Source organism: Pararge aegeria, unplaced genomic scaffold, assembly GCF_905163445.1.
Source record: "Pararge aegeria unplaced genomic scaffold, ilParAegt1.1, whole genome shotgun sequence".
Classification (NCBI taxonomy): Eukaryota; Metazoa; Arthropoda; class Insecta; order Lepidoptera; family Nymphalidae; genus Pararge; species Pararge aegeria.
The window spans coordinates 1-64,072 of NW_024397002.1; the positions used below are offsets into that span (position 1 = coordinate 1).

General features: G+C 40.4%; 4 protein-coding genes across 5 annotated transcripts; 1 reads left to right on the forward strand and 3 right to left on the reverse strand.

Annotated features, from left to right (window-relative positions):
• Window positions 1–17: 17 nt before the first annotated feature.
• LOC120636914 (two pore calcium channel protein 1-like) lies at window positions 18–9,229 on the forward strand. Of its 2 annotated transcripts, XM_039908479.1 has the most exons (6): window positions 18–185; window positions 448–643; window positions 4,146–4,251; window positions 4,335–4,441; window positions 6,236–6,344; window positions 7,458–9,229. In XM_039908479.1, exons 1-6 carry the CDS (start codon window positions 19–21, stop codon window positions 7,523–7,525), a joined length of 753 nt encoding a protein of 250 aa, XP_039764413.1. In that variant the 5' UTR covers window position 18; the 3' UTR covers window positions 7,526–9,229. The 2 variants fall into 2 exon arrangements, with proteins under 2 accessions (XP_039764413.1, XP_039764414.1); XM_039908480.1 differs by lacking the exon at window positions 7,458–9,229 and having other exon boundaries at window positions 4,335–4,499; window positions 6,236–6,275.
• A 4,316-nt stretch (window positions 9,230–13,545) lies between these two features.
• On the reverse strand, window positions 13,546–16,330 carry LOC120636912 (mevalonate kinase-like). The gene is made up of 4 exons (XM_039908477.1): window positions 16,250–16,330; window positions 15,842–16,071; window positions 15,641–15,700; window positions 13,546–14,377 (listed from the first exon to the last, which is right to left on the reverse strand). The coding sequence occupies exons 1-4, from the start codon at window positions 16,266–16,268 to the stop codon at window positions 14,189–14,191; spliced, it is 498 nt and encodes a 165-aa protein (XP_039764411.1). The 5' UTR covers window positions 16,269–16,330; the 3' UTR covers window positions 13,546–14,188.
• Window positions 16,331–16,759: 429 nt separating this feature from the next.
• LOC120636913 (bolA-like protein 2) lies at window positions 16,760–23,515 on the reverse strand. The gene is made up of 3 exons (XM_039908478.1): window positions 23,333–23,515; window positions 16,994–17,088; window positions 16,760–16,934 (listed from the first exon to the last, which is right to left on the reverse strand). The coding sequence occupies exons 1-3, from the start codon at window positions 23,393–23,395 to the stop codon at window positions 16,838–16,840; spliced, it is 255 nt and encodes an 84-aa protein (XP_039764412.1). The 5' UTR covers window positions 23,396–23,515; the 3' UTR covers window positions 16,760–16,837.
• LOC120636911 (dolichyl pyrophosphate Man9GlcNAc2 alpha-1,3-glucosyltransferase-like) lies at window positions 21,520–23,326 on the reverse strand. Its single transcript, XM_039908476.1, has one exon. It carries the CDS (start codon window positions 23,183–23,185, stop codon window positions 21,587–21,589), a length of 1,599 nt encoding a protein of 532 aa, XP_039764410.1. The 5' UTR covers window positions 23,186–23,326; the 3' UTR covers window positions 21,520–21,586.
• Window positions 23,516–64,072: the final 40,557 nt, after the last annotated feature.

Below are 64,072 nucleotides of genomic sequence, written 5' to 3' on the forward strand. Positions count from 1 at the left end.
CCTCGCGCTTGCAGGCTCATGCGGCTGTACAAGCTGAAGAAGCGCTACCGCGACGTGTTCGGCACGCTGGTGCTGCTGACGCCGCTCATGTCGTCGGCGGGCTGCGTGATGCTGGTCATGTACTACTTCTTCGCCATCGTGGGCATGGAGCTGTTCGCGGGCGCCGAGCTCCGGAACTGCTGCGTGTGAGTTGGCCATTCATTGCGTAGTGTCCGGGCTGAGCTGTTCGAACTGCAATCCAATAAACATCCAGTGTTGTGTCATTTAACTAATTTGATTGAGTCCCGATTCTCGTATCCCCGATGCCGAATTGGTTCCGAGCAATTGTATCAGTCTTATAACCGTTGCGTCATCTAGTAGTAGTCTACTGTAAAAGAACCATATCACTGAAAAAGTTCTAAAAGATTCCAAGTTTCTTCCCTGTAAGATGTTCCCTTCCCGTTTCAGGAACACGACGGTGGAGGACTTTTACAAGTTCTCGTCCAACAGCTCGACGGCGCTGGGCTACTACTACCTCAACAACTTCGAGAACCTGCTCACAAGCGGCGTGACTCTGTTCGAGCTGACGGTCGTCAACAACTGGTTCATCCTCATGAACGCGTACGCCATTGTCGTGGGCCCGTTTAGCAGGATCTACTTCATGGTATGAGCATCACTCTCTCGAGGAATGGTTCCTTCGAAGGTCACAACTACTGCAGGACTATTTAAAACCGGGTTTTAAAATGTGTGATACATGGAGAAAAGTATTGTTTAGAGATAAGTGCCCGTTTTCACTAAATCTAGGTAAAATCTAGCCTAAATCAAATGCCTAATAACGTATGCGATATCTATAGAAAAATTCAAATTCAAATTCATAATTTATTTATTTCAAGTAGGCCTACTTGAAATAAATAAAGTGCTTGTAACTTTTGAAACGTCAAGTATGTATGTTTGTAGTGACTCTTCCACCGGTTCTGAAAGCAGATTCTACCGAGAAGAGCCGGCAAGAAACTCAGAAGTAGCCCTTTTCCAACATCAACATTTACAATCATTTTTCTATCATGCGGGAGATGAGAGCGAGGCTGGCTGCTTCCAATCTACATTGTCATTAAGGAATTCATCAAATGTATAGTAACCTCGCTGTTTTAGATGAGTTTTTACATATTTGTTATATATATATTGGTAGGTCAAGAATTACCTTAGGAATCATGTTGTAAAAGGATATACTCTACCCCACACAGGAGTTCTGTACCTTTCGCAGACAATATGCAGATATCACAAATTAATGTCCGTTTCTGGCAAGTCGATTGTTAATATCAGCTTTTTGTTTATAAAGAGTTATATTTTGTCTCACAAAGACTATATTATTATAAATATATTTCGAAGCTACTGCAAGTACACCTATTTGTTTAAATTTTTCACGAAGTGATTCGCGTGATCCAAGTTTATATATTGATCGTACAGCTCTTTTTTGCAGTATAAATATACTTTCAATATCTGCAGCTGTTCCCCACAACAAGATCCCATAGGACATAATACTGTGAAAGTATGCGAAATAAACAAGCCTAGCTGTTTCAACATCGGTAAGCTGTCTTATTTTCCTGATTGCATATGCAGCTGAGCTGAGTTTACTCGCTAGGCTTTCTATATGGGTACCCCACTGTAGCTTACAATCTAAGGTCACTCCTAGAAAAACAGTGGAGTTTAATATTTTTAGTGTTTCTCCATTTATTATGATGTTTTTATCAATTTTTTTCGTTAGGCAAAATAAATTACAAACACTGGGTTTTCTTAGCATTTAAAAGTAAGCTATTAACGGTAAATCAGTTTGACACATGAGACAAAGCACGGTTTACGTTGTCAAAATTATCTTTGTTTCGATCATGACATGGTGTGGTAGATCATTTATATACACCAAAAATAATAAGGGACCCAAAATTGAGCCTTGTGGGACACCCATTAAGTTAGATGATCCCTTGGACTTTGTGTTTTTTACGCATACCCTATGAATTCTATCACTTAGATACGAGGCTATTTAATTGAGTTCAACGTTTTTGATACCATAATGGCTTAGTTTTAATAACAAAAGTTGAAGTAAGTTATTTACATTAAAATGATTTAATTAGAAGTTGATAAAGTATAATTTTTTTAAAGACCTTACTAAGAGTTGGCAAGATTGAAATAGTCCTGTAATTGTTAAGGTCATCTTTATGACCGGATTTAAATTAATTTACTTTTCATTATAGGTTCGGAAAAATACCCATATCAACACATTCATTAAAAATTACGGCTAGATAAGGGGCAATAACGTCAACAATGTCAGAAATAGCCATCACCGACATACCCCACAGATCACCGGGTTTATCCAACTTTAATAACCTGAAATTCTTAACAATATTCTAACGATCAGCAGAGGATTTAAAATTAAAAATAAAAAGAATCACGATCAGCCTAACTTTAAATTACAAATTTCAATTTTAACAAAAAAATATACATAACCAAAATAAGAACAGATCCATACTACATAAAAATAAGCACACAATAACACGCAAATTATCACAAAAATAACAATTAACAAATACAAGAAAAATGGCTCACGTGACCCGATATGTACAGCACACACAATGTTCTTCATTGAGATCCAACGAACAAATGAATTTATGACGGTACAGTGCTTGGTTTTATAGGAGGGTCGGTATCGATGGGGGATGCGGCTAACAATATTTATTGCAGATATATGTTTAAAATTAAATAAAACATTGCACTCATATATACCTACAGTAGCCCAATCAATAAATTTTAATTTATTATTGACATTGATGTGCTTAAAGTTGAATATTTTGTTAAATTCGTTGTTTATAGTTTTAAATAGTGCACTAAAAAGACTGTCCGGATGAAAATGTTCACACGCAATACCAGGGATTTTGGCAGAAATTTCACGTTTGAATCATGCAATTTCGGCATTCTCAAAATTGCTAAAATCACCTGAAGGGGGTCGGTATACACTCAATATTATAAATCGCTCGAGCTCCACACCAGATAGTTCTGCAATGCGTTCAACAGAAAGACCCACTGTGTCTTTTCGTTCTTTACAAATTATATTATTACAAAAATTAAAGATCCACCGTGAATTGCAGTCCTTCTGAAGAACGCACTTGACAATATAAATTGATGTTTACTGCTAATTGTGAGCTAGTGAGCCAGTGCTCTGTTATACACAGAATATGAACATTGAGTTTCTCAACAAACAGCTCTATTTATAATTCTTTGCCGGTGAAGCTCTATATATTTTAGTGTACAATGTTCATATGGCAGACCTTCTACGTTGTCTTACTATCTAGGTTAAATCATTATAAGAATTCTTAATAGTAATAGCGCAAGTACTTGGGGTCAGTAATAGAAATAGAAGTACTTGAAGTACAATTTGTAAAAGTATCAATTGACTTTCTTACAACAGTTGTAACCGTATCATTTAAATTGTAAGCTAGCAAAACGATGTCTGCTGCTTACACTTTTTAGGCAGATACAATTTATCTTTTGTATAAAACAGTAATTGTTCAATGCATCTTATAATATGATGCTTTTTGACATTTAAACTGTCACCTAACAATAAAACAACATTTGTATGCCTATCTAAATTTTTTTCATTTAGGCTATTAATGACACAATCAAAACTAGCCTAACCAGTCACTGAGTGGTTTAGGTAACAATTCATAATAGGACCAAAACCGCTACCTAGCTTGTCAGATGTTATTATACTTTATTTTAGGTTTAGTGGACAAATTAGAATTTAAGGATACAGGAACATGTGTGACATGTCCAGACCGCTCTGGGAAAATATCTAAATTGTCAGTGAATATATTACTACAGTCTTGATTAGGTATTGGTATGTCATGAGTACATTGATATTTATATATGACTCAAAACGAACCATATTATACAGTCCTAGGGCTAACAACTCATCAGCTGCGTGGATTTGCCCATGGATCTGCTTTTGTGACAGCTCATATTTGGAAGTGACAGTTGTCATGGAATCGTTTCACCAATCATTAGGTGATAACTATCGTGGACGGTTGATGTATGCCTAGGAATGTCCTCAGTTTAGGCGTTACTTATTTAGGCATTGCCTTACTTATTTAGCACTGAGTCACGCCGTTCCCCGGCAGGTGTTCTACCTGTTCACGATGGTGGTGCTGACCATCGTGGTGGCGAGCGTGCTGGAGGCCTTCCGCTTCCGCATCCAGTACAAGCGCAGCACCAGCAAGCGGGACGGTGAGTAGCGTGCGGCGCGCGTGCGGCTCGCGTGCGGCTCGCGTGCGGCTCGCGTGCGGCGCACTCACGGGGCTGTTCCGCAGAGGAGAAGCTGCTGCACGAGGAGGTGCACACGAGCTGGGAGGAGGCGCAGCGGCTGGGCGCGGCCGGCGCGCTGGCCGACGCGCTGCGCGCGCACCTGCCGCCCGGGGTGAGTGGCTCACACCGCGTCCCGTCTGCGCACGCACCTCGGCGCATTGCCAACTGAGGTATGCGTAGTCAGCCGACTAATCTGTAATGCTGGGTGACTTTAACATGAGTGAGCCTACCTGCAAGCGCATCGTCTAAGATGTAATTGTTTCAGAAATTTTGTGGACACGATCGATTGACATGGTTTATGTCAATTGAATCCTGTTACGATTCGGTACGGTCGTACATTGGATCCTGTCCGGTGTAACAGCAGTGTAACTTAATAGTATCCAGCATACCACAAAGCATTTACTCTAGCAATAAATTTTGTTTGAAAAAAACCTGTTTTAAAGTATTTTACTTCTGAAAGAGGATATTTTACCTCTGTAAGAGACAGACGCGGTGATTTCGTATTTATATCAATGAGAAACTTGCCAATTAAAAATTGCATTTAAGTGGATTTGTTGCTGCACAGTAATATTGAGAATTCGGTTTAACGTTTCTATATCATTTACGACTTTATGTTTCCGTACCTACCTACTCTTTTAATTATAGAAACCAGAAAAAAATGTAGTTGACAGTACATTGTGTAGTAATGTATTTTAATTATTGTAAAACAACTTGTTATGACCCACAATTCTAGCAAATAAATTATTATTGTTATTGGTACACATTTCATCTTTTGGCAAGTTAATCGTAATTACTGTAGAAATAGATTTCTCCAAAGGTCATGCAATAGATATAACAATAAATACCAACATATTGATACATATATGTTGGAGTATTTCCTTTATCGGGTAGCGCATGATAATCCAATGGTCTTGAGTAATCAATAAAACCACAAATAATAACTCAGAGCGTTTATTACGCAGGAACGTTCCGACAACTACGGCGACTCGCTCGCTTCTGAGCTGAGAAGGGGAAAACACACTGTTTTATGGTCCAACCGCTGATGGTGGGGGATTTTGTGTTGTTGTAACTACTCAGCACTGCACGTGCGTTTGTTGACTCATGGTGTGCGACGACAGGTGTTGTTATTGTTGTTGCAATTACACAGCACTACACGTGTGATCGTCAATTCATAAATTGCGCCGACATATATTCTTTTAATAGTACGAGAGGTTTGCATCCGAAATCAGCAAATGTGTCTAAGTCGTTTCCTGCTTTCGGCAGCAAACGTAACCTAACTCTTGAACGCGAGCTCAAATAAGCACATCTACCCGATCGGGAAATTTGCCTAGTAAATATGTATTTACAAATTTTGTGGAAACGGGCTTATTTTGTAACTATGTAAAATGTACATATAGCTGTTTGTTTTCCAAATAAATAAAATTATTATATTATATTACGTACCTTAGAAAATTTTCAGATTCGAACGTTTGCACGCAGCGCAATCCTAATCTGAATAATTACTGTGAAAAATTTACGCAAAACTGGAGCTCAGGAAGAACCCACGTGTCGTATCCCCGCATGGGCGCGTGCTGACGTGACGTACCCCTGCGTGGGCGCGTGCTAACGTGTCGTACCCCTGCGTGGGCGCGTGCTGACGTGTCGTACCCCTACGTGGGCGCGTGTTGACGTGTCGTACCCCTACGTGGGCGCGTGCTGACGTGTCGTACCCCTACGTGGGCGCGTGCTGACGTGTCGTACCCCTGCGTGGGCGCGTGCTGACGTGTCGTACCCCTGCGTGGGCGCGTGCTTACGTGTCGTACCCCTGCGTGGGCGCGTGCCGACGTGTCGTACCCCTGCGTGGGCGCGTGCTGACGTGTCGTACCCCTGCGTGGGCATAAGCTGACGCGGCGCCGCGTACTTGCAGATGCAGGTGACGTTCGTGGGCACGCGGCCGCGCACCAAGGAGGTGCTGCAGCGCCGCATGTACCAGAGCGACATCCTCAAGTGGCTGGCCGAGGACGACGACAGCGAGGGTGAGCCAGAGCGAACGCTTCCCGAAGGGGTGCACCCATTTCAGCACGAGACCCAAACTTGACCACTTAGTATATATACACAATAAACATCTTCAGCAAAAGGCTGAAGATGTTTATTCACTTTAGCCTACCCCCGAAGGCCGGAAATTGTTTCAGGGCGGCGCTATTTACTTTTTCAAAATTCAAAATTCAAAATTCATTTATTTCAAGTAGGCCTAATATAAGCACTTTTGAAACGTCAAGTCTGTCTGTTTGTAGTGATTCTACCACCGGTTCGGAAGGCAGATTCTACCGAGAAGAAGCCGGCAAGAAACTCAGCAGTTGCTCTTTTCCAACATCAACAATTTACATTTTGCATTTTAACATTCATTTTTCTATCTTGTGAGAGCTGAAAGCGGAGCCGGATGCTTCCAAGCAACCTTGTCATTAAAAAATTCATCAATTGTATAGTAACCTCGCTGTAATAAATGTGTTTTAACAAATTCTTTAAACTTGTGCATTGGCAGGTCCAAAATCACCTTAGGAATCATATTATAAAAGCGTATACTAAATCCCACAAATGATCCCAGTACCTTACGCAGACGATATGCAGATGACACTAATTTATGACCATTTCTTGTAAGTCGACTGTTTATGTCCACTTTTTGTTTATAAAGACTAATATGTTGTTTTACAAATACTATATTGTTATAAATATATTGTGAAGCTACAGTAAGTATGCCTATTTCTTTAAACTTCTCACGGAGGGATTCGCGTGATTTAAGTTTATATATTGACCGTACAGCTCTTTTCTGCAATATAAATATAGTTTCGATATCAGCTGCTTTACCCCATAACAAGATTCCATAGGACATAACACTATGAAAGTACGCAAAATAAACTAGCCTAGCTATTTCAAGTAATCTGTCTAATTTTTCTGACTGCGTAGGCAGCCGAGCTTAGTTTACCCGCTAGTGAATCTATATGGGCACCCCACTGTAGCTTATTATCCAAGGTCACGCCCAGAAAAACTGTGGAAGTCTCTATTTTTAGTGATTCACCACCTTTCATGACCCTAATTGATTATCGATTGGCATCTACACAACATTAGGTATAAAGAATGATTTTTAACAGACACGCCATCCGCGCTGGCGGCCGACGAGCCTCCCGCGCCCGACGCTCCCGCCGGCCAGCAGTTGTAGGCCGCCGGGCTGGCGCCGCCGGGCTGCGTCGACGTGCATCGGCCGACCGTCCGGTTCTGTCCAAAACTGAAAATAGACTAGCCTACTTCAAAACGAGTTATGAAAAGCAACTAAGAGTAGCCAGTGCGTTTGCACGTAGGAAGTGCCTCGCTGCGCACGGACGAGTCCTCGAGCGATGGGTGGGGGGCCGCTGCGGGAGACTACGAGTCTCAGTACTGCAGTAGTCCCACGACGCGGCCGAAGCACGCGTTGCGCATTAGCTACGTCAGAACTAGCAACGTCATTAGCTCCAGTAATAAAATGTAGTGCGGCCGCTACAAATAAAAACAATGTCACATATTCGTAACACCGAGGCGGGTACGGTGTGCGAGCTTGGTTGTATCCGTTAGTGCTCTGGCGGGCCAGCATGACGCGAAATGTGTGTGTGTTCAATATTCCCGCAACGTCTGTCGCTCGAAAGTGCAGAGTAGGTACCGTTACTATAATATCTGCATAGTCGCAAATTCCGTTTTTTTATTTACAAATATTCTGCCAATGCCCTAGCTGTAGTATTGTGGCCAAATTTGAGCTTCAAAGGAATTAAGTAAGTAGGTAGCGTTTACTCTGACGCTATAGCGTGTCGAAACTGAAAAGCGCCTTCTCAAAAGCAAATCTTGTACTAAGGGTACCTACATTTGACGAACGCGTTACAACCAGGTATTGCAGCGCGTTCAATCAAATGTATGCACACAGATTCAAGAAACTCAAAATGAAAAGAAACTCAAAAATTTGTGACGAATTTTTATAGAAGAATTAGAAACAATAAGTATTGTAGAGATTTTAATAGATAAGAACATATAGATAAGTATTTTGATTACGTTAAGTTTGATATTCATAGGGAGAATGCGAATATATAATTTTGCTTATTTCTACTGTGAGGGTATTATGATTAACTGTGATACGGTACCGATGCGGCTGAGTATTTATTCGTGTGGGCAGCTAAGCTTTATTTATGTTTGACCTTTGCCTTGTATTTTAGGAGAATCCTATTTAGAGAAATGGCATCAGTAAGATTCACTTTGCTCCAGACGCGTCGGAGGGCGGCAGTCGCAGTTAAAACTCGTTGCCGGCATTCGCTGGTGCAGTAGCCCCAGTTTAAGATTTGCTCGCTCCCATAGAGGAGTCGCTTGGCATATCAAACTGTATCTTAAATGTGAAATGGACCTAATATCTCTAATTTAAGATTCGCAAATTCTGTATTTCTGTTGTTGTTTTACAAACGCTCTGTCAGCAGCACGAGCTAATAATTATAGGCTTTGAGCTTTAAGGAAACAGCTATTTCCATTTTATTTCGTCGTTCAAGTAAGAGCAAATCTTGTAGTAAGGCTACAGTGATTGCCTCGAGTCGGCCCGCTCGGCCGAACGGTTGGCCAAGCAGGCAATTGTCCACAAATGGGACATTAATTCTAAAATGTTTACGGTTATTAATACTTAGTCCCAGTTCGCAGATGCCTGTGAGTACCGGCTCGTTATGTAAGCATTTATTAGCAAAGTGCTGGGTCGCATTTAGTCGCTTGCAGCTAATGAACAATCGGATCGTAGAATTATTGACACCAACAAACTATCGCACGAAAGTTGACAGTAAAAGTCTGGCGCGTTACCTTCATTGTTGTAGATACCAAGATTAATACGATAAAAAGTTTGTAGTTCGACAGGCGAGCTACGCGACTTACCGTAGAATTTGTTGACTACTTATAGCTCAGACAAAACATTAGAATGAGGTAATTAGTAGCAGCGACAGACAAATGTATACATACGTATGTACTTACAAGTGAATGACATGCGTTTGAGATGAACTCAGCAGCTTGAGTGTAGAAGCTTTAGTGGAAGGAGTCGTCATAATAAACGGTATTATTGTAGTTGTTGTTGTTCAGCCCGACATGCCAGCGCGCGGGTCTCGGCCGGCAGCGGGCGAGAGGCCATACTGGAACTCCGACTGCCAACCCAGAGTTCATACTCTCCATTTTTGTTCAGTATTTATTGCGCACCTACCAACGGTAGACTAGTAGGTATCGTACGGCATAGCGATAACAAAACTATTGCAGTGATTGAGACGGATTTGATTTCCGTTACCAGGTTCCTATTTTAGACAATTATAGAACTAAGTGGCGTGCTGCAAGAACGAGCTCGTCCTGGGGGGCTTCACCACTTCGAGAATCACTCCAACATATCACTAAACGAACGAACCTAAGGATTCTCGTGAAACTCCTAATGTCCCGGTTAAAAAAGTGTCTCCTACCCGCTAATCGTGCAGTGCCCAGCCACTTAGTTTTATCATTGGAATAGGTCGCAAGTCTTGTATTAAGCTCAGTCTCGGAAATATTGGAAAAGTAGAAACGTTATCCAATTGATTGTGAGAAGCGTCAGTTAATGCTTTAGCAAGCGTTTGATAACTGTTTTCTGTGTTAACGAATATCGTCAGTATCGAAGTAACATAAAAGTGGCAGATAGGTACTAGTGGATATAAGTACTATGCTGTTGGTTGTCACAGTGCGACTTAACGGTTGATTTGTGTAGATGGATACCTGGTACTGTTAGGTAGTTTTAAAAGTTAGTCGACGAACATGCCTTAATAGTTGTAGAACAACAGGACTCCGTAGGGCACTCTCAGTCAGTATTCGAGCTAAGCAACTAGGTTAATGTTTAATAGGTAGATAGCTAACTTATAAGTTATTGCCGCACAGTTCATGTCTATCTCTTACCCACCTATAAACATGAAGAAGTTTATTCCACGACTATGGAACCCTGCAGTATAAATGTTCTACAGCCGACCGATTGTTTGATTTTACTCTAAGGCATATATGTATAGCTTTAAGGCGGAAACGACGTCTCATTTTTACTTTGTTGTAGAAATTAAGTCGTTTTCTTAAAAACGACTTAATTTCTACAACAACTTCTCTGGTAATCAACTTCCAATGTGCTTCCATGATAATCACTATAGAACTTTCTTTATCTAATGAGAACAGAGAAATAATGAAATGAATTAGAAACAATGGAATCAGTTGTTGTAGATATCTCTAAGATGAATCGGTTGTATGCACTGTGCACTTGGAGCCGTTGAAGCCACTCTACAGAACGAGTTTCATCGTCCAGCCTTCTCCCACAGTTAAAAGTGCCTTATTGCCTCGGACTCGGCCCCGCGCCATAACAGCCCACTAATTGTTTTGAAATAAACCGCTTGCTAGTAATTGAGAATGTGATATTAATAATAATTATTTGAAGGACCACATTTTTAGCTAATTATTTTCGGTAAACGTTTTTTTACCAAACGTTAGTTGTGATTCGTTTAATCGTTCACACTCAGTATTACCTAATTTATTTTTACTTTCGACTTAAACTTTTATTTCGATACATTTAAACTTATTTTATAATTCTTATTACAAATAAAATGTAATAATCATATGTTTTAGTGTTTTATTTACTTCCAAAAGCAATCCTTTTGTAACTTTTACATATTATTGGTATCTATTTACCTTGATGGTGATTTACATACTAGATGGCAGATTTCAGTCCGATATAACACTGTGTACGGGAGGAAGGATGGATAACTTTATGGTTACGGCCGATTGACCGTTAATAGTTATTTATCTACTTATTCGAGTTTTAATATGAAACAGTTGCATAAATAACTATTACGGCACCGGAATTGCTCGGACTGATAGGATATAATCCCATCAAGTTTAAAGCCTTACTGCCATTAAAACACTTATATTTCAAATGGACAAGTGTCCCCGAGGAGACAAACATAACGGTTTCGTCATACAAGCCTCCGAATAAGGCAGCAACGATACTAAGTGTACTCGGGGACTTGGTTATATTGTACATACAGCGTGGCACGTAGCTTTAGTCGCTAGCAATGGAGGAGTTGTTTTCGGATATCAAACTCTATTCGATAAAGTAAAGGGCTTGATGTCTCATGTTTTAGAGTCACAAATGCTTTACTTATTTATTTTGATTTTAATTTTACAAACTTCTACCAAAAGCCCTAGCTGAAGAATTGTAGGCAAATTTGAGTTTTAATATCAATAAGGTCAATTTATTCTGATGTTCAAGTATTTGGATACTCTAAAAAGACTATTGCGAGCGAGCAAATCTATTACTAACTTCTCCGTCAACAGTGAAATACGTAATCAAATTGAGTTAGAAGAAAACAAGTAACATTAAAATAGCTTCCCAATTCGTAGATGAAAGCTTGTTTAAGTCAAATCTACTACTATTGATTCTACTACATCATTTAAGTTTGAAACACCCGAGCGCTCCTCAACTAGCACTACTTGGTTTGTGACACTTATCTCATAGATTACAAGTTTATTTGGCGGCTGCGAAATAAAATATATTTGATAAAAATATTTTATATTAAATAGATTCACAAAAAGACATAAGTTAAATACAAAGCATGTATAGTACGTGCCGAATGAAGAAGTACATTGACCCCATGGCCGTTTAAGAAGGGGAGGCAAACCTTTATTATACAATAATATTTTGTTAGCCCTTGACTGTCTTTAGTTTATTTGTAATAAAAATAAATTGTGATGATTTTTATAGGACTTACAGTGTCTTTCAAAAGTATTTATGTTACTGTGTGCAAGTGATGGAGGTGCGTGCTGGAATTCGAACTCGGTCCCCCGAAAGTAAAGTTGAGCTCCTACCCACTGGGCTAGCGCCACTTCTCCCCAAAATTCTATGTATACCAACAAATTGAGCTAGATGAATAAACTAAGCGCTATATGTAATTAATAACTATTTCAGAATTAACTGAAATAGTTATTAATTACAAATCCAGATAGATTTGTAATTAATAACTATTTCAGTTAATTCTAACGAATTTACCATTGTGTAAGTTAGGCTTTCTTGGGTTATTTTTCTAAGGTCAATGTACTTTTGTTTCAATGCATTTGGCACGGACTCGTTACGTTAAATACCTATAATGACCCCTCACCGAATATAATATTTATTGCCACGAGACCGAATGATTTAAAGATTTCAGCTATCGACTCCCCATATGAAAATGAATGAACACAAAATGTCCGCAGATGCCTACGTTTAGTAGGCATCTGCGGACATTTCGCGTTTCGTACAGAGAATCACCCACGACTAAAATATCTGGGTATGATCAGCCTTGTCTCCTGCGGTTCGGGCGTCCGTCACTCGTCGCCGCCGTCATCATCGTCGTCACCGTCGTCGTCGTCGTCATCGTGCAGCAGCACGCCGTCGCCGCCGAGGCGCGTGTCGCGGGCGTCGTAGCCCGCCGCGCCCAGTGCGCCGAGCAGCGCCTGCACGGCGGGCTCGGGCGTGGCGGGCGGCAGCAGCACGAGGGCGTACCTGCGCGCGACGCTCGGCTCAGAGGCGAGGACCCGCCAGGCCAGACCAGATCAGATCATATTTAGAAGTTCCCAATTGCCTTGCCGGGAATCGAACCCGGGATCTTCAACATAAGACCACAGCGCTCACCACTGCGCCTCGTCTGCGCCAGGTCGCAAAACGTGAATATTTAAACTTAACGTATTTAAAATACTAGTTATTTATGCAACTGTTGTATAATAAAGGGTATTCAAACACGAATGTGATTGTTGCATTCAAGACTTTATCTAAGTACACACATGACAGGACTGACAATTGGCTCACCCGATATCATCCATTACTGAGAATTACAAGTATCTATGGCAGTAGTTAGCATCTTGTATACTTAGTGCAATGATGGAAAAGTACTTCTCCAGAAAATGATTTACTGCTCTTTGCTATTTACCTATTGTTAAAATCTTGATGCGCTTTTTCATAATGCGTGTCTTTTGCAGCGTTCAAAATTTCTGGCAAAAAGAAACCAATAAAATATCGAAGGAAAACGAAGGAGATTTAGAAGTATTCCTTTCCCACACATGTTCTTATTTGGAATTCAGACACACAGCACGCATCGATCGGTAAACGATTGGTTATCTGTTGAGTAAACTCTTTGCGCAGAAGGGCGATAAAATAAAGGAGTGTTATTATGAAATTCAGTTTATCAGTACAACAGTTTATCCGTATCCGGGTCCGTTTGGATGATATTATAATGGTTATTAGGACATTGGGCGTTTCAATATTGGACATAAGCTAGCTGTTCAGAAACTTTTACAGAGTATTTAAAGCGTGTGAGTAGATAAAGTACTATAAAACAAAATCGAAATCAGGATGGATTTAGATTATCATTTAACTGAGTCACTTCATAATTTGAATTATTTTCAACATAATAATTGTGTAAACTGAACTGGACTATTTCTCGCTCAAATAAATTAAATAAAACTTAAAGTGTTATCGCCATAAATTTCTATAAGTTTTCTAAATTTAAAATTGGCGGTATCAACGTAAAAACAAACATGAATAAACTACATCACCACTCGTCAAAATTACAACCTAAAAGAAGCATACACATAATTTTCAACTTGATATTTGTCAACCTCCAAGCAAACACGACGGGGTGTTATAAGTTTGACAAGTCTGTTGGTAAGGTCGTGTGTACTGCGTGTGTGTGTGTCCGTGTGAATCTGTCTGTGACGTGTCTCGAACTTTTTTTCGATAGGTTAAATTAGTCGGGAGTATTGCGAAAATATGTCCAACAGGGCCGCCGCCACAAAATGCTGATGGTTTTCACACTACCTCGATATGGGTATCAAGTAAAAGAGGAGGGTTGTGGACTGCGGACACGCACCCGCCGCCGCCCGCGCCCGTGAGCTTGGCCTCCAGCCCGTGCGCCGCCGCCGCGCGCCGCACGGCCTCCAGCGCGCCGTGCGACGCGCCCAGCGCCGCCAGCAGGCAGTGGCACGCGCCCCACAGCTCCTGCGGCCGGACACCGCGGGTTAGATATTCGGAGGTAAAAATATCAATGTCGCATCGCTTGAACTTCGAAATTCGCTTACGGTGTCAGAAGAAACGCATTAGATCTTCTAAAATCGTACTTTACAAACAGAAACAAATTACACTAATTATATTAAGAGTCTCTTGGAGAGATAAAAAAGTTGTTTACTCGTCAGACTCGAGAGAAATACAGTGGCGTTCCGTAAGGCATTGTCCTGGAATCTCTATTATTTATTCTTTGTATAAATGATTTACCTAAGCATGTCCTATTTGTTGGGGATAGCACTGTTATTTTTGCGAACGAGTCTAATACTAATAGGAACAAATTAAAAACTGACAAAACAGAGACACACGGCCATATCTCAAGTCATTGCTTAGCGTCAATCGAAAGTAATACTCCGCAAAGAGACACTTTGAGCTAGCTAAGCAGTGTCGCGCACACCGACTTCAATAAACGGGTCTAAGCGCATTGCTTTGCTTAGCACAAGCATAGTCATAGTACCAAAGTACAGCTTTTCTTTAATTTTACGGATGCATTCACAACATACTGATTTGTTAAGAAACCAAAATAAACAGAAATTAATTTATTTCGTTTTCATTTTTAATGAATATAATTGAATTTTATGTTAAAATTTTATTATTTATCAACATTGTATTTAAAAATAGTTTAGTCTAGGATTTTAACAATATATTAAAATTGTAAAACCAGTGACATGACTTCCAGAAAGTTGACACGCGTTTATGTTATTATGTGCTCTGCTGTCAGATGAATTAATGTGCCTGTTGTTGTTGGGAGTTTGGATTTTTATTGTTTATTTTGAGATGCATATTTTGGGTTATTTTTTTGAAATTCCTCGTCTACGCTTCGCTTAATAGACACCATCGGAGTTGTGGTATATATAAACAAGCATTTTATTGTATTAAAGTGAAAAAGCTTTTTAAAAGTTGTCAGTCATATGAAAAATTTATGCTTGGAACGTGCACAGTCCTTAAAATGCCTACTATGTATGGCCAAGTTAAACATTGGCATAGTATGAGATTGACTTTCAACGATAATTCATGCTAAAGTATTGGGCTAAGCTATTTTAGGGAATTTAATGTTTAGAACAGGTGCTTAGCACTTACTTAAGATATCGCTTAGCGACGACTATTCATCTGGGCCACAGGTTTATGCAATGGAACTAAGTCAGGGTCACACACCACACTCAATAAAATTAAATCAAGCATTATTTTAAGTTCACTCACCGCCAGATGCTCATATAAAGAATCCGTATCTCCTTCGCAGTTAGACAGTTTTTCGAAAATCTGCAAAACAACGCTTAATTATACGCCTGCCAACAAGAATATATGTAATGCTTTCCATTCTCGAAAATATAATAACAATCGAATCGGGGCACAAAATATCAAACGGCGTCACGTGGTCTGGCGGCCGGGCGAGACACGCACCTGCTCGGCGCTGTCGGTGAGGTGCCCGCACGCGCGCACGATGCAGTCCACGGCGGCCGGCTCGCGCGCGCGCCGCGCCGCCACGCGCTCGGCCAGCGCGCGCGTGCGGCGGCTCACGCGCGTGTCCACGAGCAGCACGCGCAACGAGGCCGGCGCGCGCAGCACGCGCGCCGGCTCACCGCGGCGGAAGCGCACCAGCCCGCCGTACGTGCACGTGGCGTTGTCCACACCTGCGCAGAGCCGAGCTTTTCTCGTTCATTTCTTTAACTGAATTTAATGTGCATGGAAATTATTACTACGCCGGTCAACAATATTATCTCGTAGAATCAATGCAGATTTTCTAAAAAAATTTAAGATCGTCTCGTGTATAAACGGAAATTTGATATGTGTAATAGCGCCGTCGCTCACCGGACGGCGTGCCGTGCATGATGCGCTCGCAGTTGAACGCCCACGCCGACACCAGCGCGCGCGCCTCCTCGTCCCCCGCGGCCGCCGCGCCCGCCCGCCGCGCGCGCAGGCCCAGCAGCGCCGCCGCCGCGCTCACGGCCAGCGCCGCCGAGCTGCCCGCGCCCGCGCCCGGCGCCAGCTCGCTGCGCACGCGCACGCGCACGCCGCCCGCCGGCAGCAGCGCGCCCAGCAGGTACAGCAGCGCGCGCACGGCGTCCCGCTGCGCGCCGTCCCACGCGCGCGCGCCCGCCGCCTCGGCCGCCGCCGCGTCGGCCGCCGCCAGCAGCGCCGCGTGGTCGGCCTCCAGCGGGCGCGCCCAGTGCGCGTGCGCGCCGCACAGGCGCAGCGCCGCGGCGGGCGGCACGCGCACGTCGAGGCGCACGGCCGGCAGCTGCAGGCGCACGCCGCCGCGCGGCTCGTCGGCCGCGCTGACGCGGGTGCGCAGGCCCAGGCTGGCGGCCAGCGCGGGCTGCCCGAACACCACGGCGTGCTCGCCCAGCAGGATCACCTTGCCGGGCGCGGAGGCGCGCGCGGACAGGCGCGCGGCGCCTAGGGGCTCTGCGCCCGCCACTGCTCCGCCGTGAGCGTCCTCTGCGTGAAGGCGTGGATGCTCTTGAGCTCCTCCTGCAGCGCCGCGTTCACCAGCCTGCAACGGCGCGGAGGTCATCCCGAGCGGCGCCGCGCGCTCGCGAGTGCCGCACGAACCTGTGTCTCGCGAGGAGAGGCTTGCCCCGGAACCTGTCGGACACGATCAGCGCCGAGAACTTGCCGCCGCAGCCGTCGCTCTCGTCGGTCACCTCCTGCGGGAGCGCCGGGCGCGGTTAGCTATCGTCGACGGCGGCCTAATGAATGTCCTCATCCAATTTATTCTTTTCCCAAGTGAATTCGTATCATTAATAAAAACTAGTATCATTTTACTTCTTTTCATGACACTTACACGCGGACCTTATTGCATCGACATAGGGCTCATAATCCGAAATATAAGATCGCGTATTTTACTTAAAATGTTATTGTTGTGATGTAGTAATGTTACTTAAGAAAATAAAGCTTGAATTGTTTATAGGATCATCTTGTAGGGTGTAATTTAAAATTTCTTCAAAATTAATTTTTTTAAGTAGGCCTTCTTAATAAGCGTCAAGTATGTATGTTTGTAGTGACTCTACCACCGGTTCGGAAAGCAGATTCTACCGAGAAGAGCCGGCAAGAAACTCAGTAGTTGCTCTTTTCCAACATCAAAATTTCCAATCATTTTTCTATCTTGCGGGAGATGAGATGAGAGCGAAGCTGGCTGCTTCAAATTATTAAATGTGTTTTTACACATTTATTGAATGTACGCATTGGTAGGTCAAGAATTACCTTAGAAATCATGTTGTAAAAGCGTATACTCAACCCCACCCCACCAAGGAGTTCTGCACCTTTTACAGACGATATGCAGATATCACTAATTTATGTCCATTTCTGGTAAGTCGATTGTTAATATCAGATTTTGGTTTATAAAGAGAGATATTTTGTCTTACGAAGACTATGTTATTATAAATATATTGCGAAGCTACTATAAGTACTTAAGTACTATAAGTACTTACAGTAGCTTCGCAATATATTTGCTTCGTGAAAAATTAAAACATATAGGCAAACCTGTTTTAATTTTGCACGAAGCAATTCCTAGTTTATTTATTGATCGTACAGCTTTTTTCTGTAGTACAAATATTCTTTCAATATCTGCAGCTGTTCCCCACAACAAGATCCCATAGGACATAATACTGTGAAAGTATGCGAAATAAACAAGCCCAGCTGTTTCAACATCGGCAAGTCATTTTCCTGATTGCATATGCAGTTGAGCTGAGTTTACTCGCTAGGTTTTCTATATGGGTACTAGTAGTACAGTTTCTGCATTTATTATGATGTTTTTATCATTTTATTTTACGTTAGGTAAATCATGCACTTGGTTTTTTTAGCATTTAAAAGTAAGTTATTAACTGTAAACCAGTTTGACACATGAGACAAAGCACGGTTTACATAGTTAAAATTATCTTTATATCTAAGTCTTAAAAATCAGAGATGTCACAAGTGCCTCTGACACGGTGTTCAACGTCAATCTTTATTCTCTGCATCAAACGGATCTTCGGCAATTTTACGCATGTTTCGCTCCGACACCGGAGCATCCACAGAAGATGATGTCTTTACAATGAATACTTAGTTGTTCACAATGTACTATCCATGATATCCATCCATATATTATATAGATCCATGAATTTTACTATATGTTTATGTGGTGTACAATAAAAGTGTATTCATTCATTCATTCATGATTGGGAAGTCAGCCTTTATAAGGATTGGTGTATTATCTATGACACAAGTAACCAACAAACATATACATAACAAACAGAAACACGTATTTTATTGGTATGGATGATAACTAAGACTACCTACTACAAAATAAATAATTGTTCAAAAAAAATAAAAAAAACACGCTTGGTATAAAAAACCAAACTTATTTCTACCGTTTAATTTAGTTTATTTATAAAAACGTGATTTTTAGTTTTTCTGAAGCTTATTTTTATTAAAGCAAAATAAATTGGGTACCCATTCATTGGGTTGTGGTTGGAAATTAATATTAACTTAATTCCTGCCTTGTCTGCCTTGTCGACTTAGATGAAAATTATATAAATTAATTAAAATTTAATTTTGCAAATTGAAAAATGGAATAATCTTATCAAATTAGTGAAAAAAATACAAACAAAGGTACAGGCAAAGCTAACAAAAAAAAGACCATTGTAAAAACATTTTAAGGACTTATTCTTCTTACTATTTTTGAAACACTTTTCACGAAAAAATGATGGAAAGATTGTTTCCATTATAAGGCCGGTGAGAAAAAATGGATTAAATGTGAAGCAGAAAACAGCATTTAAAGTGGTCTGCATACCTTTGTGCGCTAGCGACACAGCTGCAGCGTTGCACAAAGAATTGTTTTATGCAGCAGAGTATCGCCCACCGTGACCGGACTCACGACTGATCCCGCAGTCGACGCTTTGCGCAAGGTGCCTACCGCCCCGCGAGCGCTTGTCGCAACTGCGATGGAAGATTAGAGACGGCCTTCAGCGTGTGTACATCCTTGACCCAGCGACCGGCCGCTGACCTCTTTCATTACCACGTGGAAACTGCTGTCGCTTTGTTTCTGTATCCACTTGAATGACGCAATTTTGGCGCATATTAAGAAATCAGAATTTTGACAATAATATTGCCGTGTGTGCGGGCAGCCTTAGAGTAAATAATACTATGACATTAGTTTTAGCGATATAAACCGAGCTAATGCGAACGTAAAGTTGCTTTCGTTCTATTAAAAGTTTACTTATCGAAACTTCTGATATATCTACTTAAGTAGGATGAGTAGAGGTTTACACAAACTATACAGAATTTAAAACCCCGCGGTTCGTCCGCTTACCTACATCTGTCAAGGCCCTACACAAACCAATAACTTGATATCCTTCCTATTTTATAGCTTTCAGTATAAAATACTTAGTTTCGTGGACAAACCGAGAAAAGTTAAGGATTTTCATCGGCTTTTTGACTCGGTCGGAGCTACATTATCAAAACCAATGTAATAACGCCCAATAATTGTGTATACGCTGTTTTGTTGCCTTTCTGTTTACGGTTACCTTTACTACCTTTTTATACAGACTTAGAATAGAATAGAATAGAAAAAACTTTATTGCAACACAACAAAAAAAGGAAAATACAAGGAAAACAGTAATAGTACTTAGTGCAGACTTATATGCGGTTCCCTTTTAAATATCAGCAAGGAAAGTACGTAGTAGTACTACATTTGACGACTGAAAAATGTTATCTGCAACATTTTTCAGTCGTTAAATGTAGTACTACTACGTACTTTCCTTGCTGATATTTAAAAGGGAACCGCAGCCAGCTTTAGTTGATTAACAAAGTCGGTTATTTTTGTCAAAACCTTTTATTGTTTCAATTAATCAATGAGACTTGGTACTTTGGTAATTATTAATTATTATAATCGCGAAATATCAACTTAAAACCTTTTACAAAATATTGCTTTTCCCGAAGCCGTTAATGGTTGAGGAGTTCCACCGGCACTTCATCATCAACCACAATATTGTGACGAGCACAAGTTGCTTATCAACCATATACTATAATCGAAGCGCAACCCGTGTAAATGTTTAAAAAGAAAATGCGTAAGTTACTTTCAAAAATACTTAAATAGCTAGAAGTGTGGATGGGCCCACAAAAGTTTCAAAACAAAAAATAATGGTTAATAAAATTACGTTAAAAAAAAATACAACCAAATTGATAACTTCCTCCTTGTTTGTAACTTACAAACAAAAAAAAATGTCTTTTATACAAATTCTAATTTAGAAATTCTTTATGTAGGCCTTTAGGCACTTATGAAGGGTTCCTAGTTCCCACATAAATGTTACATATATAACTCAGGTAGGAAGCCTTAGGGCATTATATTTCTATATAGATAAAGATAAGCTGATACCCAGATGGCTCTGTTTGTTATCGCCCAATCATATTAATCAGAGAGGCGTCTCGGCAGGCGAAGTAGGGCAGTATCATCATCATCTTATTTCATAGAAATAAGATAATTTGGATAGAATGTATCAAGTGTCCTAACTATAAAATCAATTTATATTAAGTATTATTTTGAATTCATTTAGTAGTTCAGGCATGATGTGCGGCTAAGATACAGTCAGACAAAATTACAGTTAAGCTATTACTGTAGTATAAACAAAGCTTCAGTATTGATTAAAATTTTCGAAATATCTTCAATATACAGTAATGAAGTTTTATATGTAAGTATAGTTGTTAAGTCTATTCCAGTAAAAAGTGTTTATAAAATCAAGTTAGGTATGTATATTGGTTGTAGAGTTATGGTGTTAAATCTATAAAACCTTATTGTTGAGGATCTCTCTTTTGTTCTGCCCCAGTTAAAAAGAACACAATTATTTTGGGCTTTCAATTTTAAAAACATACGTTTTTTATGTATTCAGTTCCAGTTTAATTATAGAAATTGAAGCAGTTCTAATTTAATAGATTGGCTTGATACAATGGAAAGTCAAAGACATTGATTAGGATGGTCTACTCAGATTCGAATACATTAAACACATTAGCTTATTGTAAATGTAGATCTCTGCATTGCTTTCATGAATCATGATAGTTTCCAGACTATCTTATAGGAGACTGACTGAAGAAATAAATATCAATAAGACGGTATAACTTTATTTGGAATGTTTATAGCACATACAATTGACAGCTGACTAGTAAATTAAACTAATTTTTCTTAACCTTTAACTGCACGGGCAAACACATTGGCAGCTGTAGCTGGCAATATGTAAAGTATATAAGGAAGAAGATGAAGTGCAAACATGAGTACATTGAGATGAGGAGCGGGAAAAGGTCGGGGTACTGAGGTGGGGGTTTCACCAGCAGCGAGCCCAGCCCTAGCAAAATCATGCCTTGCAAGGAGAAGAAGAACATGGTGCTGAACAGCTTCATCACTACATGGTTGTAACTCTTGGTTTTAGCTGCTTCATAGACAGTGTTGGCACTCAGGACACTGAAAATATTAGTTTCCAACCCCGACAGGTGCAATGCAATGCTGTAGAAGCTCAGGTATATCGAGCTGGTGCACAACAATGGTAACAGTAGCCCGTCCTTCAGCAGCAGAGGTAGCATGCTAAATGTGGATAGCAGGAGGAACCAGAGAGACGTGAAAGGATCATCTGGCAAGTAAATAGTTACCGGAATGGCCACCAGGAGGATTGATTTCTCATGGACCTGATATGAGAAGAGAAAGAATGCAAGTGATACATTAATAAGACAAAGAACAAACTTTTTTCTATTGATTCTGAAGAATAAGTCCAAGCAGGATGGCATACATGCCACCAGTGTAGACATAACACACATTCGTACCATCTCTTCATTGTTGTATACATGTTTCAGTTTGACAAAAACATTGGCAGAGCACCACACATTTGACACCTTGTCTTCAAACACACCTCGTTTGATGGGAAACAGTCTGTGCAAAATTTGCAGGACGTCATCCCAGGAATGGACCAATGGATACCAGACTGCACTGAAAGTACCGATGACAGCAATGGCTAGTTTAGTAAACCGGTATATTAGGTGTGCCATGCTGCTCTCATTGGTGACGGTTATGAAGCACTTCCTGAGTAAATAAAAAAAGAAAGGCAGTGCATGATACAGCTCCATTTGCTTGTAGTTAAGAGCCAACACAAAAAATATAGTTGCCATGATGTCATTCTCTATGGCAACGATAAAAAAGGTAGCCCAAAGGAACAGCCCCAGAGACACACAGTTGTACTGGAAGTGGCCGTGGTCTATGAGGATGATGCCGGGGTACAGAAGGCAGATCACCGTGGACACATCTGTTCGCTTGAATACCGAGAGTTCGCTTTTGGACGTGACCCGCTCCATATGTATGCAGATGCACAGTACGGCGGTCACGTAGAAGTACAGGTCGCTCAGGAAGACGGTCCAGCGCATGAAGGTCTCGTGCGTCTCGCTCTCGTAGCCACGCGACGCGAACAGGCGCACAGACTCGGGCTCCAGCCAGTCCGCCACGAGCCCCAGCAGCAGGCTGTGGTAGGCGCTGAGCGGCGGGTAGTCCAGGCCCCAGTACTGCAGGTCGTTGTGAGTAGTGTTGCGGTACCAGTCGCGCGCCGGCGTGTGCACCGTAACCTCCTGCCAGTGGCGTTGCGCCTCGAAGTCGCCGAACATGGGCGGCGCGCCGCGGCCGGAGTACGGGTACGCGGCCACGCAGCAGCGCACCAGCAGCGCGAGCAGAAGGCCAGGGTACAGCACGTACTTCGTCACGATGAACTTGTCGGGGTCCGTTCTCTTGCTCATCTTGTCCTATTTTTTAGTTCGATGGCCTCACTATTAACTACCGGATTGTTTTAAAATGTAAGAGATAAACGAAACCTACCGCGCTTGGCCCACGCAAACAAGTTGAAGATCCGATAAGTAATCAATATTTTGACAGTTCGTACTTACGACGTGAACAGCGTCCAATTCCTTAATGAGCTTCTCTTTTAAATACTTTTCTGTGTACACCATATTCGTTAATATGAATTTTTAAATCTATCTACAATCACACTAAAAATTAGAGTTATTGAAGTATTAGCCACCTACAACAAAATAACAAAACAGGTTATATCATAGGCAATTCAACCACAGATTAGATACTATCACAGGCTAGTAAATAAATAGATATAATTAAAAAAATTAAACTAGTCACAGATAGCATATTAAGAGAATAGAGAAAAACATTGATATAATATTATTTTTGTGAATGAATGAATGAATACACTTTTATTGTACACCAAAGAAACAAAAAGTAGTTACAAAGATATAAATACAATAAAGAGAGTACAACAATATAACTTTATAAATTGTTGTGATAACAATATAACTTTATAAATTCAAAAAGACATAAAAAATAATGATATAATAATATTATTAATATCGATAAATCGATCTAAAATCGATTCGAATAGAAAATATCAGTTATTATTTAAGATCAGTGAACATACAGGTGTTAAACCTGAAAAATATTGGAACCCTCGTAGCTTTAGGTTTAAGTGTATTTCTCATGTAATGTACGCATCATAAGTGCCACCATTGGGCCTGTTTGAATTAAGATATTTTTGACTTTGACTTTGACTTTAAGTTGTCGAAAGAAGTTATCGCCATTACACAATTATGTAAAAGTATAATATCATCAGGGACAACCATAGTACCAACAACTTTTAACAACTCCATCACCAGTACATACGACTTGTTTGGCCACAACAATATTTCGTTAAGTATATCGTTTCCATTATAAATCAGCTCAACCCAATTTGTAACGTTCCATCCACAATACTTTACTTAATAATAATAATAATAAATACCTGAATACCTCAAAATAAAAAAAACCTGAATACCTAATGTGAATACCTCATAATAATAAAGTTTTTTATTTAAAGGCATAAAAACCCATATATCAGCTTTTATATACAAAGAAATCTATAATTAAATGTATACATTAAAACTTACATCTAACTGAAATAGTTAATAAACTTATTTCAGATGTCATAGGTTCTTATTTTATTTTTTGTTCCAGTACCGATGAACAGACAGCCAGTAGTCTGAAATAGGCCTCGGCATCCCCTCACATACGACCCTAAGTATTCCATTGTTAGAGTTCCTAATCCTTTCCCAAAAGGATGCTACACGAGCTCTAACAATACAATAAAAGTTAGGCACTCCCGATTCGGCGAACATTGTCGAAGCGCTGCAATACCGCGGTAGGCCCATGAGTATTCGGAAAGCATCGTTGTATTGCACTCTTATGGCAGAAAATGACTTTTTGAAAAAAATTGTCCAGAGCTGGCACGTGTAGAAGCACTGACAGTAGGCGTTAAATAAAGTTATTTTGACTTCCTTGCTACATTTACCAAATCTACGTGCCAGCATGTTACACCGAATCGAAAGCGCCCTCCCTTCCCTCTCAATGTCGCTGTTATCCTTTAGATGTTCCGTGAGAACATGTCCAAGGTATTTGAATTTCTGTACAACCCGAACTGCTTTACCATTTAAAATGATTCCTGGGGTCCTATCCGGACCTTTACACGCCTTGAAAATAAGCATTTCCGTTTTGTCAACGTTATTCTTCAGTCCGTGTGCATTGGCATAATGCTCGCAAACTGAAAGTAGCTTTCTGAGGCCTTTAATAGACGGACTAAGAATAACCATATCATCAGCATAACTTAAACTATTCAAACATACTCCATTCATGTGGCATCCGATTTTGGTTTCCCTCAGTTCCTCTATCAAGTTATTAACATAAATATTAAAAAGATCCGGAGAGGTTATCCCTCCTTGCCGAACACCGCAGTCTAATTTGTAAAAATTAGATGTCGCGTCGCCCCATTTCACAGCATTAGTTTGGTTGCCGTACCAGTGTCTCAACAAACCCACAATTTCGTTGGAGACCTGAGACTGGAACAGTTTCTCCCAGAGAAAATCATAATTTAACAGGTCAAATGCCCGGCTCAGGTCTAGAAAACACGCATAAATAGAGGTGTCACGTTTTGTGTAATATGTATCGTGTGTTTTAAATTGACGATGGCTGAGTCCGTCGAGAGACCAGGTCGGAAACCAAATTGTGCATCATCAATAACCACATTTTTAAGCAGTTTAGGTTGTAAAAGGCGCTCCAAAATCTTACCAATCACCGTACCCAGGGAAATAGGCCGATAGGTTAGAGGCCGATCCCAAATCCCCTGTTTTTTTTTTCACAATCGGAACAACTATTGTTCTCATAAGATTGTGTGGAAGATAAGAATACCTTATACATAGGTTGTATAAACCACAGAGCTTCTCATGAAGTAGTCTTCCTCCGTATAATATATGCTCTATACTCACATCATCATAGCCTGGGCTTTTTCCCCTTTTCATTTTAGTCACAATATCGGTTACCTCACTAGCCGAAAACTGTATTTGAACACTACCAGGGTTGGGTAAGAATTTGGAATAGTTATTACCCCTCAACATCGGATCCACCTGCAGCAAACATATTGGCTATCTGTTCGTGACACTGCAAGCCGTCTACTGATATAGGCTTTCTTTGTTTATAATTAAAAGCCTTAGTTTCCTTCCAAAACTTAACAAAATTTTTCTGTTTCCGGTGCATGGCTAAAATATCTAATTTAATAGCTTCTTCATTTCTTTGACACCAGCGCAATTTATTTTTGAATATTTTACGTAATTTAACCACATTGTCATATGAAATACCAGCAGACGGCTTTCCCGCCAGTACCCATGAATCGAAGTAAAACTTATACATTCTATGGCTGCTCTGGACATGAAAATTCCAACCTATTACCTGTTTATGTTTAATATTATTTAAGTGACATCTTTTTGATGATATTTTGGCACCTGTCGGTATTATTTCGACAATATCATTATATAAGCTACTAATGAATAAATAATGATTGTTCAAATGATTACAACTATTATTTTCACAATCCTTACAAGTAAACAGTTCGCAAATCAAACCAAGTCTATGCTCACAGTAATTGTAATAATTGTTTATTTGCGTTGCATCCCTAACGCCCCAACGAATGCCCGTCCGGTAGCGATATTCGAGTCAAGTGTAAAACTCTCATTTACTTCAATATCACATACTATACGTAATGGGAAGTGATCGGACCATGATACGTCATACATTACGTCCGCACTCAGTACAGATTTCCAAGCTGATTCCGTCGTAAGACAATGGTCCAGCCAACGGCGACTACCATGCGATTCGCTTATAAAAGTGAACGTGTCAGTACTATTGCCTAGCTTTGTAATATCCGCCCATACCCATTCCTGCTCGTCACAAAAATGTCTTAGCTCTATACCAAAACGGGCACTCGGATGAGCGTTGAAATCCCCCAACATGTAAACCGATGACACATTGTACTCTTCGACGATTGCACTTACTTTTGCAAGGCAATTAGAAAAATCAGGAAGGTTATCAATTTCGTCCGTCGGCATGTATACATTAAACACCAGAAAAGATCTTAAGTCTATGTCAACGCGAATAGCCATAATTCTATCGTTAGAACAATTGATAACCGATACATTATTAAAAAGAGTTTTATTCCACATAAGCGCAAGGCCGCCGTAGGGCCGCCCACGCAAAACACCAGCTGATAAGTCTACTGAAGAGATAGCAGCCAGCGAACGAAAAAAGCATAGAAGCATTTCTCGTACTCAAAAATAGCGTAACGGAAACTATCCCGTGGTGGGAGGGGCTTATAAACTGTACCGCAAACGAATCTAGTTGACTCGCGACATTCGTGCGTAGTGGCGGCTAAACGAATTGCGTAAAACTAGATTTTAATAATTCAAAATGCCTTCATGTGTTGTGAAATGGTGTCGAAATCATACGGATCATCACCTCAAGGATAGTGGAATAACTTTTCACGTGTAAGTACACCGATAACTATACTAAAATCTAAATAATTACAATTACGTATTATCCTTATGGATGGTGTTATGCCATATGTAGTTAACACGTTGGCTGCTGAAAACACAACGTTTGTGTTTTAAAACTACGTAACGCGTGTGCGGCTCGAACACGCTAGGCGTGTTAAAATAAATGTACCTACAAGGATGCGGCCGAACACGCTCGACGTGTTTTTCCGGCGTTCTGCGAGTGCGGCAAACACAAACGCTGTGTTGTTTTAAATATACTGCTAGAGCGGCATTTACGCAACAAGTGTGTCTAATATATAATAAAACGTTATTAGTTAAACGTTAACGCAATAACGTTTTATTATATATTAGACAATATGCCTACTTAAAATTCGTTGTTTTGTGAGTTATCTACTCATTATACATGAGTGTAGATTTCTTAATAAGTCTCATGCCATCGAGAGAATCAACCATCACACGTATAACTATAATAATGTTATAATTACTATAATAAAATAAAAAACATGTTTTCGACCAAATATTTGAAACAATAGTATAATACCATCAATCACTAATAATAACCACCTAGACAATTGCATTGTTTTAAAATATTTTATAGGGACGCGAAATAGATATTGATATCGATATAGGATCGTCGTCGTATATTTTAGCATACTTTTAAATGTTTTTCTGCAATAAAGGTTTCTGCAACATAAGTTTGATGTCTATTTGTATATTTTTTAATATTTGTACACCTGAGTTCGTCTGCACTATTTTCACTGGTATCGGTATCGTCGATAATTTATTTTATAAATATTGGTTTGCATTCCATTATACCGACAGAAGTACAAAACGATGCATCCGCATCCCTATTTTTTCTTATCGTCTTGAATAAACCTTATCGGTGCGGCCAGCGGTACCAATAAACTACTTAGTAATGAGTTACTATTGTTTGGAATTTAAAGTAAATTTAACAATGGTTCTGTATATTTACTGGAGGGATTATTATATTTAAAATGGATATTATTTTAACTACGTAACGCGTGTGCGGCTCGAACACGCTAGGCGTGTTAAAATAAATTTACCTACAAGGATGCGGCGTGTACGTGTACCAACTAAAATTATTTTATACTTTTAAAGTGTTTGTAGTCAGTTTTGTAAATTTAAACGGGGCAACGTTTGATGAAAAGTGTATAATCTCCAGGGTACAAGCTATAAAGGCCTTCCTTCATCAAGATCGGTGCAGTGGTTGAGCCGAACATAGGTAACAAACAAACAGACACATTTTCACATTCATAATAATAGAATGTTGTTAATAGAGTGCATTTAGTTTGGAGTAAATCGGCGTTTATTATGACGCTATTTTAATCTAATTTATTTTGCTTTCCTTATTGCATAAAATCATCCAACGATTCCAGAGACTGCTGATTGGTCCTGCGCAGCCGCGGCACTACGTAACTACCGGCCAATCACGCTTGGTCCCGTGTCGTACGACAAATAGAAGAACCTACTAAGAGCTCTTTGCGACTCAAGTTCCTTCTTTTAAAGGGCGTGCGTTTATTGACTAATTGGTACTAGTTTCGAAAGACAATTTCTTAGAAACGCGTCTTCTATGCTTTTTTCGTTCGCTGATAGCAGCGCACTCAAAGTTTGAATGAATACCCTGGAAGATGTTTAAGTCGTGAGGAAGCAGCCACGTCTCCTGAAGCGCTATAATTTCGGCTTTCTCGCATAAATCACGGACACATTGTAACGATCTTTTACTAGACTTGCAATTAAAAGATATCATAGTAGTTTTCTTTTGTGAACTATTCATACTAAAAATTAAAAATTATTTGAGACCAGCTTTGCAACTGTAGATCGCTCGCGAAAAACTCGAAACTTAACACCTTCAGGCCAGAAGTCATTTTTAAGAAAAATATCCAATTTGGGGCGAGCTACTAGGGCCTTAAACGAATTAAAAGATGTTTCATACTTCTGCTTCAAGAGTTGTACATCGATACATTCCTGTCCCATTTCCCTAACATGACTTAACATGTGTTGACTAGTTGTACTTTTCGATAATCTCGATACATAAATCGAGATGGGTATGTCAGCAGCTTGAATAGTACTCGCGCGCAGAGCCGTACCACACAAATTATTTTTACGAAGCTTAGGCTTCTTTCTTTCCACTGTTGTAAAACCGTAGTCTTCGTGTCCATTGGTAATAGTTCCTTTGTACGTTGACTTAGAGTTCATTCTTGCTTGCGGTTCCTTGATCATAGTCGGGCATACCACCATGTCGCGATAAGACGGTCCGGCTTGGTCCGCGATCGTCTCGATCGAGGTAGCCCTGTCTCTTTTGCGCGACGATGCAAGTACCTGTACATCGTTGCATATAATTACATCGTCATTCGGTCGCCCGCCGCTTCGCTTAGGCTTGATATGTTTTTTCGTAGAATTTTTATCCTTACGAGCCAAATATTGTGGTTCATTTTGGCGGTCAAACTTTTCCATTCTTCTTAAACTAGTAATATCTAAACTGATTTTGGTCTGCCATGCAAACATCTCAGATTTTGAGACTGAGTCATGTCGGAGGGATTGTAACTCATTTTTTAAAATAACTATATATTGATGTCCTTTTCTCAATTAATTCATTTTTTTCCGTCCTAACTTTTCTTTCCCGCCAATCGATCTTGTCAAACTCGCGTCTCCCGCCATAGATCCTATACTTTTTTGTGACAGTCTACTAAAGTCCATTATTCTATTTTTAATATATTATCAATGAGTATACAAACTATGATTTGTTGATATATTTAATATAATCATCGGGTTTATCATAGATAAAGTGCTATAATTCCCTATTTCCTAACACGGCCATTCTGACAAGTACTTCGTTCTCGAAGTACATAGGGTTATTCTTTTTTAGGTATACGTATTGTATCATAAGTCCTTAGGTACATAGAATATCTTAACAAGTACCTAATCTTATGTACACCTCTATAACGTTAGTTTAAATGGTATATAAGCATAAAAAATCATCAAATCAGTTACATTCTGTATACACTTTTATCAATAAACTGTAAACAATATTCTATCAAACGATAGGCATAATCAAAACATTTAATAATTAAAGTGAAAGAGACCAAAAAAAATTTAAATCGTGCTAACTTTTCTTTCCCGCCAATGTATCTTGTCAAACTCGCGTCTCCCGCCATAGGTCCTATATTTTTCTTTGACATTCTACTAAAGGCCATTATTCTATTTTCAATACACTATCAATGAGTATACAAACTATGATTTGTTGATATATTTAATATAATCATCGGGTTTATCATAGATAAAGTGCTATAATTCCCTATTTCCTAACACACTGATGAAAGCCAGATAGCTAGATCAGTGTTTAGTTAGTGGTAGTTGCCGGTGGGCTTAGGTCTAAAGGAATCCAAAATAGTTTTAAAAGGTTTGGATAGGTTAGGTTAGGTTAGAACATGAATAAGAAGGGTGCCCGGCCGCAGGCCGGTCACTTAGGTTCAGTTCCGTTTAAAGAAAAAAAAACAAAAAACAAAACGTACCAATACAAAGTACTCTTATTCATATTAGAAGATATTGTAAAATAACAAATAATTTAATTTTTTTTTTTTTTTTTTCACTTACACATTAGGCCCGTCGCGCCGCGCCACTACTATATGGGGCGAAGGTGCGAAGTCGACGGCGACGACAAAGTACCGAGTCTAAGGAGACTGATGGCGGCGCCACACAGTGGCGTTATGTCTCTATAAAAGTGGTGGTCTTTTATTATGTTATTTATTAATGGTATTATTTTAATATCATATCAATATTGTACCCCGCACAGGGGGGAGGTACGGGTAGGTAGTGACGAAAAATAACGATACGGGACTCTTACGAGGTCTCGCAATCGGAATGAGTACACTTTAAATATTTTAACGAGGTAAAATTTAAGGGCATTGAGGGTCTGGTGCCAGTGGTGGTTGATTAGATCCACACACTATACTTTTTATAATTATGTGGCGTTATGTCTCTATAAAAGTGGTGGTCTTTTATTATGTTATTTATTAATGGTATTTTTTTAATATCATATCAATATTGTACCCCGCACGGGGGGAGGTAGGGGGGGGTAGGTAGTGACGAAAAATAACGATACGGGACTCTTACGAGGTCTCGTAATCGGAATGAGTTTCTGCGACTACCATTGTCTGTCGCGGGTAACGGGGAATCAGGGTTCGATTCCGGTGAGGGAGCCTGAGAAACTGCTACCACATCCAAGGAAGGCAGCAGGCGCGCAAATTACCCACTCCCTGCACGGGGGGGGAGGTACGGGTAGGTAGTGACGAAAAATAACGATACGGGACTCTTACGAGGTCCCGTCATCGAATAATCAATACACGAACTGCCCACACACTTGTAAATATAGACGCGCAAGATCGTTACACGAACCGCTTACCATTATAGTAAACTACTATGCAAACACACATAACATATACGCAATAAGAGAACTTTAAATTGGAGATTTTACCCTACCACACCCGTCTGTCTCATTCTGAAAACTATTCAAAATAATTGCTATTTTTCATTCTCATTCAAATATAAATAATAGTAAATAATATATAATTTTTGACTGAACTGAACCCAAGTGCCCGGCCTGTGGCCGGGCACCCCTCGTATTCATGTTCTAACCTAACCTAACCTAAATCTAGTTTTGACACCTTTAGACTTTAGATTCAAGATTTAATGTGAATATATGCATTAATAAAAACTCATTACTATTTTAATACTAGTTATGCTGCTGTTGATGCACTGATGAAAGCCAGATAGCTAGATCAGTGTTTAGTTAGTCGTAGTTGCCGGTGGGCTGAGGTCTAAAGGAATCCAAACTAGTTTTAAAAGGTTTGGATAGGTTAGGTTAGGTTAGAACATGAATAAGACGGGTGCCCGGCCGCAGGCCGGTCACTTAGGTTCAGTTCCGTTTAAAAAAAAAAAAACAAAAAACAAAACGTACCAATACAAAGTACTCTTATTCATATTAGAAGATATTGTAAAATAACAATTAATTTAATTTTTTTTTTTTTTTTTCACTTACACATTAGGCCCGTCGCGCCGCGCCACTACTATATGGGGCGAAGGTGCGAAGTCGACGGCGACGACAAAGTACCGAGTCTAAGGAGACTGATGGCGGCGCCACACAGTGGCGTTATGTCTCTATAAAAGTGGTGGTCTTTTATTATGTTATTTATTAATGGTATTATTTTAATATCATATCAATATTGTACCCCGCACAGGGGGGAGGTACGGGTAGGTAGTGACGAAAAATAACGATACGGGACTCTTACGAGGTCTCGCAATCGGAATGAGTACACTTTAAATATTTTAACGAGGTAAAATTTAAGGGCATTGAGGGTCTGGTGCCAGTGGTGGTTGATTAGATCCACACACTATACTTTTTATAATTATGTGGCGTTATGTCTCTATAAAAGTGGTGGTCTTTTATTATGTTATTTATTAATGGTATTTTTTTAATATCATATCAATATTGTACCCCGCACGGGGGGAGGTAGGGGGGGGTAGGTAGTGACGAAAAATAACGATACGGGACTCTTACGAGGTCTCGTAATCGGAATGAGTTTCTGCGACTACCATTGTCTGTCGCGGGTAACGGGGAATCAGGGTTCGATTCCGGTGAGGGAGCCTGAGAAACTGCTACCACATCCAAGGAAGGCAGCAGGCGCGCAAATTACCCACTCCCTGCACGGGGGGGGGAGGTACGGGTAGGTAGTGACGAAAAATAACGATACGGGACTCTTACGAGGTCCCGTCATCGAATAATCAATACACGAACTGCCCACACACTTGTAAATATAGACGCGCAAGATCGTTACACGAACCGCTTACCATTATAGTAAACTACTATGCAAACACACATAACATATACGCAATAAGAGAACTTTAAATTGGAGATTTTACCCTACCACACCCGTCTGTCTCATTCTGAAAACTATTCAAAATAATTGCTATTTTTCATTCTCATTCAAATATAAATAATAGTAAATAATATATAATTTTTGACTGAACTGAACCCAAGTGCCCGGCCTGTGGCCGGGCACCCCTCGTATTCATGTTCTAACCTAACCTAACCTAAATCTAGTTTTGACACCTTTAGACTTTAGATTCAAGATTTAATGTGAATATATGCATTAATAAAAACTCATTACTATTTTAATACTAGTTATGCTGCTGTTGATGCACTGATGAAAGCCAGATAGCTAGATCAGTGTTTAGTTAGTCGTAGTTGCCGGTGGGCTGAGGTCTAAAGGAATCCAAACTAGTTTTAAAAGGTTTGGATAGGTTAGGTTAGGTTAGAACATGAATAAGACGGGTGCCCGGCCGCAGGCCGGTCACTTAGGTTCAGTTCCGTTTAAAAAAAAAAAAACAAAAAACAAAACGTACCAATACAAAGTACTCTTATTCATATTAGAAGATATTGTAAAATAACAATTAATTTAATTTTTTTTTTTTTTTTTCACTTACACATTAGGCCCGTCGCGCCGCGCCACTACTATATGGGGCGAAGGTGCGAAGTCGACGGCGACGACAAAGTACCGAGTCTAAGGAGACTGATGGCGGCGCCACACAGTGGCGTTATGTCTCTATAAAAGTGGTGGTCTTTTATTATGTTATTTATTAATGGTATTATTTTAATATCATATCAATATTGTACCCCGCACAGGGGGGAGGTACGGGTAGGTAGTGACGAAAAATAACGATACGGGACTCTTACGAGGTCTCGCAATCGGAATGAGTACACTTTAAATATTTTAACGAGGTAAAATTTAAGGGCATTGAGGGTCTGGTGCCAGTGGTGGTTGATTAGATCCACACACTATACTTTTTATAATTATGTGGCGTTATGTCTCTATAAAAGTGGTGGTCTTTTATTATGTTATTTATTAATGGTATTTTTTTAATATCATATCAATATTGTACCCCGCACGGGGGGAGGTAGGGGGGGGTAGGTAGTGACGAAAAATAACGATACGGGACTCTTACGAGGTCTCGTAATCGGAATGAGTTTCTGCGACTACCATTGTCTGTCGCGGGTAACGGGGAATCAGGGTTCGATTCCGGTGAGGGAGCCTGAGAAACTGCTACCACATCCAAGGAAGGCAGCAGGCGCGCAAATTACCCACTCCCTGCACGGGGGGGGGAGGTACGGGTAGGTAGTGACGAAAAATAACGATACGGGACTCTTACGAGGTCCCGTCATCGAATAATCAATACACGAACTGCCCACACACTTGTAAATATAGACGCGCAAGATCGTTACACGAACCGCTTACCATTATAGTAAACTACTATGCAAACACACATAACATATACGCAATAAGAGAACTTTAAATTGGAGATTTTACCCTACCACACCCGTCTGTCTCATTCTGAAAACTATTCAAAATAATTGCTATTTTTCATTCTCATTCAAATATAAATAATAGTAAATAATATATAATTTTTGACTGAACTGAACCCAAGTGCCCGGCCTGTGGCCGGGCACCCCTCGTATTCATGTTCTAACCTAACCTAACCTAAATCTAGTTTTGACACCTTTAGACTTTAGATTCAAGATTTAATGTGAATATATGCATTAATAAAAACTCATTACTATTTTAATACTAGTTATGCTGCTGTTGATGCACTGATGAAAGCCAGATAGCTAGATCAGTGTTTAGTTAGTCGTAGTTGCCGGTGGGCTGAGGTCTAAAGGAATCCAAACTAGTTTTAAAAGGTTTGGATAGGTTAGGTTAGGTTAGAACATGAATAAGACGGGTGCCCGGCCGCAGGCCGGTCACTTAGGTTCAGTTCCGTTTAAAAAAAAAAAAACAAAAACAAAACGTACCAATACAAAGTACTCTTATTCATATTAGAAGATATTGTAAAATAACAATTAATTTAATTTTTTTTTTTTTTTTTCACTTACACATTAGGCCCGTCGCGCCGCGCCACTACTATATGGGGCGAAGGTGCGAAGTCGACGGCGACGACAAAGTACCGAGTCTAAGGAGACTGATGGCGGCGCCACACAGTGGCGTTATGTCTCTATAAAAGTGGTGGTCTTTTATTATGTTATTTATTAATGGTATTATTTTAATATCATGTACCCCGCACAGGGGGGAGGTACGGGTAGGTAGTGACGAAAAATAACGATACGGGACTCTTACGAGGTCTCGCAATCGGAATGAGTACACTTTAAATATTTTAACGAGGTAAAATTTAAGGGCATTGAGGGTCTGGTGCCAGTGGTGGTTGATTAGATCCACACACTATACTTTTTATAATTATGTGGCGTTATGTCTCTATAAAAGTGGTGGTCTTTTATTATGTTATTTATTAATGGTATTTTTTTAATATCATATCAATATTGTACCCCGCACGGGGGGAGGTAGGGGGGTAGGTAGTGACGAAAAATAACGATACGGGACTCTTACGAGGTCTCGTAATCGGAATGAGTTTCTGCGACTACCATTGTCTGTCGCGGGTAACGGGGAATCAGGGTTCGATTCCGGTGAGGGAGCCTGAGAAACTGCTACCACATCCAAGGAAGGCAGCAGGCGCGCAAATTACCCACTCCCTGCACGGGGGGGGAGGTACGGGTAGGTAGTGACGAAAAATAACGATACGGGACTCTTACGAGGTCCCGTCATCGAATAATCAATACACGAACTGCCCACACACTTGTAAATATAGACGCGCAAGATCGTTACACAAACCGCTTACCATTATAGTAAACTACTATGCAAACACACATAACATATACGCAATAAGAGAACTTTAAATTGGAGATTTTACCCTACCACACCCGTCTGTCTCATTCTGAAAACTATTCAAAATAATTGCTATTTTTCATTCTCATTCAAATATAAATAATAGTAAATAATATATAATTTTTGACTGAACTGAACCCAAGTGCCCGGCCTGTGGCCGGGCACCCCTCGTATTCATGTTCTAACCTAACCTAACCTAAATCTAGTTTTGACACCTTTAGACTTTAGATTCAAGATTTAATGTGAATATATGCATTAATAAAAACTCATTACTATTTTAATACTAGTTATGCTGCTGTTGATGCACTGATGAAAGCCAGATAGCTAGATCAGTGTTTAGTTAGTCGTAGTTGCCGGTGGGCTGAGGTCTAAAGGAATCCAAACTAGTTTTAAAAGGTTTGGATAGGTTAGGTTAGGTTAGAACATGAATAAGACGGGTGCCCGGCCGCAGGCCGGTCACTTAGGTTCAGTTCCGTTTAAAAAAAAAAAAACAAAAAACAAAACGTACCAATACAAAGTACTCTTATTCATATTAGAAGATATTGTAAAATAACAATTAATTTAATTTTTTTTTTTTTTTTTCACTTACACATTAGGCCCGTCGCGCCGCGCCACTACTATATGGGGCGAAGGTGCGAAGTCGACGGCGACGACAAAGTACCGAGTCTAAGGAGACTGATGGCGGCGCCACACAGTGGCGTTATGTCTCTATAAAAGTGGTGGTCTTTTATTATGTTATTTATTAATGGTATTATTTTAATATCATATCAATATTGTACCCCGCACAGGGGGGAGGTACGGGTAGGTAGTGACGAAAAATAACGATACGGGACTCTTACGAGGTCTCGCAATCGGAATGAGTACACTTTAAATATTTTAACGAGGTAAAATTTAAGGGCATTGAGGGTCTGGTGCCAGTGGTGGTTGATTAGATCCACACACTATACTTTTTATAATTATGTGGCGTTATGTCTCTATAAAAGTGGTGGTCTTTTATTATGTTATTTATTAATGGTATTTTTTTAATATCATATCAATATTGTACCCCGCACGGGGGGAGGTAGGGGGGGGTAGGTAGTGACGAAAAATAACGATACGGGACTCTTACGAGGTCTCGTAATCGGAATGAGTTTCTGCGACTACCATTGTCTGTCGCGGGTAACGGGGAATCAGGGTTCGATTCCGGTGAGGGAGCCTGAGAAACTGCTACCACATCCAAGGAAGGCAGCAGGCGCGCAAATTACCCACTCCCTGCACGGGGGGGGAGGTACGGGTAGGTAGTGACGAAAAATAACGATACGGGACTCTTACGAGGTCCCGTCATCGAATAATCAATACACGAACTGCCCACACACTTGTAAATATAGACGCGCAAGATCGTTACACGAACCGCTTACCATTATAGTAAACTACTATGCAAACACACATAACATATACGCAATAAGAGAACTTTAAATTGGAGATTTTACCCTACCACACCCGTCTGTCTCATTCTGAAAACTATTCAAAATAATTGCTATTTTTCATTCTCATTCAAATATAAATAATAGTAAATAATATATAATTTTTGACTGAACTGAACCCAAGTGCCCGGCCTGTGGCCGGGCACCCCTCGTATTCATGTTCTAACCTAACCTAACCTAAATCTAGTTTTGACACCTTTAGACTTTAGATTCAAGATTTAATGTGAATATATGCATTAATAAAAACTCATTACTATTTTAATACTAGTTATGCTGCTGTTGATGCACTGATGAAAGCCAGATAGCTAGATCAGTGTTTAGTTAGTCGTAGTTGCCGGTGGGCTGAGGTCTAAAGGAATCCAAACTAGTTTTAAAAGGTTTGGATAGGTTAGGTTAGGTTAGAACATGAATAAGACGGGTGCCCGGCCGCAGGCCGGTCACTTAGGTTCAGTTCCGTTTAAAAAAAAAAAAACAAAAAACAAAACGTACCAATACAAAGTACTCTTATTCATATTAGAAGATATTGTAAAATAACAATTAATTTAATTTTTTTTTTTTTTTTTCACTTACACATTAGGCCCGTCGCGCCGCGCCACTACTATATGGGGCGAAGGTGCGAAGTCGACGGCGACGACAAAGTACCGAGTCTAAGGAGACTGATGGCGGCGCCACACAGTGGCGTTATGTCTCTATAAAAGTGGTGGTCTTTTATTATGTTATTTATTAATGGTATTATTTTAATATCATATCAATATTGTACCCCGCACAGGGGGGAGGTACGGGTAGGTAGTGACGAAAAATAACGATACGGGACTCTTACGAGGTCTCGCAATCGGAATGAGTACACTTTAAATATTTTAACGAGGTAAAATTTAAGGGCATTGAGGGTCTGGTGCCAGTGGTGGTTGATTAGATCCACACACTATACTTTTTATAATTATGTGGCGTTATGTCTCTATAAAAGTGGTGGTCTTTTATTATGTTATTTATTAATGGTATTTTTTTAATATCATATCAATATTGTACCCCGCACGGGGGGAGGTAGGGGGGGGGAGGTAGTGACGAAAAATAACGATACGGGACTCTTACGAGGTCTCGTAATCGGAATGAGTTTCTGCGACTACCATTGTCTGTCGCGGGTAACGGGGAATCAGGGTTCGATTCCGGTGAGGGAGCCTGAGAAACTGCTACCACATCCAAGGAAGGCAGCAGGCGCGCAAATTACCCACTCCCTGCACGGGGGGGGGAGGTACGGGTAGGTAGTGACGAAAAATAACGATACGGGACTCTTACGAGGTCCCGTCATCGAATAATCAATACACGAACTGCCCACACACTTGTAAATATAGACGCGCAAGATCGTTACACGAACCGCTTACCATTATAGTAAACTACTATGCAAACACACATAACATATACGCAATAAGAGAACTTTAAATTGGAGATTTTACCCTACCACACCCGTCTGTCTCATTCTGAAAACTATTCAAAATAATTGCTATTTTTCATTCTCATTCAAATATAAATAATAGTAAATAATATATAATTTTTGACTGAACTGAACCCAAGTGCCCGGCCTGTGGCCGGGCACCCCTCGTATTCATGTTCTAACCTAACCTAACCTAAATCTAGTTTTGACACCTTTAGACTTTAGATTCAAGATTTAATGTGAATATATGCATTAATAAAAACTCATTACTATTTTAATACTAGTTATGCTGCTGTTGATGCACTGATGAAAGCCAGATAGCTAGATCAGTGTTTAGTTAGTCGTAGTTGCCGGTGGGCTGAGGTCTAAAGGAATCCAAACTAGTTTTAAAAGGTTTGGATAGGTTAGGTTAGGTTAGAACATGAATAAGACGGGTGCCCGGCCGCAGGCCGGTCACTTAGGTTCAGTTCCGTTTAAAAAAAAAAAAACAAAAACAAAACGTACCAATACAAAGTACTCTTATTCATATTAGAAGATATTGTAAAATAACAATTAATTTAATTTTTTTTTTTTTTTTTCACTTACACATTAGGCCCGTCGCGCCGCGCCACTACTATATGGGGCGAAGGTGCGAAGTCGACGGCGACGACAAAGTACCGAGTCTAAGGAGACTGATGGCGGCGCCACACAGTGGCGTTATGTCTCTATAAAAGTGGTGGTCTTTTATTATGTTATTTATTAATGGTATTATTTTAATATCATGTACCCCGCACAGGGGGGAGGTACGGGTAGGTAGTGACGAAAAATAACGATACGGGACTCTTACGAGGTCTCGCAATCGGAATGAGTACACTTTAAATATTTTAACGAGGTAAAATTTAAGGGCATTGAGGGTCTGGTGCCAGTGGTGGTTGATTAGATCCACACACTATACTTTTTATAATTATGTGGCGTTATGTCTCTATAAAAGTGGTGGTCTTTTATTATGTTATTTATTAATGGTATTTTTTTAATATCATATCAATATTGTACCCCGCACGGGGGGAGGTAGGGGGGTAGGTAGTGACGAAAAATAACGATACGGGACTCTTACGAGGTCTCGTAATCGGAATGAGTTTCTGCGACTACCATTGTCTGTCGCGGGTAACGGGGAATCAGGGTTCGATTCCGGTGAGGGAGCCTGAGAAACTGCTACCACATCCAAGGAAGGCAGCAGGCGCGCAAATTACCCACTCCCTGCACGGGGGGGGAGGTACGGGTAGGTAGTGACGAAAAATAACGATACGGGACTCTTACGAGGTCCCGTCATCGAATAATCAATACACGAACTGCCCACACACTTGTAAATATAGACGCGCAAGATCGTTACACAAACCGCTTACCATTATAGTAAACTACTATGCAAACACACATAACATATACGCAATAAGAGAACTTTAAATTGGAGATTTTACCCTACCACACCCGTCTGTCTCATTCTGAAAACTATTCAAAATAATTGCTATTTTTCATTCTCATTCAAATATAAATAATAGTAAATAATATATAATTTTTGACTGAACTGAACCCAAGTGCCCGGCCTGTGGCCGGGCACCCCTCGTATTCATGTTCTAACCTAACCTAACCTAAATCTAGTTTTGACACCTTTAGACTTTAGATTCAAGATTTAATGTGAATATATGCATTAATAAAAACTCATTACTATTTTAATACTAGTTATGCTGCTGTTGATGCACTGATGAAAGCCAGATAGCTAGATCAGTGTTTAGTTAGTCGTAGTTGCCGGTGGGCTGAGGTCTAAAGGAATCCAAACTAGTTTTAAAAGGTTTGGATAGGTTAGGTTAGGTTAGAACATGAATAAGACGGGTGCCCGGCCGCAGGCCGGTCACTTAGGTTCAGTTCCGTTTAAAAAAAAAAAAACAAAAAACAAAACGTACCAATACAAAGTACTCTTATTCATATTAGAAGATATTGTAAAATAACAATTAATTTAATTTTTTTTTTTTTTTTTCACTTACACATTAGGCCCGTCGCGCCGCGCCACTACTATATGGGGCGAAGGTGCGAAGTCGACGGCGACGACAAAGTACCGAGTCTAAGGAGACTGATGGCGGCGCCACACAGTGGCGTTATGTCTCTATAAAAGTGGTGGTCTTTTATTATGTTATTTATTAATGGTATTATTTTAATATCATATCAATATTGTACCCCGCACAGGGGGGAGGTACGGGTAGGTAGTGACGAAAAATAACGATACGGGACTCTTACGAGGTCTCGCAATCGGAATGAGTACACTTTAAATATTTTAACGAGGTAAAATTTAAGGGCATTGAGGGTCTGGTGCCAGTGGTGGTTGATTAGATCCACACACTATACTTTTTATAATTATGTGGCGTTATGTCTCTATAAAAGTGGTGGTCTTTTATTATGTTATTTATTAATGGTATTTTTTTAATATCATATCAATATTGTACCCCGCACGGGGGGAGGTAGGGGGGGGTAGGTAGTGACGAAAAATAACGATACGGGACTCTTACGAGGTCTCGTAATCGGAATGAGTTTCTGCGACTACCATTGTCTGTCGCGGGTAACGGGGAATCAGGGTTCGATTCCGGTGAGGGAGCCTGAGAAACTGCTACCACATCCAAGGAAGGCAGCAGGCGCGCAAATTACCCACTCCCTGCACGGGGGGGGAGGTACGGGTAGGTAGTGACGAAAAATAACGATACGGGACTCTTACGAGGTCCCGTCATCGAATAATCAATACACGAACTGCCCACACACTTGTAAATATAGACGCGCAAGATCGTTACACGAACCGCTTACCATTATAGTAAACTACTATGCAAACACACATAACATATACGCAATAAGAGAACTTTAAATTGGAGATTTTACCCTACCACACCCGTCTGTCACATTCTGAAAACTATTCAAAATAATTGCTATTTTTCATTCTCATTCAAATATAAATAATAGTAAATAATATATAATTTTTGACTGAACTGAACCCAAGTGCCCGGCCTGTGGCCGGGCACCCCTCGTATTCATGTTCTAACCTAACCTAACCTAAATCTAGTTTTGACACCTTTAGACTTTAGATTCAAGATTTAATGTGAATATATGCATTAATAAAAACTCATTACTATTTTAATACTAGTTATGCTGCTGTTGATGCACTGATGAAAGCCAGATAGCTAGATCAGTGTTTAGTTAGTCGTAGTTGCCGGTGGGCTGAGGTCTAAAGGAATCCAAACTAGTTTTAAAAGGTTTGGATAGGTTAGGTTAGGTTAGAACATGAATAAGACGGGTGCCCGGCCGCAGGCCGGTCACTTAGGTTCAGTTCCGTTTAAAAAAAAAAAAACAAAAAACAAAACGTACCAATACAAAGTACTCTTATTCATATTAGAAGATATTGTAAAATAACAATTAATTTAATTTTTTTTTTTTTTTTTCACTTACACATTAGGCCCGTCGCGCCGCGCCACTACTATATGGGGCGAAGGTGCGAAGTCGACGGCGACGACAAAGTACCGAGTCTAAGGAGACTGATGGCGGCGCCACACAGTGGCGTTATGTCTCTATAAAAGTGGTGGTCTTTTATTATGTTATTTATTAATGGTATTATTTTAATATCATATCAATATTGTACCCCGCACAGGGGGGAGGTACGGGTAGGTAGTGACGAAAAATAACGATACGGGACTCTTACGAGGTCTCGCAATCGGAATGAGTACACTTTAAATATTTTAACGAGGTAAAATTTAAGGGCATTGAGGGTCTGGTGCCAGTGGTGGTTGATTAGATCCACACACTATACTTTTTATAATTATGTGGCGTTATGTCTCTATAAAAGTGGTGGTCTTTTATTATGTTATTTATTAATGGTATTTTTTTAATATCATATCAATATTGTACCCCGCACGGGGGGAGGTAGGGGGGGGTAGGTAGTGACGAAAAATAACGATACGGGACTCTTACGAGGTCTCGTAATCGGAATGAGTTTCTGCGACTACCATTGTCTGTCGCGGGTAACGGGGAATCAGGGTTCGATTCCGGTGAGGGAGCCTGAGAAACTGCTACCACATCCAAGGAAGGCAGCAGGCGCGCAAATTACCCACTCCCTGCACGGGGGGGGGAGGTACGGGTAGGTAGTGACGAAAAATAACGATACGGGACTCTTACGAGGTCCCGTCATCGAATAATCAATACACGAACTGCCCACACACTTGTAAATATAGACGCGCAAGATCGTTACACGAACCGCTTACCATTATAGTAAACTACTATGCAAACACACATAACATATACGCAATAAGAGAACTTTAAATTGGAGATTTTACCCTACCACACCCGTCTGTCTCATTCTGAAAACTATTCAAAATAATTGCTATTTTTCATTCTCATTCAAATATAAATAATAGTAAATAATATATAATTTTTGACTGAACTGAACCCAAGTGCCCGGCCTGTGGCCGGGCACCCCTCGTATTCATGTTCTAACCTAACCTAACCTAAATCTAGTTTTGACACCTTTAGACTTTAGATTCAAGATTTAATGTGAATATATGCATTAATAAAAACTCATTACTATTTTAATACTAGTTATGCTGCTGTTGATGCACTGATGAAAGCCAGATAGCTAGATCAGTGTTTAGTTAGTCGTAGTTGCCGGTGGGCTGAGGTCTAAAGGAATCCAAACTAGTTTTAAAAGGTTTGGATAGGTTAGGTTAGGTTAGAACATGAATAAGACGGGTGCCCGGCCGCAGGCCGGTCACTTAGGTTCAGTTCCGTTTAAAAAAAAAAAAACAAAAACAAAACGTACCAATACAAAGTACTCTTATTCATATTAGAAGATATTGTAAAATAACAATTAATTTAATTTTTTTTTTTTTTTTTCACTTACACATTAGGCCCGTCGCGCCGCGCCACTACTATATGGGGCGAAGGTGCGAAGTCGACGGCGACGACAAAGTACCGAGTCTAAGGAGACTGATGGCGGCGCCACACAGTGGCGTTATGTCTCTATAAAAGTGGTGGTCTTTTATTATGTTATTTATTAATGGTATTATTTTAATATCATGTACCCCGCACAGGGGGGAGGTACGGGTAGGTAGTGACGAAAAATAACGATACGGGACTCTTACGAGGTCTCGCAATCGGAATGAGTACACTTTAAATATTTTAACGAGGTAAAATTTAAGGGCATTGAGGGTCTGGTGCCAGTGGTGGTTGATTAGATCCACACACTATACTTTTTATAATTATGTGGCGTTATGTCTCTATAAAAGTGGTGGTCTTTTATTATGTTATTTATTAATGGTATTTTTTTAATATCATATCAATATTGTACCCCGCACGGGGGGAGGTAGGGGGGTAGGTAGTGACGAAAAATAACGATACGGGACTCTTACGAGGTCTCGTAATCGGAATGAGTTTCTGCGACTACCATTGTCTGTCGCGGGTAACGGGGAATCAGGGTTCGATTCCGGTGAGGGAGCCTGAGAAACTGCTACCACATCCAAGGAAGGCAGCAGGCGCGCAAATTACCCACTCCCTGCACGGGGGGGGAGGTACGGGTAGGTAGTGACGAAAAATAACGATACGGGACTCTTACGAGGTCCCGTCATCGAATAATCAATACACGAACTGCCCACACACTTGTAAATATAGACGCGCAAGATCGTTACACAAACCGCTTACCATTATAGTAAACTACTATGCAAACACACATAACATATACGCAATAAGAGAACTTTAAATTGGAGATTTTACCCTACCACACCCGTCTGTCTCATTCTGAAAACTATTCAAAATAATTGCTATTTTTCATTCTCATTCAAATATAAATAATAGTAAATAATATATAATTTTTGACTGAACTGAACCCAAGTGCCCGGCCTGTGGCCGGGCACCCCTCGTATTCATGTTCTAACCTAACCTAACCTAAATCTAGTTTTGACACCTTTAGACTTTAGATTCAAGATTTAATGTGAATATATGCATTAATAAAAACTCATTACTATTTTAATACTAGTTATGCTGCTGTTGATGCACTGATGAAAGCCAGATAGCTAGATCAGTGTTTAGTTAGTCGTAGTTGCCGGTGGGCTGAGGTCTAAAGGAATCCAAACTAGTTTTAAAAGGTTTGGATAGGTTAGGTTAGGTTAGAACATGAATAAGACGGGTGCCCGGCCGCAGGCCGGTCACTTAGGTTCAGTTCCGTTTAAAAAAAAAAAAACAAAAAACAAAACGTACCAATACAAAGTACTCTTATTCATATTAGAAGATATTGTAAAATAACAATTAATTTAATTTTTTTTTTTTTTTTTCACTTACACATTAGGCCCGTCGCGCCGCGCCACTACTATATGGGGCGAAGGTGCGAAGTCGACGGCGACGACAAAGTACCGAGTCTAAGGAGACTGATGGCGGCGCCACACAGTGGCGTTATGTCTCTATAAAAGTGGTGGTCTTTTATTATGTTATTTATTAATGGTATTATTTTAATATCATATCAATATTGTACCCCGCACAGGGGGGAGGTACGGGTAGGTAGTGACGAAAAATAACGATACGGGACTCTTACGAGGTCTCGCAATCGGAATGAGTACACTTTAAATATTTTAACGAGGTAAAATTTAAGGGCATTGAGGGTCTGGTGCCAGTGGTGGTTGATTAGATCCACACACTATACTTTTTATAATTATGTGGCGTTATGTCTCTATAAAAGTGGTGGTCTTTTATTATGTTATTTATTAATGGTATTTTTTTAATATCATATCAATATTGTACCCCGCACGGGGGGAGGTAGGGGGGGGTAGGTAGTGACGAAAAATAACGATACGGGACTCTTACGAGGTCTCGTAATCGGAATGAGTTTCTGCGACTACCATTGTCTGTCGCGGGTAACGGGGAATCAGGGTTCGATTCCGGTGAGGGAGCCTGAGAAACTGCTACCACATCCAAGGAAGGCAGCAGGCGCGCAAATTACCCACTCCCTGCACGGGGGGGGAGGTACGGGTAGGTAGTGACGAAAAATAACGATACGGGACTCTTACGAGGTCCCGTCATCGAATAATCAATACACGAACTGCCCACACACTTGTAAATATAGACGCGCAAGATCGTTACACGAACCGCTTACCATTATAGTAAACTACTATGCAAACACACATAACATATACGCAATAAGAGAACTTTAAATTGGAGATTTTACCCTACCACACCCGTCTGTCACATTCTGAAAACTATTCAAAATAATTGCTATTTTTCATTCTCATTCAAATATAAATAATAGTAAATAATATATAATTTTTGACTGAACTGAACCCAAGTGCCCGGCCTGTGGCCGGGCACCCCTCGTATTCATGTTCTAACCTAACCTAACCTAAATCTAGTTTTGACACCTTTAGACTTTAGATTCAAGATTTAATGTGAATATATGCATTAATAAAAACTCATTACTATTTTAATACTAGTTATGCTGCTGTTGATGCACTGATGAAAGCCAGATAGCTAGATCAGTGTTTAGTTAGTCGTAGTTGCCGGTGGGCTGAGGTCTAAAGGAATCCAAACTAGTTTTAAAAGGTTTGGATAGGTTAGGTTAGGTTAGAACATGAATAAGACGGGTGCCCGGCCGCAGGCCGGTCACTTAGGTTCAGTTCCGTTTAAAAAAAAAAAACAAAAAACAAAACGTACCAATACAAAGTACTCTTATTCATATTAGAAGATATTGTAAAATAACAATTAATTTAATTTTTTTTTTTTTTTTTCACTTACACATTAGGCCCGTCGCGCCGCGCCACTACTATATGGGGCGAAGGTGCGAAGTCGACGGCGACGACAAAGTACCGAGTCTAAGGAGACTGATGGCGGCGCCACACAGTGGCGTTATGTCTCTATAAAAGTGGTGGTCTTTTATTATGTTATTTATTAATGGTATTATTTTAATATCATATCAATATTGTACCCCGCACAGGGGGGAGGTACGGGTAGGTAGTGACGAAAAATAACGATACGGGACTCTTACGAGGTCTCGCAATCGGAATGAGTACACTTTAAATATTTTAACGAGGTAAAATTTAAGGGCATTGAGGGTCTGGTGCCAGTGGTGGTTGATTAGATCCACACACTATACTTTTTATAATTATGTGGCGTTATGTCTCTATAAAAGTGGTGGTCTTTTATTATGTTATTTATTAATGGTATTTTTTTAATATCATATCAATATTGTACCCCGCACGGGGGGAGGTAGGGGGGGGTAGGTAGTGACGAAAAATAACGATACGGGACTCTTACGAGGTCTCGTAATCGGAATGAGTTTCTGCGACTACCATTGTCTGTCGCGGGTAACGGGGAATCAGGGTTCGATTCCGGTGAGGGAGCCTGAGAAACTGCTACCACATCCAAGGAAGGCAGCAGGCGCGCAAATTACCCACTCCCTGCACGGGGGGGGAGGTACGGGTAGGTAGTGACGAAAAATAACGATACGGGACTCTTACGAGGGCCCGTCATCGAATAATCAATACACGAACTGCCCACACACTTGTAAATATAGACGCGCAAGATCGTTACACGAACCGCTTACCATTATAGTAAACTACTATGCAAACACACATAACATATACGCAATAAGAGAACTTTAAATTGGAGATTTTACCCTACCACACCCGTCTGTCTCATTCTGAAAACTATTCAAAATAATTGCTATTTTTCATTCTCATTCAAATATAAATAATAGTAAATAATATATAATATATAATGTGGTCTTTTATTATGTTATTTATTAATGGTATTTTTTTAATATCATATCAATATTGTACCCCGCACGGGGGGAGGTAGGGGGGGGTAGGTAGTGACGAAAAATAACGATACGGGACTCTTACGAGGTCTCGTAATCGGAATGAGTTTCTGCGACTACCATTGTCTGTCGCGGGTAACGGGGAATCAGGGTTCGATTCCGGTGAGGGAGCCTGAGAAACTGCTACCACATCCAAGGAAGGCAGCAGGCGCGCAAATTACCCACTCCCTGCACGGGGGGGGAGGTACGGGTAGGTAGTGACGAAAAATAACGATACGGGACTCTTACGAGGGCCCGTCATCGAATAATCAATACACGAACTGCCCACACACTTGTAAATATAGACGCGCAAGATCGTTACACGAACCGCTTACCATTATAGTAAACTACTATGCAAACACACATAACATATACGCAATAAGAGAACTTTAAATTGGAGATTTTACCCTACCACACCCGTCTGTCTCATTCTGAAAACTATTCAAAATAATTGCTATTTTTCATTCTCATTCAAATATAAATAATAGTAAATAATATATAATTTTTGACTGAACTGAACCCAAGTGCCCGGCCTGTGGCCGGGCACCCCTCGTATTCATGTTCTAACCTAACCTAACCTAAATCTAGTTTTGACACCTTTAGACTTTAGATTCAAGATTTAATGTGAATATATGCATTAATAAAAACTCATTACTATTTTAATACTAGTTATGCTGCTGTTGATGCACTGATGAAAGCCAGATAGCTAGATCAGTGTTTAGTTAGTCGTAGTTGCCGGTGGGCTGAGGTCTAAAGGAATCCAAACTAGTTTTAAAAGGTTTGGATAGGTTAGGTTAGGTTAGAACATGAATAAGACGGGTGCCCGGCCGCAGGCCGGTCACTTAGGTTCAGTTCCGTTTAAAAAAAAAAAAACAAAAAACAAAACATACCAATACAAAGTACTCTTATTCATATTAGAAGATATTGTAAAATAACAATTAATTTAATTTTTTTTTTTTTTTTTCACTTACACATTAGGCCCGTCGCGCCGCGCCACTACTATATGGGGCGAAGGTGCGAAGTCGACGGCGACGACAAAGTACCGAGTCTAAGGAGACTGATGGCGGCGCCACACAGTGGCGTTATGTCTCTATAAAAGTGGTGGTCTTTTATTATGTTATTTATTAATGGTATTATTTTAATATCATATCAATATTGTACCCCGCACAGGGGGGAGGTACGGGTAGGTAGTGACGAAAAATAACGATACGGGACTCTTACGAGGTCTCGCAATCGGAATGAGTACACTTTAAATATTTTAACGAGGTAAAATTTAAGGGCATTGAGGGTCTGGTGCCAGTGGTGGTTGATTAGATCCACACACTATACTTTTTATAATTATGTGGCGTTATGTCTCTATAAAAGTGGTGGTCTTTTATTATGTTATTTATTAATGGTATTTTTTTAATATCATATCAATATTGTACCCCGCACGGGGGGTGGTAGGGGGGTAGGTAGTGACGAAAAATAACGATACGGGACTCTTACGAGGTCTCGTAATCGGAATGAGTTTCTGCGACTACCATTGTCTGTCGCGGGTAACGGGGAATCAGGGTTCGATTCCGGTGAGGGAGCCTGAGAAACTGCTACCACATCCAAGGAAGGCAGCAGGCGCGCAAATTACCCACTCCCTGCACGGGGGGGGAGGTACGGGTAGGTAGTGACGAAAAATAACGATACGGGACTCTTACGAGGTCCCGTCATCGAATAATCAATACACGAACTGCCCACACACTTGTAAATATAGACGCGCAAGATCGTTACACGAACCGCTTACCATTATAGTAAACTACTATGCAAACACACATAACATATACGCAATAAGAGAACTTTAAATTGGAGATTTTACCCTACCACACCCGTCTGTCTCATTCTGAAAACTATTCAAAATAATTGCTATTTTTCATTCTCATTCAAATATAAATAATAGTAAATAATATATAATTTTTGACTGAACTGAACCCAAGTGCCCGGCCTGTGGCCGGGCACCCCTCGTATTCATGTTCTAACCTAACCTAACCTAAATCTAGTTTTGACACCTTTAGACTTTAGATTCAAGATTTAATGTGAATATATGCATTAATAAAAACTCATTACTATTTTAATACTAGTTATGCTGCTGTTGATGCACTGATGAAAGCCAGATAGCTAGATCAGTGTTTAGTTAGTCGTAGTTGCCGGTGGGCTGAGGTCTAAAGGAATCCAAACTAGTTTTAAAAGGTTTGGATAGGTTAGGTTAGGTTAGAACATGAATAAGACGGGTGCCCGGCCGCAGGCCGGTCACTTAGGTTCAGTTCCGTTTAAAAAAAAAAAAACAAAAAACAAAACGTACCAATACAAAGTACTCTTATTCATATTAGAAGATATTGTAAAATAACAATTAAATTAATTTTTTTTTTTTTTTTTCACTTACACATTAGGCCCGTCGCGCCGCGCCACTACTATATGGGGCGAAGGTGCGAAGTCGACGGCGACGACAAAGTACCGAGTCTAAGGAGACTGATGGCGGCGCCACACAGTGGCGTTATGTCTCTATAAAAGTGGTGGTCTTTTATTATGTTATTTATTAATGGTATTATTTTAATATCATATCAATATTGTACCCCGCACAGGGGGGAGGTACGGGTAGGTAGTGACGAAAAATAACGATACGGGACTCTTACGAGGTCTCGCAATCGGAATGAGTACACTTTAAATATTTTAACGAGGTAAAATTTAAGGGCATTGAGGGTCTGGTGCCAGTGGTGGTTGATTAGATCCACACACTATACTTTTTATAATTATGTGGCGTTATGTCTCTATAAAAGTGGTGGTCTTTTATTATGTTATTTATTAATGGTATTTTTTTAATATCATATCAATATTGTACCCCGCACGGGGGGTGGTAGGGGGGTAGGTAGTGACGAAAAATAACGATACGGGACTCTTACGAGGTCTCGTAATCGGAATGAGTTTCTGCGACTACCATTGTCTGTCGCGGGTAACGGGGAATCAGGGTTCGATTCCGGTGAGGGAGCCTGAGAAACTGCTACCACATCCAAGGAAGGCAGCAGGCGCGCAAATTACCCACTCCCTGCACGGGGGGGGAGGTACGGGTAGGTAGTGACGAAAAATAACGATACGGGACTCTTACGAGGTCCCGTCATCGAATAATCAATACACGAACTGCCCACACACTTGTAAATATAGACGCGCAAGATCGTTACACGAACCGCTTACCATTATAGTAAACTACTATGCAAACACACATAACATATACGCAATAAGAGAACTTTAAATTGGAGATTTTACCCTACCACACCCGTCTGTCTCATTCTGAAAACTATTCAAAATAATTGCTATTTTTCATTCTCATTCAAATATAAATAATAGTAAATAATATATAATTTTTGACTGAACTGAACCCAAGTGCCCGGCCTGTGGCCGGGCACCCCTCGTATTCATGTTCTAACCTAACCTAACCTAAATCTAGTTTTGACACCTTTAGACTTTAGATTCAAGATTTAATGTGAATATATGCATTAATAAAAACTCATTACTATTTTAATACTAGTTATGCTGCTGTTGATGCACTGATGAAAGCCAGATAGCTAGATCAGTGTTTAGTTAGTCGTAGTTGCCGGTGGGCTGAGGTCTAAAGGAATCCAAACTAGTTTTAAAAGGTTTGGATAGGTTAGGTTAGGTTAGAACATGAATAAGACGGGTGCCCGGCCGCAGGCCGGTCACTTAGGTTCAGTTCCGTTTAAAAAAAAAAAAACAAAAAACAAAACGTACCAATACAAAGTACTCTTATTCATATTAGAAGATATTGTAAAATAACAATTAATTTAATTTTTTTTTTTTTTTTTCACTTACACATTAGGCCCGTCGCGCCGCGCCACTACTATATGGGGCGAAGGTGCGAAGTCGACGGCGACGACAAAGTACCGAGTCTAAGGAGACTGATGGCGGCGCCACACAGTGGCGTTATGTCTCTATAAAAGTGGTGGTCTTTTATTATGTTATTTATTAATGGTATTATTTTAATATCATATCAATATTGTACCCCGCACAGGGGGGAGGTACGGGTAGGTAGTGACGAAAAATAACGATACGGGACTCTTACGAGGTCTCGCAATCGGAATGAGTACACTTTAAATATTTTAACGAGGTAAAATTTAAGGGCATTGAGGGTCTGGTGCCAGTGGTGGTTGATTAGATCCACACACTATACTTTTTATAATTATGTGGCGTTATGTCTCTATAAAAGTGGTGGTCTTTTATTATGTTATTTATTAATGGTATTTTTTTAATATCATATCAATATTGTACCCCGCACGGGGGGTGGTAGGGGGGTAGGTAGTGACGAAAAATAACGATACGGGACTCTTACGAGGTCTCGTAATCGGAATGAGTTTCTGCGACTACCATTGTCTGTCGCGGGTAACGGGGAATCAGGGTTCGATTCCGGTGAGGGAGCCTGAGAAACTGCTACCACATCCAAGGAAGGCAGCAGGCGCGCAAATTACCCACTCCCTGCACGGGGGGGGAGGTACGGGTAGGTAGTGACGAAAAATAACGATACGGGACTCTTACGAGGTCCCGTCATCGAATAATCAATACACGAACTGCCCACACACTTGTAAATATAGACGCGCAAGATCGTTACACGAACCGCTTACCATTATAGTAAACTACTATGCAAACACACATAACATATACGCAATAAGAGAACTTTAAATTGGAGATTTTACCCTACCACACCCGTCTGTCTCATTCTGAAAACTATTCAAAATAATTGCTATTTTTCATTCTCATTCAAATATAAATAATAGTAAATAATATATAATTTTTGACTGAACTGAACCCAAGTGCCCGGCCTGTGGCCGGGCACCCCTCGTATTCATGTTCTAACCTAACCTAACCTACATCTAGTTTTGACACCTTTAGACTTTAGATTCAAGATTTAATGTGAATATATGCATTAATAAAAACTCATTACTATTTTAATACTAGTTATGCTGCTGTTGATGCACTGATGAAAGCCAGATAGCTAGATCAGTGTTTAGTTAGTCGTAGTTGCCGGTGGGCTGAGGTCTAAAGGAATCCAAACTAGTTTTAAAAGGTTTGGATAGGTTAGGTTAGGTTAGAACATGAATAAGACGGGTGCCCGGCCGCAGGCCGGTCACTTAGGTTCAGTTCCGTTTAAAAAAAAAAAAACAAAAAACAAAACGTACCAATACAAAGTACTCTTATTCATATTAGAAGATATTGTAAAATAACAATTAATTTAATTTTTTTTTTTTTTTTTCACTTACACATTAGGCCCGTCGCGCCGCGCCACTACTATATGGGGCGAAGGTGCGAAGTCGACGGCGACGACAAAGTACCGAGTCTAAGGAGACTGATGGCGGCGCCACACAGTGGCGTTATGTCTCTATAAAAGTGGTGGTCTTTTATTATGTTATTTATTAATGGTATTATTTTAATATCATATCAATATTGTACCCCGCACAGGGGGGAGGTACGGGTAGGTAGTGACGAAAAATAACGATACGGGACTCTTACGAGGTCTCGCAATCGGAATGAGTACACTTTAAATATTTTAACGAGGTAAAATTAAAGGGCATTGAGGGTCTGGTGCCAGTGGTGGTTGATTAGATCCACACACTATACTTTTTATAATTATGTGGCGTTATGTCTCTATAAAAGTGGTGGTCTTTTATTATGTTATTTATAAATGGTATTTTTTTAATATCATATCAATATTGTACCCCGCACGGGGGGAGGTAGGGGGGGGTAGGTAGTGACGAAAAATAACGATACGGGACTCTTACGAGGTCTCGTAATCGGAATGAGTTTCTGTGACTACCATTGTCTGTCGCGGGTAACGGGGAATCAGGGTTCGATTCCGGTGAGGGAGCCTGAGAAACTGCTACCACATCCAAGGAAGGCAGCAGGCGCGCAAATTACCCACTCCCTGCACGGGGGGGGAGGTACGGGTAGGTAGTGACGAAAAATAACGATACGGGACTCTTACGAGGTCCCGTCATCGAATAATCAATACACGAACTGCCCACACACTTGTAAATATAGACGCGCAAGATCGTTACACGAACCGCTTACCATTATAGTAAACTACTATGCAAACACACATAACATATACGCAATAAGAGAACTTTAAATTGGAGATTTTACCCTACCACACCCGTCTGTCTCATTCTGAAAACTATTCAAAATAATTGCTATTTTTCATTCTCATTCAAATATAAATAATAGTAAATAATATATAATTTTTGACTGAACTGAACCCAAGTGCCCGGCCTGTGGCCGGGCACCCCTCGTATTCATGTTCTAACCTAACCTAACCTAAATCTAGTTTTGACACCTTTAGACTTTAGATTCAAGATTTAATGTGAATATATGCATTAATAAAAACTCATTACTATTTTAATACTAGTTATGCTGCTGTTGATGCACTGATGAAAGCCAGATAGCTAGATCAGTGTTTAGTTAGTCGTAGTTGCCGGTGGGCTGAGGTCTAAAGGAATCCAAACTAGTTTTAAAAGGTTTGGATAGGTTAGGTTAGGTTAGAACATGAATAAGACGGGTGCCCGGCCGCAGGCCGGTCACTTAGGTTCAGTTCCGTTTAAAAAAAAAAAAACAAAAAACAAAACGTACCAATACAAAGTACTCTTATTCATATTAGAAGATATTGTAAAATAACAATTAATTTAATTTTTTTTTTTTTTTTTCACTTACACATTAGGCCCGTCGCGCCGCGCCACTACTATATGGGGCGAAGGTGCGAAGTCGACGGCGACGACAAAGTACCGAGTCTAAGGAGACTGATGGCGGCGCCACACAGTGGCGTTATGTCTCTATAAAAGTGGTGGTCTTTTATTATGTTATTTATTAATGGTATTATTTTAATATCATATCAATATTGTACCCCGCACAGGGGGGAGGTACGGGTAGGTAGTGACGAAAAATAACGATACGGGACTCTTACGAGGTCTCGCAATCGGAATGAGTACACTTTAAATATTTTAACGAGGTAAAATTTAAGGGCATTGAGGGTCTGGTGCCAGTGGTGGTTGATTAGATCCACACACTATACTTTTTATAATTATGTGGCGTTATGTCTCTATAAAAGTGGTGGTCTTTTATTATGTTATTTATTAATGGTATTTTTTTAATATCATATCAATATTGTACCCCGCACGGGGGGAGGTAGGGGGGGGTAGGTAGTGACGAAAAATAACGATACGGGACTCTTACGAGGTCTCGTAATCGGAATGAGTTTCTGCGACTACCATTGTCTGTCGCGGGTAACGGGGAATCAGGGTTCGATTCCGGTGAGGGAGCCTGAGAAACTGCTACCACATCCAAGGAAGGCAGCAGGCGCGCAAATTACCCACTCCCTGCACGGGGGGGGAGGTACGGGTAGGTAGTGACGAAAAATAACGATACGGGACTCTTACGAGGGCCCGTCATCGAATAATCAATACACGAACTGCCCACACACTTGTAAATATAGACGCGCAAGATCGTTACACGAACCGCTTACCATTATAGTAAACTACTATGCAAACACACATAACATATACGCAATAAGAGAACTTTAAATTGGAGATTTTACCCTACCACACCCGTCTGTCTCATTCTGAAAACTATTCAAAATAATTGCTATTTTTCATTCTCATTCAAATATAAATAATAGTAAATAATATATAATTTTTGACTGAACTGAACCCAAGTGCCCGGCCTGTGGCCGGGCACCCCTCGTATTCATGTTCTAACCTAACCTAACCTAAATCTAGTTTTGACACCTTTAGACTTTAGATTCAAGATTTAATGTGAATATATGCATTAATAAAAACTCATTACTATTTTAATACTAGTTATGCTGCTGTTGATGCACTGATGAAAGCCAGATAGCTAGATCAGTGTTTAGTTAGTCGTAGTTGCCGGTGGGCTGAGGTCTAAAGGAATCCAAACTAGTTTTAAAAGGTTTGGATAGGTTAGGTTAGGTTAGAACATGAATAAGACGGGTGCCCGGCCGCAGGCCGGTCACTTAGGTTCAGTTCCGTTTAAAAAAAAAAAAACAAAAAACAAAACGTACCAATACAAAGTACTCTTATTCATATTAGAAGATATTGTAAAATAACAATTAATTTAATTTTTTTTTTTTTTTTTCACTTACACATTAGGCCCGTCGCGCCGCGCCACTACTATATGGGGCGAAGGTGCGAAGTCGACGGCGACGACAAAGTACCGAGTCTAAGGAGACTGATGGCGGCGCCACACAGTGGCGTTATGTCTCTATAAAGTGGTGGTCTTTTATTATGTTATTTATTAATGGTATTATTTTAATATCATATCAATATTGTACCCCGCACAGGGGGGAGGTACGGGTAGGTAGTGACGAAAAATAACGATACGGGACTCTTACGAGGTCTCGCAATCGGAATGAGTACACTTTAAATATTTTAACGAGGTAAAATTTAAGGGCATTGAGGGTCTGGTGCCAGTGGTGGTTGATTAGATCCACACACTATACTTTTTATAATTATGTGGCGTTATGTCTCTATAAAAGTGGTGGTCTTTTATTATGTTATTTATTAATGGTATTTTTTTAATATCATATCAATATTGTACCCCGCACGGGGGGAGGTAGGGGGGGGTAGGTAGTGACGAAAAATAACGATACGGGACTCTTACGAGGTCTCGTAATCGGAATGAGTTTCTGCGACTACCATTGTCTGTCGCGGGTAACGGGGAATCAGGGTTCGATTCCGGTGAGGGAGCCTGAGAAACTGCTACCACATCCAAGGAAGGCAGCAGGCGCGCAAATTACCCACTCCCTGCACGGGGGGGGAGGTACGGGTAGGTAGTGACGAAAAATAACGATACGGGACTCTTACGAGGTCCCGTCATCGAATAATCAATACACGAACTGCCCACACACTTGTAAATATAGACGCGCAAGATCGTTACACGAACCGCTTACCATTATAGTAAACTACTATGCAAACACACATAACATATACGCAATAAGAGAACTTTAAATTGGAGATTTTACCCTACCACACCCGTCTGTCTCATTCTGAAAACTATTCAAAATAATTGCTATTTTTCATTCTCATTCAAATATAAATAATAGTAAATAATATATAATTTTTGACTGAACTGAACCCAAGTGCCCGGCCTGTGGCCGGGCACCCCTCGTATTCATGTTCTAACCTAACCTAACCTAAATCTAGTTTTGACACCTTTAGACTTTAGATTCAAGATTTAATGTGAATATATGCATTAATAAAAACTCATTACTATTTTAATACTAGTTATGCTGCTGTTGATGCACTGATGAAAGCCAGATAGCTAGATCAGTGTTTAGTTAGTCGTAGTTGCCGGTGGGCTGAGGTCTAAAGGAATCCAAACTAGTTTTAAAAGGTTTGGATAGGTTAGGTTAGGTTAGAACATGAATAAGACGGGTGCCCGGCCGCAGGCCGGTCACTTAGGTTCAGTTCCGTTTAAAAAAAAAAAACAAAAAACAAAACGTACCAATACAAAGTACTCTTATTCATATTAGAAGATATTGTAAAATAACAATTAATTTAATTTTTTTTTTTTTTTTCACTTACACATTAGGCCCGTCGCGCCGCGCCACTACTATATGGGGCGAAGGTGCGAAGTCGACGGCGACGACAAAGTACCGAGTCTAAGGAGACTGATGGCGGCGCCACACAGTGGCGTTATGTCTCTATAAAAGTGGTGGTCTTTTATTATGTTATTTATTAATGGTATTATTTTAATATCATATCAATATTGTACCCCGCACAGGGGGGAGGTACGGGTAGGTAGTGACGAAAAATAACGATACGGGACTCTTACGAGGTCTCGCAATCGGAATGAGTACACTTTAAATATTTTAACGAGGTAAAATTTAAGGGCATTGAGGGTCTGGTGCCAGTGGTGGTTGATTAGATCCACACACTATACTTTTTATAATTATGTGGCGTTATGTCTCTATAAAAGTGGTGGTCTTTTATTATGTTATTTATTAATGGTATTTTTTTAATATCATATCAATATTGTACCCCGCACGGGGGGAGGTAGGGGGGGGGTAGGTAGTGACGAAAAATAACGATACGGGACTCTTACGAGGTCTCGTAATCGGAATGAGTTTCTGCGACTACCATTGTCTGTCGCGGGTAACGGGGAATCAGGGTTCGATTCCGGTGAGGGAGCCTGAGAAACTGCTACCACATCCAAGGAAGGCAGCAGGCGCGCAAATTACCCACTCCCTGCACGGGGGGGGAGGTACGGGTAGGTAGTGACGAAAAATAACGATACGGGACTCTTACGAGGTCCCGTCATCGAATAATCAATACACGAACTGCCCACACACTTGTAAATATAGACGCGCAAGATCGTTACACGAACCGCTTACCATTATAGTAAACTACTATGCAAACACACATAACATATACGCAATAAGAGAACTTTAAATTGGAGATTTTACCCTACCACACCCGTCTGTCTCATTCTGAAAACTATTCAAAATAATTGCTATTTTTCATTCTCATTCAAATATAAATAATAGTAAATAATATATAATTTTTGACTGAACTGAACCCAAGTGCCCGGCCTGTGGCCGGGCACCCCTCGTATTCATGTTCTAACCTAACCTAACCTAAATCTAGTTTTGACACCTTTAGACTTTAGATTCAAGATTTAATGTGAATATATGCATTAATAAAAACTCATTACTATTTTAATACTAGTTATGCTGCTGTTGATGCACTGATGAAAGCCAGATATCTAGATCAGTGTTTAGTTAGTCGTAGTTGCCGGTGGGCTGAGGTCTAAAGGAATCCAAACTAGTTTTAAAAGGTTTGGATAGGTTAGGTTAGGTTAGAACATGAATAAGACGGGTGCCCGGCCGCAGGCCGGTCACTTAGGTTCAGTTCCGTTTAAAAAAAAAAAAACAAAAAACAAAACGTACCAATACAAAGTACTCTTATTCATATTAGAAGATATTGTAAAATAACAATTAATTTAATTTTTTTTTTTTTTTTTTCACTTACACATTAGGCCCGTCGCGCCGCGCCACTACTATATGGGGCGAAGGTGCGAAGTCGACGGCGACGACAAAGTACCGAGTCTAAGGAGACTGATGGCGGCGCCACACAGTGGCGTTATGTCTCTATAAAAGTGGTGGTCTTTTATTATGTTATTTATTAATGGTATTATTTTAATATCATATCAATATTGTACCCCGCACAGGGGGGAGGTACGGGTAGGTAGTGACGAAAAATAACGATACGGGACTCTTACGAGGTCTCGCAATCGGAATGAGTACACTTTAAATATTTTAACGAGGTAAAATTAAAGGGCATTGAGGGTCTGGTGCCAGTGGTGGTTGATTAGATCCACACACTATACTTTTTATAATTATGTGGCGTTATGTCTCTATAAAAGTGGTGGTCTTTTATTATGTTATTTATTAATGGTATTTTTTTAATATCATATCAATATTGTACCCCGCACGGGGGGAGGTAGGGGGGGGTAGGTAGTGACGAAAAATAACGATACGGGACTCTTACGAGGTCTCGTAATCGGAATGAGTTTCTGCGACTACCATTGTCTGTCGCGGGTAACGGGGAATCAGGGTTCGATTCCGGTGAGGGAGCCTGAGAAACTGCTACCACATCCAAGGAAGGCAGCAGGCGCGTAAATTACCCACTCCCTGCACGGGGGGGGAGGTACGGGTAGGTAGTGACGAAAAATAACGATACGGGACTCTTACGAGGGCCCGTCATCGAATAATCAATACACGAACTGCCCACACACTTGTAAATATAGACGCGCAAGATCGTTACACGAACCGCTTACCATTATAGTAAACTACTATGCAAACACACATAACATATACGCAATAAGAGAACTTTAAATTGGAGATTTTACCCTACCACACCCGTCTGTCTCATTCTGAAAACTATTCAAAATAATTGCTATTTTTCATTCTCATTCAAATATAAATAATAGTAAATAATATATAATTTTTGACTGAACTGAACCCAAGTGCCCGGCCTGTGGCCGGGCACCCCTCGTATTCATGTTCTAACCTAACCTAACCTAAATCTAGTTTTGACACCTTTAGACTTTAGATTCAAGATTTAATGTGAATATATGCATTAATAAAAACTCATTACTATTTTAATACTAGTTATGCTGCTGTTGATGCACTGATGAAAGCCAGATAGCTAGATCAGTGTTTAGTTAGTCGTAGTTGCCGGTGGGCTGAGGTCTAAAGGAATCCAAACTAGTTTTAAAAGGTTTGGATAGGTTAGGTTAGGTTAGAACATGAATAAGACGGGTGCCCGGCCGCAGGCCGGTCACTTAGGTTCAGTTCCGTTTAAAAAAAAAAAAACAAAAAACAAAACGTACCAATACAAAGTACTCTTATTCATATTAGAAGATATTGTAAAATAACAATTAATTTAATTTTTTTTTTTTTTTTTCACTTACACATTAGGCCCGTCGCGCCGCGCCACTACTATATGGGGCGAAGGTGCGAAGTCGACGGCGACGACAAAGTACCGAGTCTAAGGAGACTGATGGCGGCGCCACACAGTGGCGTTATGTCTCTATAAAAGTGGTGGTCTTTTATTATGTTATTTATTAATGGTATTATTTTAATATCATATCAATATTGTACCCCGCACAGGGGGGAGGTACGGGTAGGTAGTGACGAAAAATAACGATACGGGACTCTTACGAGGTCTCGCAATCGGAATGAGTACACTTTAAATATTTTAACGAGGTAAAATTTAAGGGCATTGAGGGTCTGGTGCCAGTGGTGGTTGATTAGATCCACACACTATACTTTTTATAATTATGTGGCGTTATGTCTCTATAAAAGTGGTGGTTTTTTATTATGTTATTTATTAATGGTATTTTTTTAATATCATATCAATATTGTACCCCGCACGGGGGGAGGTAGGGGGGGGGTAGGTAGTGACGAAAAATAACGATACGGGACTCTTACGAGGTCTCGTAATCGGAATGAGTTTCTGCGACTACCATTGTCTGTCGCGGGTAACGGGGAATCAGGGTTCGATTCCGGTGAGGGAGCCTGAGAAACTGCTACCACATCCAAGGAAGGCAGCAGGCGCGCAAATTACCCACTCCCTGCACGGGGGGGGAGGTACGGGTAGGTAGTGACGAAAAATAACGATACGGGACTCTTACGAGGTCCCGTCATCGAATAATCAATACACGAACTGCCCACACACTTGTAAATATAGACGCGCAAGATCGTTACACGAACCGCTTACCATTATAGTAAACTACTATGCAAACACACATAACATATACGCAATAAGAGAACTTTAAATTGGAGATTTTACCCTACCACACCCGTCTGTCTCATTCTGAAAACTATTCAAAATAATTGCTATTTTTCATTCTCATTCAAATATAAATAATAGTAAATAATATATAATTTTTGACTGAACTGAACCCAAGTGCCCGGCCTGTGGCCGGGCACCCCTCGTATTCATGTTCTAACCTAACCTAACCTAAATCTAGTTTTGACACCTTTAGACTTTAGATTCAAGATTTAATGTGAATATATGCATTAATAAAAACTCATTACTATTTTAATACTAGTTATGCTGCTGTTGATGCACTGATGAAAGCCAGATATCTAGATCAGTGTTTAGTTAGTCGTAGTTGCCGGTGGGCTGAGGTCTAAAGGAATCCAAACTAGTTTTAAAAGGTTTGGATAGGTTAGGTTAGGTTAGAACATGAATAAGACGGGTGCCCGGCCGCAGGCCGGTCACTTAGGTTCAGTTCCGTTTAAAAAAAAAAAAACAAAAAACAAAACGTACCAATACAAAGTACTCTTATTCATATTAGAAGATATTGTAAAATAACAATTAATTTAATTTTTTTTTTTTTTTTTTCACTTACACATTAGGCCCGTCGCGCCGCGCCACTACTATATGGGGCGAAGGTGCGAAGTCGACGGCGACGACAAAGTACCGAGTCTAAGGAGACTGATGGCGGCGCCACACAGTGGCGTTATGTCTCTATAAAAGTGGTGGTCTTTTATTATGTTATTTATTAATGGTATTATTTTAATATCATATCAATATTGTACCCCGCACAGGGGGGAGGTACGGGTAGGTAGTGACGAAAAATAACGATACGGGACTCTTACGAGGTCTCGCAATCGGAATGAGTACACTTTAAATATTTTAACGAGGTAAAATTTAAGGGCATTGAGGGTCTGGTGCCAGTGGTGGTTGATTAGATCCACACACTATACTTTTTATAATTATGTGGCGTTATGTCTCTATAAAAGTGGTGGTCTTTTATTATGTTATTTATTAATGGTATTTTTTTAATATCATATCAATATTGTACCCCGCACGGGGGGAGGTAGGGGGGGGTAGGTAGTGACGAAAAATAACGATACGGGACTCTTACGAGGTCTCGTAATCGGAATGAGTTTCTGCGACTACCATTGTCTGTCGCGGGTAACGGGGAATCAGGGTTCGATTCCGGTGAGGGAGCCTGAGAAACTGCTACCACATCCAAGGAAGGCAGCAGGCGCGTAAATTACCCACTCCCTGCACGGGGGGGGAGGTACGGGTAGGTAGTGACGAAAAATAACGATACGGGACTCTTACGAGGGCCCGTCATCGAATAATCAATACACGAACTGCCCACACACTTGTAAATATAGACGCGCAAGATCGTTACACGAACCGCTTACCATTATAGTAAACTACTATGCAAACACACATAACATATACGCAATAAGAGAACTTTAAATTGAGATTTTTACCCTACCACACCGTCTGTCTCATTCTGAAAACTATTCAAAATAATTGCTATTTTTCATTCTCATTCAAATATAAATAATAGTAAATAATATATAATTTTTGACTGAACTGAACCCAAGTGCCCGGCCTGTGGCCGGGCACCCCTCGTATTCATGTTCTAACCTAACCTAACCTAAATCTAGTTTTGACACCTTTAGACTTTAGATTCAAGATTTAATGTGAATATATGCATTAATAAAAACTCATTACTATTTTAAATACTAGTTATGCTGCTGTTGATGCACTGATGAAAGCCAGATAGCCTAGATCAGTGTTTAGTTAGTCGTAGTTGCCGGTGGGCTGAGGTCTAAAGGAATCCAAACTAGTTTTAAAAGGTTTGGATAGGTTAGGTTAGGTTAGAACATGAATAAGACGGGTGCCCGGCCGCAGGCCGGTCACTTAGGTTCAGTTCCGTTTAAAAAAAAAAAAACAAAAAACAAAACGTACCAATACAAAGTACTCTTATTCATATTAGAAGATATTGTAAAATAACAATTAATTTAATTTTTTTTTTTTTTTTTTCACTTACACATTAGGCCCGTCGCGCGCGCCACTACTATATGGGGGGAAGGTGCGAAGTCGACGGCGACGACAAAGTACCGAGTCTAAGGAGACTGATGGCGGCGCCACACAGTGGCGTTATGTCTCTATAAAAGTGGGTGGTCTTTTATTATGTTATTTATTAATGGGTATTATTTTAATATCATATCAATATTGTACCCCGCACAGGGGGGAGGTACGGGTAGGTAGTGACGAAAAATAACGATACGGGACTCTTACGAGGGTTCGCAATCGGAATGAGTACACTTTAAATATTTTAACGAGGTAAAATTTAAGGGCATTGAGGGTCTGGTGCCAGTGGTGGTTGATTAGATCCACACACTATACTTTTTATAATTATGTGGCGTTATGTCTCTATAAAAGTGGTGGTCTTTTATTATGTTATTTATTAATGGTATTTTTTTAATATCATATCAATATTGTACCCCGCACGGGGGGAGGTAGGGGGGGGGTAGGTAGTGACGAAAAATAACGATACGGGACTCTTACGAGGTCTCGTAATCGGAATGAGTTTCTGCGACTACCATTGTTTGTCGCGGGTAACGGGGAATCAGGGTTCGATTCCGGTGAGGGAGCCTGAGAAACTGCTACCACATCCAAGGAAGGCAGCAGGCGCGCAAATTCTACCCACTCCCTGCACGGGGGGGGAGGTACGGGTAGGTAGTGACGAAAAATAACGATACGGGACTCTTACGAGGTCCCGTCATCGAATAATCAATACACGAACTGCCCACACACTTGTAAATATAGACGCGCAAGATCGTTACACGAACCGCTTACCATTATAGTAAACTACTAT

Coding starts and splice junctions, on each gene's coding strand:
- LOC120636913 (XM_039908478.1), bottom strand. CDS start 23,395: ATGGTGTACACAGAAAAGTATTTAAAAGAGAAGCTCATTAAGGAATTG. Junction 17,089..23,332: donor AATTGGACGCTGTTCACGTC/GTAAGTACGAAC, acceptor GCGCTCCCGCAG/GAGGTGACCGACGAGAGCGA. Junction 16,935..16,993: donor CCTCTCCTCGCGAGACACAG/GTTCGTGCGGCA, acceptor GCGCCGTTGCAG/GCTGGTGAACGCGGCGCTGC.
- LOC120636912 (XM_039908477.1), bottom strand. Junction 15,701..15,841: donor TCACCGACAGCGCCGAGCAG/GTGCGTGTCTCG, acceptor GTTGTTTTGCAG/ATTTTCGAAAAACTGTCTAA. Junction 14,378..15,640: donor CTTTATATGAGCATCTGGCG/GTGAGTGAACTT, acceptor GTCCGGCCGCAG/GAGCTGTGGGGCGCGTGCCA.
- LOC120636911 (XM_039908476.1), bottom strand. CDS start 23,185: ATGAGCAAGAGAACGGACCCCGACAAGTTCATCGTGACGAAGTACGTG.
- LOC120636914 (XM_039908479.1), top strand. CDS start 19: ATGCGGCTGTACAAGCTGAAGAAGCGCTACCGCGACGTGTTCGGCACG. Junction 644..4,145: donor TTAGCAGGATCTACTTCATG/GTATGAGCATCA, acceptor GTTCCCCGGCAG/GTGTTCTACCTGTTCACGAT. Junction 6,345..7,457: donor CGAGGACGACGACAGCGAGG/GTGAGCCAGAGC, acceptor GATTTTTAACAG/ACACGCCATCCGCGCTGGCG.